The sequence below is a fragment of the Dermacentor silvarum genome, chromosome 9 (genome assembly GCF_013339745.2).
Source record: "Dermacentor silvarum isolate Dsil-2018 chromosome 9, BIME_Dsil_1.4, whole genome shotgun sequence".
Lineage (NCBI taxonomy): Eukaryota > Metazoa > Arthropoda > Arachnida > Ixodida > Ixodidae > Dermacentor > Dermacentor silvarum.
The window spans coordinates 129381146-129453234 of record NC_051162.1 but is presented as its reverse complement, the minus strand read 5'-3'; the positions used below and the strand labels follow the sequence as shown (position 1 = coordinate 129453234).

The following is a 72089-nucleotide window of genomic DNA, read 5'->3' as shown; positions in this document are numbered from 1 at the left end:
CTGGCACTTCAATGGGAATGGAGAGCTTTAGATAAGCAGAGACAACCAACATGCATTCCGATGGCGTAAGTCAAGGCACATCGGCCCCAGTAAAGCATATGTGAACAGAATATGGGCGCTTTCGTTCGCAGGCTGCTTTAGCTTCTAATCTAAAGCTTTCTACCTTTAACGAGCGCACCCTTCATCTCTCATGGCCTTCAAGATGGAGCGGTGATGTAGCCGCGCGCGCCGCGCCACACTCGGGGGGAGGGCTATGCTTCCCCTGTATATACCTACCACCATAACTTGTTCCCCTCTCCTTCTCCCTTTTCTCTCGCACCATACCGTAGTTATGGTTGCACCAGCCATTCCCTCGCGCTCTCTTGCCTTTACCTTCCTGCATTCGGCCGCCCCCTGCTTATAACGGTCCTTCTTACTACCACTGCCTCCTCCTTTGCGAATGCTCAGTCTGCTGTGCTTCTTTGCTGCAACTTTTAAATGGTCTGGAAAATTTTAGTTGTCGCCGCAATGTCACTACGCTTCTCTCTCATACAAATCACTTTGTTTTCTTTATCCCCACTAACGGATTGATGTGCAAAAAAAAAAAAACACTCCCCAATTATTTTTACAGAGGTAGTTCTGTATACAGATGAATATCCAAGGCTTATGGACTCAGTCGCAACGCCTATCGAGGTAACAATACTTAATAAAGCGCTGGCCGCCACCAATAGAACTGCTCGCCCCATGATGTCAAGATGGAAAACAGAAGCGCGAAAAAAATAATGACAACACGAGTACACAGGACTGACGTTTACTTCGATCCACTGAGGTTTATTGAAGAAACGTGATATTTACAAGTACAGCACAAGACCAGCATGGGTTATCACATTCATGATGTAGCAACCAAATATCAAACGGACCACGACCCCCCCTCCCCCCTCCCCCAAAAAAAAAAAACATGTCATGGTGCATATGGCTAGCACGGTTCTGCTGGTGCATGCTATGCCATGCACCATGACAGAACCGTGCGGCCCAGTATACCACAGGTGAATAGAGACAATCAAGATTGTCGTACAGCACAACGCTTGCCTCTAAAAATATGCGAAGCTAGGTTAAAGCACATGCACGGACCCACCATCTAATATACATGTAGAAAAAGAAGACTTAAATAAGCTGATACTACACCGGTAACCATGACCCGGAAGGAGTAAATAACCGAACAAGAAACAAGAACACAAAATCAACCAACGAAACTTGACTAAAAAGTATATGAAACGTGCACGAGGGATGAACAAAACACAATGGAATTGCTTAAACAGCGAGTTGTGTCAATAAATTGGGACACTACACACATGCTTCCAGGAAGGAAGCATGTGTGTTTCATTGTCGTTGTCTGCTAAAGCAGGTGTGGTAATGCACTTGTTGCCTGACTTCAGAATATGACATGCTTCAACAATTTCCCGTTCTGTTCTGTCTCGTGACTGCTTTAGAAATGTGGTGCGCGCAAATTCCGGAAGGCACCCGCACCTTTTGCAATGTTCGGCTAGGTGCCTTCCCGAGTTGTTCTTAATGGATAGCGTGTGCTGTCTCGTCCTATTGAAGCATCTTCGAGTCTGTCTTACGTAAACTTCTTCACAACTTAGGAGCACCCTGTATACGACATTCAAAGCGCATTCGGTGAAACGAGTGTTATGGCTCTTATCCCACTGCGTGTGGTTCCTTTTCGAGGTGAAAGAGCATATTTTTGAGAGCTTACACGGGCCGAGAGCACGACATTGACGTTATACTTAGGAACCACTTTCTTCAAATTGTGCGATATACGGTGAACATGCGGAATGGCTAGTGTTGGCTGTCGTTCACGTGTCCTAGCGCTATTATTTTTTCCTGAACGCTTCAACTTATGCATAAGGGCCTCGCAGACAATGTAAACAAGGGAAACCGGGTACTCGGGCAATTTTAGGCGCTCAAACTGGGTGTGTTTGTTTTGTGCTTCTGTTCTCGATCTTAGTACTCACCCAAGCAAATTTTTACTAACACGTCAAGATACTGAGTGCGTTGCTGTAGGTCAGCATGGAAGCCTAGGTCCTAACCGCGCACCTTGACGCAGGGGTACGCGCCCTACATTTCAAAGGCCGACTTCGACACGAGAGAAGCGGGCGAAGAGCGTTGTGCTGCAATCCTGGAAGACAGAGTTTCAATCACACCTTCCGTCTCGCATTTATTTACGCAATATAGGCGGACCTCACCCACGTTCGAGGGGTCTTAAAGAAAACTCGAGGTGTGTTGAGCGAGCGCGTCACAGTGTGCACGAAATCACAATTTCGTTAGAGATACGATATATATAAACGTCACTTCAATAAGTAGAGTGTCCAAGGTCACCCTTGATGCACGCGCGTGCAGCTATCGAGACGCCACCGTCATCAAAATCTAAGTATATGCCGTCGCGTAGTTAGCGAGTTCGCGGTAGTAAATACCGGGATTTCTTTTTTGCTGTTTTTCTTAGCTATGATTTCAGGATACCCTGCCCTTTCAGTAGTCAGCCTTGTCATTTTTCACGGATAATAAGAAGCAGCCGGCGCAGGAACTTCAGTGTGGTATCGCGAACTGTATTCAATTTTAGCGCTGTTTCTGGACTGCTAATCCTCCACTAAGAACAGCCGTTTTGATATTGCGTAAGCATAATTTACTTACAGCTGAACTTGTTAGCAGCCCGAGAGACGAATGCGGGAGGTCTCCCTTACTGGTGTAAGTCACGTGGTCTGGTAACACGCAAGAACATTGACGCGTAAACACAAGACGTAAATAGATCTTGCGCACATAACTGTTTATTCATTCACTCAACTCTTGTAATGCATACATACATTAGAGAGATAGTGGAAAGAAGCTCGTATACAATGATGCAGCTAAAAAGTACTTGATGACACAGTAATAAGCAGGAAACAACACATGAAATTATGTGTGGCTCATGAGACCCATGTCATAAAGACATATGGCCTGTAATTTAGGACTATAATAACAGTGTGTTGATGTAAAAACCAGATTGGTGTCGATTTGATGCCAGGGAATGAGCAATGGATGGGTCGTCACGTCGTCGTGTTTCCTAAGCAGGCACTCGCGTGCGAAGAGAAGCCGTGATTGGTCTGCACTAGGATCACAGTGAACGTAATCACTGATCCAGCCATCTGCGGGGGAAAAAAACGAATAACGCTCCTACGCATATACTTCAAGTTTTCTCGTAATAAGCATGTAAAATAGACAGAGCAAAGGATTATAGAACGATAGCAAGCTCAGCAAGTTGGCAGGGATTCACGATATGAAAAGGCAGGCGTGGAATAAGTTATGTCTGAGACATGGCAGCCATGACATGTTTCCGGCTTTGCAATTGTTTCCGTTTCATGAAGTTAGAAAAAGCGACGCCTTCGAGATAAGCTACGCTTACTTAAACGGATCCGTCGCTGGGGCGTGGATCTGGGCACCACCTATACACGGACACAACAAAACGTGTTGTCCTGCTCCTTATTCCCGCGCCCGCGTGTTGCACGCCTGCCTTTCCGTACCATTAACCATGGCCTCCGAAGCAGTACTGGCACACCTTTGCTAGGGTGCACCGATGCAGTCTCGAAGGCCACACTTGAGCGCAGGAGTGACGTTACTTCGTATACTGTCTTATAGGTTTGTTGCGTAGCACAGTAGTGTGTGCACCGACCACTAAGGCATACGCCTTCATGACGTCATAACGGTTTCTAAACAGTCAATCAGCGCATCTCCTGGCAAAGTTCACTTCAAAGAAAAGAACAGCACTGAAATCAAATGTGTTTTAGCAGTAAAATTTCGTAAAGCTTTCACAATAAATGCCGACTAATCTAAATCAAGTGGAAGTGAATAGCCGATAACTCTTTTCTGCAAACTGACTCATACCGAAACAAGAAGTGTCCTGTCGATGTAGAAGAACTGTCCCCCGGTCAGACGCATGCCTTCAGGGTCAGGCGCTGTCATGCAGGAAATGGATCTGCGAGTGCATAGTTACAGCTGTTAAGTAATTAGACGTAACCAAACTTTATTATAATTCAGGTAAATGCCGTTGGGCACGCGTACTCTTGCTTACTACCTGTCTTACAGAAACGAGTGTTTATTCTTGGTACCATGAGTATGAACACCACCTCAGCACTAGCATCCTTGTTTTAGAAGGGAAAAAAAAGATTTTCCAGAAGCTGATATTCTACTCTAGCGTTTTTAATAAGTACGTCAGGCTAAAATTTCATTTTTTATCACAGTATGTTGTTTGCGCTAGGGTTTACCAGGTTTCACACCTGAGGAGAAGCCCAATTCGTGGGAACACGAAGGTGACAGAGCAACTGAGCGCATTTCGCCTGCTAGCTGTTGTCGAAGTTTTAAAATAAATGTCACCTTCAACATTACGCAAAAAATACCACAACACAAACCTTTCCAAGCGAACTTGTACGTTCAACCATATGAGAAAACCAATCTACCTCTTCTGATATACAAACACGCCGCCTAGTTTCGCAACGTCAGAAAGCAATAACACCCAAGAATTAGGATTCATATTCGTTTGGGTTAATTTATAACTACCGACAATACTTAAACCCAAATCTACTTTAGTGATACATGTTTGGCCTTATATATTTGGCTACAAAAACATTAGCATTTTGCGGAAACAATTTTATTACAAGTGTACAATAATTAGGGCTTTCGACATGGCATGATGCTGACTTCAATTGAGTGAAAGCAAGGAAGGCGCAGTAAGTCGCAAGTATACCTCTGAAAGCGGGAAATTCCGGGTTAAATTATGCTGATTACATAAAATGCACATAGATGTTTCAGGGTCTTCCAGCTTGTGTACTACAATATTGCAAAATTGTAGAGCATTCGTTGCAATTATTGATTACCATGGTAATTAAGTGACTGTTTAGCACGGTATACTAAGCAGTGATGATGACAAGTTTCGAGAGAGAGAGAGGAACAAGATTTATTCTTCATGAGGTAGGGCGACTTGCTCGTAGGGCGGAGTCCTTAGTTCAGGGCCCCATTGGCTCGCGCCAAACCACGTGCCCACTGGATCAGCCGTCGCTGCTCTTGCAGGTCTAAGCTGGTCAGCGCAGTCTCCCAGGAGGAAGGTGAACGTGAGGGGGAGTAGCCCGGAGGGTGTGGGTATACCCAGGTGCAGTGGTATACTGTGGTTTTGCTCCACAGTAGGGTGAGTATGAGGGACATTGTGTGGGGTGGAAGAGGTGAAGGTAAAGAGACAGGGGAATGAATTGGTTTGTAGCTGTCGCCATGCGACGGCATCTTCTCGATTAAGAGACTGGTGTGGTGCGGGGAGTGTCTCCTGCTATCTTTATAATGTTGTAGAGTTACAGTGTAGTTCAGTGGTTCTGTTGGTGCGTCGTCTGGGTTGGACAGCTCTTCCAATGGCGCCAGGTTAGCGAGCTCTCGGCTACCGCATTAACGCGTTCATTACCACGGAGAGAGGCATGTCCAGGTGCTCAGACGATACGCACCCTGTGTAAAGTTGTGGGGTGTAATGACGTAAGGATGCGGTGTGTGTAGCATGTCACCATTCCTTGTGCCGAAAACCTGCGGGCGGTTTGTGAATCAGTGACCGCTGTGATTGTTCCATCCTGTTAGCATATCGCTAGCGCCCTCGGGAAGCGCTCTTTACGTAGTGCGTTAGGTACGACTAGACACAGGGCACGTCTCTGTGAGTACCGGGCCAAGTCGATCTACAGCACATATTCATTCAATTGAGCTTGTCATTCCCAGCTAAAAACAGGGTTGGAGAGAGAAAAGGCCTACAAAACTTGAATATACTGTAATGAGGAGAAATACGTAAATTTACCATTTTTACCAGTAAAACAGTGTCAATGATACCAAGCCCTAGAAGCTAAACCAGAAATTAACTTTCTGCAGCAAAAAAAAAAAAAAAAGTGGGAAGCTGGGCGAGGTAGTGCAGATTCATACTGAATACAAGCGCAGTAAAGAGACTCTTTGCGCTGTAATCAAAATGCGTTGTTTTTGTATGCGTGTGTGTGTGTGTGTGTGTGTGTGTGTGTGTGTGTGTGTGTGTGTGTGTGTGTGTGTGTGTGTGTGTGTGGTGTGTGTGTGTGTGTGTGTGTGTGTGTGTGTGTGTGCGTGCGTGCGTGCGTGTGCGTGTGCGTGTGTGTGTGTGCGTGTGTGTGTGTGTGTGTGTGTGTGTGTGTGCGTGCGTGTGTGTGTTTGCGTGTGTGCGTGTGCGTGTGTGTGCGTGTGTGTGTTTGCGTGTGTGCGTGCGCGTGTGTGTGTTTTCTGCATGCGACTGACAGAAACTGGGCAGCATATATAGTGCGAGTCAAGACGTCTTGCTGCTCACATCCACATTGCGTGTATAGATCTTACCTGTCGCATGTACGTGTCGGACACGTGCACCAGGTTTGCATCTTTAGACACTTGTTGAATGCTTCGAGCCTGCAACATTCATAGCATTAACAACCAAATAAGGAAATCGAAAAGAAGCATCATCATGTGGAGGTAAGAGGGGGTGCCGCCTTCCAGGAAGTAATTCACCCATAATGTATCATAGCATTCGCCAAGCGATCAAGGCAGCATGCTCGCCTGGTTGGTGTGAATGGGCGGTCGGCGGCACGCATTGAAATGTACACGGCGGCGTACCGTTGCGAACAATTTGACCCGATCTTGTGGAAATGGAGAACGCTAACTGCAGTGAACTGATCTTGCATTGCCTTCCAATGGCACATTTTTTCACTAAGAGCGCATGAACGTTACGATTTACTTGCAAGAAGCGCCAACTGTAATTCGACGGGGGGCTGGAAATCAGCCACACAGTCTGTGTTTCGGCATTTTCTTGAGGTTTTTGTGCATGTTTCAGTTGAGTTCCGCGCACTCTGTTAATATTGTTGTGCAAGTTAATTATGAGCGCAATCTCTGCGAATATTGCGCTGGTTTTAAAGCCCGTATTCTTATACAGTGAAGGTAAAGTAGCAAGTTGACGGGCGCTCTACATCAACAATTGTACGCATAGATCTCCGTTTCGTTTCTGCTTTATTTTTTCGTTAACATTTAAATGGAAACAGTTAATGAGTTCAATTCAGAGGAAGCTTTAGCTCCGGCCCAACTGTAAAACACTAAAACATGTAAAACGCTAAAACGCTTTTCTTAGATAACCACTGGGCCGATTCTAATGAAATTACTTGCATTTGAAAGAGAACGTTAAATTTTAGTGACTGTTTTAAGCGAAACTTAGATATAAAGCCTGCAATTTTTCAAAGAAATTTTAAAAATGTGATAAATTTGAAAATATGAGAATCATAAAGTTTACAAATCCGTGGCTCTGCACCAACAACAGATATCGCAGTTCTGTAAGATGCATCTGTTAGCGAATCTGCTCTAAAGCTACCAACCGCCCCCACATTTTACGTTTTTCATTTAAATGCAAGAGAACCTCATCAAATTTGGTGCAGTAGTTGCCGAGAACAAATATTTCTCCTTTCCCACGCATTTAGATAGAAGCCCCCCAGCTTAAGCTTTCTGTTAAGCAAGTTACGTCACTGTGTGTGACATTGCGTCAGTAGGATCATCCGGTGGCTTCAGATGAGATTATTTTTTTCGCCCTTTCTCGGTTACGCGCACGACAGCGATGGGACAAAGTTGTAATTATCGGATGAGCTGACATCATTACGTTGTTGCGTCAAGCTAACAACGCCCCAATAATTGGCGCATCAAGCTAACTACTACACAATGAACAGCCAGAGGATTGGCGCATCAAGCTAACTACTCCACAATGAACAGCCAGAGGAAATTATATTAGCCGCCTTTCAACTCACTCTTACGACGTCTTGCGTCTAGAGACAGCCGTTTCACACATGATCCTCATTCAATACCCTATTTTAGCTTTAATTTTGTAGCAGCGCACCAAATTAAAAAAGCCCAGTATTGAATTGCGAGGCTAAACGAATTCACCGTAGTGCCATAAGAACCAAATAATAAAAGAACACCCCAAGTCACGTAATCACCAAGCTTGAACCATGTAATTATCATAATTATTATAATAGTGCTATCGTAATATAAAGTGTATGATGCGATATGATGTGAGCGCAATCTTACGATTCTTTTTTTTTTTGTAATGCTGAGTGATGTTCATGCCATCCTGTTTATGTTTTGTGGTATCACAGAGATTGCGGAGTGATGAACATATCGTGACAAGTCGCTAGAGCGTAGCATTCAGATCTCGCTGCTACCACTTCATTTGTTTAAAGCAAAGTAAAATGTATTTTTGTCGTGCACTCGAAACACGAAGCGATGAGAAATTTGTTGCGAGCGGAGGGTGTTACTATCAGACACCGCGCGCTCGACACGGGCAGTCACTGGCCTTACTACAGCACAAGGACGGCATCACAAGACTAAATGTTTATGTACACCGTCAAAACATGCAGACCAGCTCTTAAGACGGTGCTATAACAAAGGAAGAAACGGTCTTTAAAGATATTCTTGCTCTACACGCACATACTAACACGTAGTGCCTTGCAGACGACGCGCGGCGCAATCGACACTATCCGTGGTTCATCCAGTGACCGCCAGGCGGCAACTTAGCTCGATCTCGTGGGCGCAAAGTCTATCAAAGCTAACACGTGTATTCACATCGGTAGCAGCACAATTGTCGAGGGCAAGCCCAGACAAATGTTAATGGGAAGAGTGTGTGCATTTAATCTCGAAACACCGCTGCACAAACGTCACAGACACGGTGTCATTACGGAAAGGAGAAAAAATTCCACATTAGAATATTCGTAGCTACCACCACAGCCACTATACAAAAGAAAAAGACCGCCCTTTATTGAAATACAGATAATTCTACCAGCGTATATGTAGGCGACTACATGCTACTCTGCATAGGGTATGGAATCAGGTATAGAATGGCCCTAGGAAGAGGAGGGCGGGAAAGGATAATGAAACAATAAAAAAAATCACCACCCAAGCACTCTGTACAGATGGTTAACCAGCGAAGCTGAAACGTGCGGCCCCAGTGTTTATCACAGGGTTAATCCCCACGGTACATTAAAGTCTTTCTCTATTAGAGGCGGTAGTCTTTCTTGGGCTACCTAAACTCAAAAAACTTTGGCTGTCTGTATGTCACTCGATTCAACCGCCCGGCCAAAACCAACCAAGCTACTAGCATTGGTGGCACGGGGATATACACGTCAACATTATACAGCGCAAAGGAAACCTCAGGCCTACTTAAGGCAAACTATATATACATAACCGTGATCCGCAGCGTTCATTTAATTAAGAATACACATTGGACTGGTTTTTACGTTAGTAAATGAAACATCAACGCGTTAGAAATGGTGTCGAAGAGACTGAAGCCGCGGTTCTGTAGCCGGCTTTAAGCCAACAGAAATAAAAGGTGCCAACACATGGCGCGAGAGCCAGGGCGAACGCAGGAAATTTGAATTGAATTCAGCAAAACCTCCATTGCATCCGTCATGGGAGGAGTGAGAGGGGAGGGGAAGAGCGTGAGGGGTGGGAGGGGGGAGAAGAGAGGGTGTTACGTATCAGGGATGGCAGAAGACTATCGTCTTTCGACGTCATTTGCAGCGAAACAAGCAGATATGCTGCCATCTTTTTTCCTTCAGGGTAAGACCGAACAATAACGGGCTGAGCACAGCGCCCAGTGGCACACCCTTCTTAATAGTGTAATATGCAGTCTGGCTGTCTGGAGTGCTCATGAACAGGATTCACTTGTAGCTCGAAGCACATTATTAAATACCTGTATATTCGATCCTTAACAACATACTTTGCTCACAAATCGTTGCAACCTACCAGTCTTATACATAGATCAAGTCAAATGTGCATCAACTAGCTCAACATGAGATTCTTATACTCCGTTTTATACATCAGGTAAAACGCTGTGTAGGCTAGATATACTTTTTGCAGTGGCTACGTACGTTCGCACTATAGAAATGGTTCGGTGTTTTCTGACCGATTTTTGTGAAAATGTTCTTTATATAAGATCAGTTCTGAATGAAAAGAAGAATCTACCCTTACAAACAAACAAACCATGTACTCATACGACTGCTAAGACGTTGTTTTAGATCAATTTGCTTTTGGTTGTTTTTTTTTTATTTGCAGCCCGTGGCGGCAGTTCCACGTTCCGCGACGGGCTAGGCGTAGCGCCGCTGGCGCGCAGCGAAGCATAGATGGAACGCGCGGAGTGATAAATTTTGGTTACCGTACTTCTTGCGTAGCTTCCGCATCGTTGCACCTGATGTATGAAAGGAAGTACAGAACTATAGTGCGCGTCGTTCACGGAGCCTAATTCTTGCCCGCACCACCGATCGGTGAATTTTCGGGTTCAATCTCAACGCAGCAAAAGACAGCGATTACCAATTCACTTACCTCGTTGCACAAGTCGTGACTGACGACAGCCAGGTCCAGAAACCTGAGAGAGCTGTAGCAGCTGTACGCCAATCCGAGCCATATTCTCAAGTGGTACGCCTCTTCCGTGAACAGACAGTACCACGCGATGCAATGAACCCATAGGAAACACAGTGAGGATGCCAGGATGGCTGGCTCCCAAATAACGTTAATACATGTTTTCATCTTTCTTATCGCGGACATGTTTTTACGTATGGCCTCAACTGCTAAAGCAGCGGTCAGATCGTCCGACCGCTGCTCCTGAACGGAGCGCTGACATTCACGAAGAGAGTATTTCTGAGACCTCAAATAGGAAACCAAAACTTCGGAGACGCTGCTCACAACGATGTACATGGTACACTCCCAAAAAGCGAACCCGACCTGTGATAGCAGACGAACAAGCAGAACAGGGAGACCATAGCTCCAAGCCGTTTCCTTGTCGTTCAAGTGGTTTTCTATGATTATGGCAACGCAACAGCTCAATGTCGCCGTGGCTGACGCCGCGACACCCACCCTTCGGAATGCTCGAAAACACCTACCTCTGTCCGCCCGTTGCCGAACTAGACGAGCAATACCGCTCGACGACTCGAACGACGCTGCTTCGCGGAACAAATCTAACAGCTTCCTTGAACCAAGCGCCATGCACGAGATGTTAATGATGCTCGTGAGGAAAGAACTTATGTGTACGGTCGTAGCGAGAATGTCAGTAAAAAAAATGCCAACGTCTGCGTGAGTTATCTTACTATAAACGACGGAAGCCTCAACGCTTAAAAGAAGCGCGAGCCAGGCTACAGCGTAGAGCGTGTAAAAGCTCCGCCATGTTGCTCTCGGCTTTGTCCAATGACGTGTCACCAAGATTGCGTATAAAAAAGCAGCCGAACAAGGTGCCGACTTTGGCGCATGGTGAAAACTGCTGAACCATGAAGCAACCCGTCGCTGGCGTTGACCGCGTCCCCAGGACTCTTGGGTGCACCATCGTAGAAACCAACCTTTGACCTGATAGAACCTGAAATAAAGTGAGCACATACTACTTCCCCCTGCAAGGCTTCTTTGGTCATTATAGCAGAAAGCATTAGAAGGTCTGAATTTATGCTTTCTCGACTTTGAATCACCAATTCGCCAAATAGCGTCGTGCGAACAAAAAGCTGCTCCTGGCGATGACGTCACCGCGCTTACTCGCCGCGGTGGACTCAGTTAGCTAAGGCGTTGCGCTACTGAGCACGAGGTCGCCGGATCGAATGCTGGCCGCGGCGGCTGCATTTCGATGGAGGCGAAATGCAAAAACGCCCGTGTGCTTGCGTTGTAGCGCACGTTAAAGAACCCCAGGTGGTCAAAATTAATCCGGAGCCCTCCACTACGGTGTGCCTCATAATCAGAACTCGTTTTGGAACGTAAAACCCCAGAAGAAGTAGAAGACGTCACCAGTGCGTTGCCTTGCAACGCCTCGCACAGCTGGTGCGAGGGCGTTGCTAGGTGACGCACGTGACGTCATCGCTTGGCGAGGTTACCACCCTCTCGCAGATTACCCTCGCCACAGCGCGAGGCGCAGCCGACGTATCCGACGTTCGTCGGTGTGACCCGGCTCCAGCCGGCGTCGAGATGCGACTATGCGGCACTTCGCGCCGGCCTCTTCACCCAGAATGGACCGCATCCGCGTCTCCTAGAGCAAGATGGGCTGGTGGATAGCCGTGATTACGCAAGGCGCGAAAACCGACCCCTCTATCTTGATGCCGGCTGCAGCCGGGGCACGCCGAACGAACGCCGAATACGTCGGCCACGCCTCGCGCCGGACTATACAGTGCTGCTCTTTCCCTGGCGTGGCGTCCCCGTGCCGAGCGCGCAGTGGCCTTTAGAATGCGCACCCAGTTAAGCTGAGTTTGGCTAAGAACCCGCAAAGCCAAACCAAGTCAAGCAAATGAAAGCAAAGTTAAAGCTTGAAAGAAATTGAAAGCAAATGAAAGAAACGGGAAGGGCCACCAGCTTCACTGTTTGCCCATTTTTTTTTTTTTTTTGAAGAGCGGCGCATACGGAATGGCCAAAGTTGCCATCAAATGTGTTGATTGAAGAGAGGCACATAGCCAGTGGCCCAAGTTGGCGTCAACGGAGTTCATTGAAATATGACAAATAACCATTGGAACAAACCCATTGACTATTATGGCATCGATAAAGTTCATTAAAGAGCGACACATATCCGCAGTGCCACATAATCAGTGACCAAGCTCATCCAACGGTTCGTTTCGAAAACGGTTCACTAAGCACAGCAGCTCGATTCTCTGCCCATTGGGTCATAGACTACCCAGTGACCCAATCTGGCTGGAAAACGTTTGGATCCGGACATTTCCCCCGTATTTTAGGACATAAAGGTAAACCAGCGCGAAACACCTTCTATGATGTAACCGCTGTTTCAAATATATTCCCTTCTGGAATTCTTAACTTGATTCAATCATGATGATGATGATATCTTGACCTCCCCTTCGAAACGGGAAGGCATCGGCTGACGTCGTTCTTGTGTAGAATACTACAGCAGTCATCCACATAACGTAAGAATACTTTGGGCGCAGGTGTCAAGTACTTTTTGGAGTTGGCAGACGTTACCAATATCAAAGCAACCATAGCCGTCCTCAGATTTTGCAGGTGTGTTGTGTAAAGTTGGGGTCTCGATTGTTAAGCAGATTGTTAAGCATCGCTCGCTAATCATCATTGTCCCACCTGGGCGCGCATGGCAGCAAAAGAAGAAGATCGGGGCAGCCACATGACATCGATCGAGGTGTTTTACAATGTTTGTGGTATTAATAATAATAATAATAATAATAATAATAATAATAATAATAATAATAATAATAATAATAATAATAATAATAATAATAATATTAACCTCTATCCTGCTATCCCTTTCCCAATAGGACAGTGAACCATACACTAGACATCATTATGATCTCTTTCTGTTTTCTTTTCGCTTGCTGCAAGGTGATGTGTTTTCACGAGTGACACTTGCACGAGTGACAAAGTGGCCCCTGCTAACTTCAATGAGCATGTCGAAACAAACTATGCGCATAGTTTATTGAAATAAAGGAATTAATTTGAACTCAGGTAGTTTTATTGAGAAACTCGTCCGCTGGGACGACGGATACAAAATAACAAGAACACACACGCAAGCGATCTTTGCAACGTCTCTAATAATATGACCAATGTAGTTCAACTCGTTATCCTGAAGTGACAGGAATTCTTGGCATACACACATAGAACGGCATACTTCGTGATATAAAATGCCTCCGAGATTTATCGCGTGGTCTGGTTAACGTGCCGAAAGAAAAATAACTGTACTTTCCGGGCACTTCGTGCGTCGGCGTCCCAGTTTTCCGATAATGAAGTACCCAATAGCCCAAGTATCCATCCCATTGCTCAGGTAGCTTAATTCATAACGCACGCCTTGCAACTTACGTTTGGCTGGGGCCATGTTTCGCATCCCCATCAGTGCCGCATTGAGCCTTTTTCACACTGACGGCTCTTCCCTCTGTCCAAGGCTCCGCATTTCCATTCCAGCAGGTCAGGACGCAATATGCCTTTTTCTTTATTCGAATCGATTTCGCCCTAGCGACCAAGTTGCTAGGAATCACGTCGGAAGCAGCGCGCTCCTCGCCCAATAAATGCAGCAACATGCCAGAGACCCTGATGCGCGAGAACACGCAACAGTAAATAGACTTGCATACGAAGGGGGCATTTATGTTTTACCTGTATGCAAATGTGGCTGCTTGCCTGCCAGGCGAGCAGCCATTACTGGAGATTGAGCTAATTTCCCCTCAAATGAACACACACGATCACGAAAACAAATTAAAAAAATTAATATCTCAGTACTTTTCCTTGAGAGTTCTTAAGAAAATTAAAGGAAGGCCGTCGTTAATGTTTCATTTCGCGCGCAGGGAGCAGAAACCTTCTTTTATTTTTATTTTATTTACAAATACTGCTGTCTCTATTTCGAGACATAGCAGGAGTGGGTACAAGATTTTAGTACAAACAAACGAACAAACACTAAGATTATACAAACAAACTAACAGGCGATAAGGTTAGGTAATTGCTCAATGAACTCTGCAAAAGGCAATGCGCGTAGTGAACCATCCAAGTTGTTCCATATTTCAATTGTGTGCGGAAAAAAAGAAAATTTAAAACAGTCAATATGTGTCCTGAAAGGAACAATGTTTAGTGCATGGCTATGACGGGTTGCGCGTACGCTAGGAGATTTAAAAGAGAAGGGAGCCTGAATACCGGATGACGTGTGAATAATCTTGTGAAGCAAGATGATTCTTTCACGTGTGCGCCTATGTTTCAAAGTCTGCAATGATAAGATGCGAGCATGTGATGAAGGTGAAAAGTCTCGATCATAACGACCACAGATGAATCTGATTGCCTTTTTCTGAACTGATTCCAAAAGGTCAATGTCACAAGCACAGTGAGGGGACCAAACAGTTGACGCGTGTCACAGTGAGGGGACCAAACAGTGACAGCTGACTTGTGTGTCAAAAAAAAAAAAAGCGTACGGCCACTTTGTATAGGTCGATAGACGTATATTCAATATCAGAAGTCTGTTTCCTATATAATATTCGTTATCTACCTGAGCCCTTTGTTTATCTTCAATGTTTCAGCGCGAAAATGAAGTTTCAGACACTGGTTAAGTAGAATAAAGGAACAGTTGGGATGTTTCAGAGGCCACACGTTTATTTTTTTTTTATTTCACACAATATAATAGGAGATGTTTACACGTTTAGGTGGCACCAGCATCTCCTCGTCGCTTGGGAAAGAAAAGTATTCTCACAAAATTGGCACCAAAAAGTGGTACCAAATATGGCCACAGATGTATCACAAAGTCAGTCAGCATTAACACAAAGTTCTGTACATAAATCCAGCGACCCACAGTAGATGAACATGTATACAGTTGCTTAAGCAAACAAAAGTTGTCCGAGAACATCTAAAAGGCTTCACAATTTAACGGACGAGCGCGTAGACCATAAGTCAATCCGTACTGCCTAAACATTTGTCAAGTTAACAAGCATAGATTTACATCACGCATGGACCTTTCAGAGGACACTAGAATTTAGTAGAGACGTAAGATACCGGCGCTTTCTGTGAAAACATTTAACGCGAAATGCGCTTTTCTCTGAAGGCTCGCTGTCCGCCATGCGCCAAGTATTCCTTTTTTTATAGAGAATTGTCGTCGGTCTAATAGCGTTAAACTTACCCTCAATGTTCGCCTTGCAGTTTCGTGCCCTGAACACTCGAGAAGGAGGTAGTGTACATTTTCGTCTGGGTGGCCACACGAGCACTGCGGACTAGGGGCACGTTTAATTCGGCGCAAACAATTGCCGCGTCTGTGCTGTACCAAGTAGCAGCTGGTGCAGTAATATCTCAAATTTTCTTCTATCTCTCAGGTCTGGCGAACTTAGTTTTATACCTGAGTCTATAACGAATCACTCGCCACTCTTAGACTGTGGGCCAAACCAGGTATTTATGCTGAGACTACTGGATATCTGTCTCAGGAGCAAACGTGAAACTACGCGAAAGAAGATGATTTAAAGTTGGTTCGTTATTGTACACCCGATTCGCAGATACATCCGCTACAGCGTTTCCAGGAATACTGCAGTGGTTCGTTATCCACTGAAACGCTATAAGGTGATTACTCGCACTTGCTTTTGTGTTCTCTTTCAGCGTTTTGTTCCGCATATATGCATTCCATTAATGTTTTAATGCTTTTAAGTGCGACAAGGAGGAAGGCCAGCACTAAGGCCCAGTAAAGAAGAGTGCTTGCCCCGCTAAGGCCCGCTGATGATCCGCCGAGTCCGAGTGAAGCCAATCACTCCAGGAAGGAGGGTGAGGGTAAGGGAAATAAGGGGAGGCAATGGCAGTGTCACATGAGTTCAGGATGCGTTCTGTATCTGCCCTTATCTCCGGACAGTTGGGGCAGTGGGCTGCGTAACACCATCCGAAGTTGTAGAGCATTAGTGGGGGTGAGGAGAGTGTTAGTCTAAACTTTGCGTAGGACATGTGCTTGTTCCGTGTTGATTGAAGGGTGAAAAGCAGGATTACCGTTCTGTCGAGCAGTGACACTGTTACAAGCTCAATGCTTCTCATTTTCTGGAAGCTTGCAAATTTTTAAGTGCGACGCAGTTTAGGGGCACGGGCTGTCGGCGTCCAATGTGATGTCGTGTCGTCTTGGTCACGCGCAAGAACAAGATCTGCCGTAAACTCGCGTCTCGCTCACTTGTTATATGCCAAAATTGGCATGGAAGGGTACGAACGTATGACTAACATGACTGATAGGTAATTATATCAATAACATCACTTGCTCGTCAGTGACGTCACGATTAACGATAATAAAAGCACGTGCGGCGCATACCCGCATTTCATATGCGGGTATGCGCCAGGGATATGCAGGAATTAGCAGAAACTCGTGAAAATTGCTTCCGAAACGCCAGTATGCTACCAGCGAAGCGCAAGAGAGTCGTTCACTACCCCACAAGCACTCGATTCCTCCTCACTTGTGCACGAATAGCACAAGAATAACATAAGGAAAACACCGGCGCATCACTGATTCGCCCTTCTCCAGGTTTCACGTTAGTGGAGCTGCATTTGTGATGGATTTAAACTACACAAGCGCAGAATCTGAGCAGGATTGGAGCTACATTAAGCGCAGGATTTGAGCAGGGTTTCAACTACACAAGCGCAAGATTTTCTCTTGCCCAAACAAGAACCATGAGCATGAGTTTCAGAGAGCTCGCTATGCTATAGTAGGTATAATAATTCATCGAATCTTTACTGGTGCTCATCAGGAAGCTATAGGGCTTACAAGTGCGCAATTATTTCCAGACATTTCACACTTGATCACTCATGACGCGCCTGCATTCTACACGTAGGGTCCCAAAATGGCACGAAGGGACTCGGGCAACGAGACAGAGGGATATCCAACCACTTCGACCACGGCGGAGCATGTCCGTTCCCGTATGGGAAGCCCAAGCGCGGTGAATTGAGGTAAGCGTAGGAGCCCTAACCAAGTATGAGGGCACCGCGGGCTCGAGTGGCCAGGGCAGTCTCTGTCGGCACCAGTAGCGGGGTCATGCCCAAACACCCTCTACAAAACAAACGCACATATTACGAAAAGGGAATCGAGCACGACTGCAAAATTAGACCTCAATACCTTCACTAGCTGTAACATAATTTAGGCATAAATGAAAGAAGGGGAACTGAGGGGCTCGATTTTGTTAATCATAACCACATAACGCCAAGAGACAATTAAGCCAAGGAAAGCATCGGGGAAATTAGTGTCGTTGAAATTGGAATATAGAAAATAATGAAGAAAAGGGAAATGAAAGTGGACGAAAAGATAACTTGTCGCCGGCGGGAGCCGAGCCCGCAACCTCCGCATTACGCGTGCGTTGCACTACCAATTGTGCTACGGCGACGGCCATCAATTCGTCCACTTACTTGGGTATTTATGTTTACTAGATCTAGCCCTATAGGTCTGTTAGTGGCGCTGGCTAACACACCACTTAGGGCTAGATCTAGTAAACATAAATACCCAAGCAAGCATTACATGATTGCTGCAATGCGAATGAGGTATGACGAATTCTGAAACAGGGGAATCATTATGGCATGATGCGTCTGTCTACAAGTGGGTATATTGAGGCTATAAGTTGTAAAGCTGGCAATGTGCCAATTGTTGCGCGGATGTCATGGCCATGTCTCTCTTAGCTGTTATTCCCTCAGCCGATGGTTCAATTTTGGGCGTTTTCCGCATCCAAGGAGGATAAATAATATCCGCTTAGCATAATTCTAGTCTAGGTACTAATACGTTATGTTCCTAAACAACCTTGTGAATTCCTTCTTTGTCCCTGTCCCCAAGGGCCTGGTTTAGTGGATGCTTCTCATGCTGCATTAGAGTGTGATAAGCGTATCGACAATTTTCAACCATTCGTATAACTGGAAAAGGCGGGTGATGAGCTTCAGCGATAACTAGAGGACTCGAGGATGCTTGAGGGACGCCGAGGCACAACCTAAGTACTCTTGCCAGTAAATGCTGAAGCCTCTTTACCGAAGTTTACAACAACCCATGAATAGGTGATGAATATGCAACTTTGATGACCAGGTCTTCTTAGACGACTTCAGAAAGATTTGGCGAATCTGGGATTTGGGTATCTTGTAACCACTTCTAGAAAGCAACGGTTGGTTAGGTGACTTGTAGATGTCATATGAACATGGCAATGGTACTAAATTATACCTCGTCATGTCGAGCATTCGTAGCAATAGTCGGCAACTAAGGATATAATGAAAAACGGTGTAGGTAGCCGTAAATGGATGCGAAAGTGGTTAAAGCAAGTGGATAAGTCAACTGGTTAGAACACAGAAAATTTCGTTTGGATGGCGTGAAAGCAAGATGACCCTCATCGACAAAGGCAAAGGATATAGGGATAAGACGAGCTCGTACAGGCCAGTTACAGTAATGTCGGTTATATATAGAATGGCAATGCAAGCCATAAAATTACTAGTGTCGAATTTATTGGGGTAAATACAGAATGGGTTAAGACCAGGCAGACGCTTAGAGGGTAATATCTTTGTACTAGCTCAGTGCGTAGAGATTTCAATAACCCATAATAGACCTTTATGGATAGCATTTCCAGATATCAAGGGAGCCTACGATAATGTAGACAGCAATTATTATGGGATATTTTCAAGCACAAAGCCAAAAAGAATATTCTCAAGCACCAAGCCATAGATCATGGTATTGTGTAGCTCCGGAGGGAGACATGGGGACAACCGAATTCAAATTCTATGGGAAGGCCATAAATGCAATGAAGTGGTCTAAATTCAGCGAGGAATAAAGCAAGGATGTCCTCTGTCTCCATTGTTGTCGCACTTTATGCTAAGGGAATAGAAAGACTACTGGAAAACAGTGAATCAGTGTTGATTTATCATACATGCGTAATGGGCAAAGGCTGCAATAGAAGGTCCTTGGGCTGATGTATGTGGACAACATAGGCTTGGCGGTCCCTACCTGGGACTAGCCGGGTTACACGGGGTCTCTCCTGCGTCTTCTCTGGACCTAAATAAAGTTATTTCACTCACTGACTTGCGAATATGTGTGGCAATGCAGCCACAAATGTAGGCCTTATGTTCAGCACAAATAAATCGAGAATTATGATCGGTAATTACGAAACGAATAATTACGGGTGTCAATTCAAGAGCAAGGCATACTAATGGTCAACCAACATAATTACCTCGGCACATACATAAACGAGGGAAATACTTACTCAAGCACCAATCAAGATAATCTGAAAATAAAGAGGAAACGGAATGCAGCAGTAATGAAACAGAGCAATTTGGGGCTAGAATAAATGTGAGATAGTGCGTGGAATCTCGAAAGAGAGTAATGGTGCCAGGACTAACGTTCGCAAATGCCATTCTGTGCTTGAAATCGGGTATCTTGTGAGGGTCGGAAGTTAACCAAAAATCTTTAGGCCGGTTTGCTTTGGAAGCCCACGGTAAAACCACAAATGAGGCAGCGCAGGCTGAAACAGGTTGGGCCTCTCTTGAAATCAGAGAAGTGCAGAGCAAAATTAATTTTGAAGAAAAACTCAGGAACACGGATGAAAATAAATGAGCGGTAATAGTGCACAAGTATCTGTACCTTAAAAGCCTGGACACAAATGGAGGAAAATGTCAAAATAGTTGGCGACCAAGTGAAAGGTAATTGAAAGTGTAAATAGACAACCAGGAGTCATCAAAAAGAAAGCGGGAGAAACAGAGACAGTATATTGGATGCAAATAATGGAAACAAAAAAGGACCAGGGAGATTCACAAGAATGGCGAGACAGAAATGATAAGCGATAATCTGTACGATAGCACAAGTGCCTTGCTATTTGAGGCTTGAGCTGGTTGGCTCGGGAGAAAAATTCAGTGCCCTTCCCCTGTCGAGTAAATGGGGGTAAGTGAAGCTAGTGGCCAGACGACGCTGTCGCAGGCGTCCCGCTTTGTTTGCCCTAAACTCGGGGTCCACGGCTCTCGCTGACGTTTCGTCTGGGCTTCGGAAGCCCTCACGCTAGAATCGGACGACCGAGCTTCGTTTACCCCCATTTTGTCGACAGGAGAAGGGCTGGTGATGTTGTCTCTTTGGGTCCCACGCGTGACAAAGGTAGTTCAAGGGCTTGTTACAGGCCCCCGAGCCCACAGGGGTATGTGCCATTGAGCTTGGACCCTTTCTGCATAATCACCACGATCGGCCCACTTTTCAGCGTGACACTACCACCGCCGACACTTGTGAGCCTATAAAGCTTCGCTTAATAAATGTTCATCAAACTTAACGCTTACGTTACGGCTGCATCGGCCCGAGCATACGAAAATTACGTAGAGCCATGACACTAACAAGACAGGTTGTCGAAAAACTGTCACCACTTAAGAATGTACGTAGGCGTTTTTTTTTTTTTTTAATTGGTCTCAAAAGAACACACTTTTTTCAATCTGTGCGGTTTATTTTTTACTTACAGCAGTTCAAGATAGTCTAGCGATACGACATTTCGAGTATAACAATGGTGCTGTCTTCCCGTAAACTGATGAGTTGCGGGCGGCTACTCACGTCCCTTTGTTCATCATGTGAGTGCTAGCCCGAGGAGAGAGGCCTTGGTTGGTCTGCACTAGGATTACTGTGTATGTAATGACTGAGCCGGCTATCTGCAGACAAGAGGAAACGCAGGTAAGCTTTACTCTTGTTGGTCCAGCACGAATGGTCATGGTACATTTGCAAAAGCATGAAACACGCAATTATTCATGGTTAGGCCTATACGTTGTTTCATATCCTGTTCCCCCGTAGGTTCCCGCCAAATGGCCATGAACCACACGTCTTCCATTTTGTGCTCTAATAAGATTATACCACTTCATGAAAGCCTCAAGTAACCACCTCAGAAAAAGTCTTTGCGGTAGCCGCAGGTGCCAAGCGCAGGCAGACGACATATTGGCCTAACCCACATGCTTTTGTCTGTAATATTACACAAGCAGTCGAAAAACATCCTGCATACCTCATTAGGAGATTAGTCCACCAAAAATATTGCACAAGTTTGATAAACGTATACACTACAAACCACGTGACCACAAAGGCTGCAAAAGCAGCCCGTGCCAGCAAAGTGCTGGCCCGTCCTGGCAAGAACCGACAGCCGTTAGTGGCCAATGAAACTAATTATTCTCACGCTGGTCCTTCAGAACAGGTGGCGTACTCTGACTGGTGGTGTAAAATAGAGACGAAGGCGTGCTACTCGCAATGCCGAGTCGCTTTAGTGCTTTGGCGTAACGACTGAGGTATTGGCTTTTGTACGTACCTAACCCTTGTGGCATGTCATTTATGAGATGTTCCTCTCGTTTGGCGAAAAAGAAAGCATCCTTTTTGGAATCGTTTAAACAACAGTGCAATCAATCATCACTTTATTTTTTATTGGTGAGGAGACTCGGATTCGGACAAGCAAAGAGGCTGTTTCTTGAAGTGGTTTATCATTGGCTTACGTAATGTACGCACTGCATTAGAAATCCTAGCTTTTTGATCTCGTCAGGGTATATAGTGACGTCCTGCTGAATTTTCAAGTAAGCAGCGACGTACCGAAACCAGAAGCCTCCGGTCGAGGTAGAAGAACTCTGCCCCACTTAGACGCATACGTTCGGGGTCGATGCTGTCGTGCAAGAATTGTACCTGCATATGGTAAATCATTCGTAAATCACGTTTAATAGACGTGCGGGAGACATACACACACAAGGCACCTTCAAAGTTGTCTAAATAAGACCGGACTACTACATTTCTTAAATATTTTTTTAAGCAGAAGTGTAACTTTTTATCCAAATACACACACATACCCGATCATTGCGTCATAGTTTTCGCTCAGAACACACGCGAATGATGATGGATCGTAGCACAAATTTTTATGCCCATGCTGCCATACGGCTATGCAGTGTGTCCATCTACCTTTAAAAATGTTATACGCTTAGCTTTCAGGTCAATGACCAACCCTTCTCTCTCCCATATAAAATGTTTCAAGGCATTATCTTGAGCTCCCAACGCGTTGTCACGATGGTCGTTAAGCTGTCTACACAGAGTCCGAAGCAGAGAACACTTGGATCAAAAAGACATTACCGGAATGGCTCTGTCCATTGAACACACGTAATTGTAATAATCAATGTGTTGATAATACTGTCACGTAGTAGTCACGGCGACGAACACCATAACAATAACTGTGTATCACAAAGCCATCTCTTTATTGGGCTAATTTGTGCAAACAGAAGTAAGTGACCTTCAAAGCACAACGACGGGCGGCGAGCACAGTCGGCGACCTTCTAAAATCTGATCAGCGGGTCCAGCGCGTCGGCTTTTATACACGACTCCTCGAAGGTTCCAGCGTAATCACTGGTGCCTGCGTGCCTTCTAGAAAGTACTACACAATTCGCGTCGCGCATACGATCAGCTTACACAAGGTTCGGTGACAGCCGACAACGGACAGAACCATCGATAACGTTAGATAAACTTCCGGCACACGCAGGTGCGTCCTGAGCCGAGCGAAAACGTTTAACATTTCTTAGCAGGTGAAAAGTGATCACGGGAGAAAGATAAACAAGTACACGTGTCAATATTTGCTGGCAATAGCTAATGCAATATAGCATTGCGTCTTCATGATAGGAGGCACGGCCACGACCTTTCCACACTTAAGAAGAAGGAAATGGCATGGAATTAGGAAAATTATGATAGTGACTCGCAAAGCACACGCGATAAAATTTTATCGAGCTGAGCAAGCGCTGCTGAATCCACAAAACCACTTCTGAACGTTACTAGTCTAACACGACCCGATTTTCTGATTAACCGAATCTATTTCGCAGGGCGCTATTATACAAATCGCCGTGCAAATCACCAACCTGCTGGACGTAGCTGTCTCCCACTTGAGTAAATGTTGCATCTTTAGCCGCGTCTTGGATGCTTCGGGCCTGAAACAGTAAATGTATGAACTAGCCTACTGTGGTATCGAAGATAGTTCTGTGTTCCTTAGGACTTGTGCAGGCTATTTCTGACAACATCCTTCCAAGTTTCTCAAGAATTTCAGAAAAGACGACACAATTACATCGCGAAGAAATGGCACGCGATCTCTTCATAACGGCATAAGGGGATCATACTTCTGCGTTCGCGCATTTTTGTTGCCTCATGCAAAATGTTTGCGGGCTTTAACGGTGTTGCCGCCGTCAGCGCTGAGAAGACTATGTCGAAAACACGTTAATGCGTAGTTCGTTGAGAGGCTGACAGTCTGTGTGCCGCTAGCTACGTTAACAAACCCCCAGCTGCGCTGTATTCCTGCACTTTAGGATTTCCTTAGAGGATGACCCTCGGCCTAATTACCTCTATGTACGCAGGAACTATGAATGTGTAAAACAGTTAACGTTCGGCAATATCTCTAGCAGGCTTTGAAATATCAGCATTGCTTATCGCTGACTATGAAAGTAGTGCATGCGCCAGATATGCCTTCAAGACCATTGCAGGGCCAGGATGGTCAAATTACGTACTTGAATTAAATGGGTTGAATAATAGTTAGAAACAGATATATTTACTTACGCAAAGCCAACGATTGAAAAAATGTAAACATCGGGGTTGATAAGTTCAACAATGCCTCACAGTGAAAGAATAGCCGTATTTGAACAGATGTCTCCTGCATATGTTCAACTTCAGCAACTAAGCAGCTTCGAAAACGGTAAGATGTAGCCATCTCTCATCTGCTAGTTACAACGTAACAAAACGACCTTGGACTGAGCGAAACACGCCCCCTGCATTAAAACTGAACTATTACTACTGTTTCCAAAAATATGACTGACCGACACTTCTTCGTCGTATTTCATACACCGGAGATGCACCTGGCTAACCGGCACTTCTTCTTCCTTACAGTGTGATATTTGTGTGGGTGTGTGTGTGCATGCATGCGTGCGTGCATGAGTGTGTCTGTGTAGGCGTTAGAAATTCCGCCATAAAGACATTTCTCCGCACGGCAAGTTTGCGGGTATTGTTTGAATTCATGGTCTTACTTCGTTGCTCAACTCGTGACTGATGACAGCCAGGTCAAGAAATCTGAGAGTGTTGTAGCCGCTGTACGCCAATCCAAGCCAAAGAAACGTGCGGTAGGCATCGTTGGTGAAGAGGCAGTACCAAGTGATGCAGTGCACCCAGATGAAGCATATCGAACACACAACGATGGCTGGTGCCCATATAGCGTTGAAGCAGGTTTTAAGCATTCTTATTGTACACATGTTCTTGCGTATAGCTTCAACAATTAGGCCCGCTGACAATTCATCTAAATGATCCTTCCGGACAAGCCGCTGGCCATCACGAAATGCCGATTCCTGAGCCCTTATGTAGAAAACCATAACCTCGCAAACGTTGCTCACGGTGACGTACATGATGCCCTCGTAGAAACAAAACGCTACTTGACATACCAAACGAAGTAGCACTTTAGGAAGGACGCAGCTCCATGGCTTTTCCCTGCCCTTCAAGCTATCCTCGATGGTTAGGAATACACAGAAGCCTAAAGTTATTGTGGCTGATGCAGCGACGCCCACCTTTCGTAATGTGCGAAACCGTATCCCTTTTGCTGCATTTTTGTGAACCAGACAAATACCGCTGGACGCCTCAAACAATGCAGCATTCCGGAACAGGTCTAAAAGCTTGCTCGATCCAAGCAGAATGCACGACCAGTTTACGAAGCTCGTAATAATCCAGCACACTTGCACTGTAGCCAGAAGAAAGCCTGTAAACATCTTCTCTGCATCCTGGGGAACCGTTTTTTCAGCTTGTACCCAAACATACACGGCTACCTGCAGTACAACCCAGGAAGAAGAGTATAGTGTGTACAGGCTTCGCCATGTTACTCTCGCTTTGTTCAAGTTTTCGAAGTTCAGAATGAAAAAACAACCGAACAAACTAAGGGCCTTCGCGTATGGCGAAAAGCTCTGAACCATAAAGCTGCTCCATGTAACGTTTTCTGAACTGTCAAGCCTTCTGGTTGCTTCGGGGCAGACATTTCTCTCTGGCATAACCTTTCGTGAGCCTGAAATAGAAGTTAAAAATTGCGGTTATTCATTAACTCATCTTTGAATACGCACAGCAGTAGAGACGGTTGCTTTTCAATATTATGATATTTACAGTTAAGGCGTAAAAAGCGTAGTGGCCAATAAAGCACTGCTCTTATGATGCAAATTATGGCACGCTATCAAACTGCAAATTCGTATAGCAAAGGTTGCAGGGCTCGTAAATTACTACTAACAACTTGGCGACTAGAAATTCTCTAACCAAACAACTCAAATCATTTTCATTTTTGGTAATGGTTACGTCATTTAACTCATTATGTGATTACACTCGATGGGGACACAACTAAGACACACAAGCACTATATTAAAGGGCAAAGTAGTCGGTTGACTGTGAGAGCCACACTGATAAATGCATAACCAAATATGTTTATCACTGCAAGTAGGCCAACGTGCAAACCTCTTTGGGAAATGTTGAGAAAGGCAAAAATCCATCAACACTGCGAGCCTTTGAATTGCATCAATCGGCAAGAAATAAGCAAAGTGGCCGATACACTCTTCTGCTCCTACGAATTTATCACTTGCCCTTTATCAAACGATTAAAAAAAAAGAGGCAGGAATGTCTGGGCTACGGGGCAATTTCTATTTTTTAAATAATAAAGTTGGTGGATGCTTTCAGGCAGGCCAATTGTGATTGTGCTACGCAAAATTGCACGCTTTTGCTCATTTTGCTCAGCCAAACACGTAATGTACTTAAACCGTTCCTAGTGTGAGCAAGTGCTCAGTACGCAACCTGGACTTCAAAGTATGGTCTGGCTTACCAGTGACACAATTTTAGGTAAACGTTTCTTTTTTTGTTTACTGATCCTCGTAAGTTACCCTCAGATGCTTGCGTAATTACGATTCTCATAGGCGGCACAAAAATTAATGACACTTTAGTAACAACGTACCTTCTAATAAGCGTTGTGCGGAGACCGCACGTGGTGCTCCCTTCACCATGATCAACCTTGTCACGTGTATTCGGTGTGGCCATCGAAACATATTCTCGCCTTGGCCCTTTGCAAGCACCCTAATGAATATGGCTGGTAATGTTTCGCCGTTTCTACATTGCGTGTCCACTTTCTCGTTGGTACGTGGCAAGACAGGTCACTTTTAAGTATTATTTCCGAGAAGGTTCAGATGCCGATTTGCTTGAGTGACATGACTCCATCCAAGAGGAGTTCGTGGCAAGCCACACATACCTCGGCAGAGTGTGCATTGTGTGTGTTATAAAAATGTACGCTATTGCAACAGTATAAGTACACTGCACAATCGATCGCAAGGAGGGGACAACGAACCAACAGGCACATCAAACGCACAAGAGTAATGTACATACACATCTGACAAACGTCATCTAAATGCATTGAATCGCGCAGTCGACCAAAAAAATAGACAGCGGCAGTGGCATGCTCGAAAACAGGATACTAAGATTGCTTTACATGGAGCCAGGTTCACGTTGAAAAGAAATAGAAAAGGGGTGCTCGGTGAAGGTTCAGTGTCATTGCCTCGTGAAGCTTTCCGAGAGGAAATTGGATAATGTTTTCGAAAACTTTCTTTTAATTATAGAAGGGAAGTGTGAAACAAAAAACCTGGCACGTGCCGTCGTTACGGCGCGCCCTACAATTCGATTTGCCGTGCGTTCACTTTTAAAAATAAAAGAAGAAAGCAGCGGCGTTCTGTCGGAACAATTGTTTATCGAACGTTTAACTACGGCAATGTCGGTGTCGCACGCAACACCATGGAAACTATCTATTTATATATTGTAGTCTAGCGGCAGGGGAATAAAAATATTTTTTTATTTTTATTCCCACTGCCCACCGAGAGGATTTTTGCCCACCGAGAGGATAGACAGTCGCCTCGCCCACCTGCTCGAGGCCAAACAATCCCTATTGGCCCGCTCTAAGGGCCAGCGCTTCAATCGGAGGTTACGCAAACGCATATCCGACCTGAACGGCATAGCGGATCACTGCAGCACCCTTTCCAAACAGCAGTGGGACGGGCAGGTCCGCAATGGCAAAACATGGAACCTCCTTAAACACCTGCTCGACGACACCAACACCCACACCAATCAGCGTCATTCTCTCGCGAAGATACTCCATCAGGCCAAAGGGCGACGGTACCACCGGAAGACGTCGCCAGGACCCCCGTGCAGAATAATCTTCCGCTTCCCATGGGCCCGTCCATTCCTCACCCCAAATACACCGGTACCGACAACAACCACTTAGACGCCGACTTTTTCGTCGAAGAGGTGTGCCGAGCTCTCCACGAACTTAATGGCCACTCCGCCCCTGGCCCCGGTGGCATCCCCAACAAGCTCCTACGCAACTTGATTGACCCCTCCGTCACTTACCTCACCGATACTATCAACGAAATATGGTAGAAGGGCGAGCTACCCAACGCCTGGAAATTCGCCCACACGATCCTTATTCCCAAACCGGGAAAAGCGCCTAGCTTAAATCACCTCCGGCCCATCTCGCTCACGTCATGCGTGGGCAAGGTGGCGGAGCACGTCGTCCTCAACAGAGTCGGTCGCTATCTCGAGGACCACGACTGCTTCCCGCACCACATGATCGGCTTCCGGACCCGGGCTATCTACTCAAGATGCCATGTTGCTCTTGAAACATCAGATTCCCAACGGAGGAAACACTCAGGATATCCGTGCCATACTCGGCCTCGATTTAGAAAAGGCATTCGATACGATCGCCCACTCGTCCATCCTGAACGCGATCGCAGACCTCGGGCTCAGGCGTCGGTTCTACGACTTTGTCCACTCCTTCCTCACCCGGCGCAGGGCCGTCCTCCGCGCAGGAGACCTAGTGTCGGAAGAATTCGAGCTCGGACAGCGGGGAACCCCTCAGGGGTCCGTCCTCTCGCCGACGCTCTTCAACCTAGTGATGATCGGGCTCTCAGAACAGCTCTCGAATATCGACGGGCTAAACCACACCATCTATGCGGACGACATAACCATCTGGTGCTCCGCGGGGTCGGATGGCTTCATCGAATCCGGCCTGCAGGAGGCCATCGAAACTACCGAGTCCTACCTCGAACACACCGGTCTCAAGTGCTCTCCCACCAAGTCGGAGCTGTTGCTATACTTGCCCAAACGCCGTGGCGCCAAGCCCAAAGGGTGGAAACCTCCGGCCGAACGCAACATCACACTCCACATAAGAGACGGTCGTACAGTTCCCAGGGTGGACCCCATCAGGGTCCTGGGTGTGATCATCGAGTCCCGTGGAACCAACACTCTAACGGTGCAGAAACTCATGACTAAGACTGACAATGCCATACGACTCGTACGTAGAGTGGCTAACCGCACCACGGCCTGAAAGAAGACAACCTATACTGCGTCTTGTACACGCATTTGTTCTCTGCCACTTTACCTATGTCGCCGCCATACACAACTGGCTACGCGCGGAGCGTGACAATCTCAACGCACTTATTCGAAAGGTTGTGAAACGAACCCTCGGCCTCCCTATCACCACTGCCACGTATAAACTCCTCGAGCTGGGCGTGCATAACCCGCTAGATGAGATCGCCGAGGCTCAGGAGCGAACGCAGGATGATCCGACTCACGACCACCAAGGCGGGCTGCCACATTCTGCGCTAGCTCCGCTTGTTCTCCTCGATGACCAGGGATCCCCCAGATTTGACGCCGGTCCCCCACGAGATCCGAGACCTCATCACGATCGCTCCCATTCCGCGAAATATGCATCCCGACCTGAACAGAGGCAGGCGCCTTGCGCGAGCGACCGCCCTTCTCAGGCACATAGACATGAAAACGGACGATGTCTCGTTCGTGGACGCCGCTGCCTATCGCAAGAACCGAGCCTTCGCCGCGGTCGCGGTCTCATCCTTGCAGCGGATCCTCAACTCCGCCACGATCCTCACTCACGAGCCCGAAGTAACGGAGCAAGTAGCCATAGCCCTAGCTATGCTCGACAGCAAACGGGCAGTCATCTACAGCGACTCTAGAAAAGCCATCAAAGCCTTCGAACGCGGCGTTGTCTCGGACCAGGCGTTACGCATCCTCCGCAGCGCGGATCAGAGTACCCTCAAACATCACACCGTCATCTGGTTCCCCGCCCATCTCGGCCGTGTGCCGGGTGCCCCGCCAAACCTCAACAAGATCGCCCACGACGCAGCGCGTGCGCTTACTGACCGCGCCGTCCCAGGGCAACCCCACCTCGCTGAGATAGAGACCAACCGGGATGCACCCATTACGTACAACGAAATTGCAAAACACTTCTACCTTGGACGCCGCATCTTTCCGCCCCCGGCCACACCCCAAACTTAAAAGGCCGCAGGCGCTAACCCTACGCTTATTACAAACAGGCACGTACCCAAACACCGCCAAACTCCACGTTCTCTATCCTGACGCGTACCCCAGCGACATGTGCCCCTCGTGCGGATACACGGCGACACTCGCACACGTGCTCTGGGAGTGTAGAAGCGCTCATCCCGACTCTACCTCGGACAAGTGGGAGAAGTCCCTCAGAAGCTCGCTTCTCGCCGACCAGCAATGGGCTCTCCAGCAGGCCCACGAAGCGGCTGCCAGGTATTCCCTGTCGGTTCCTACGTGGGAGACGCCTGCTACGCGCTAAGCGCGTCCTGCAGGACCTCAATAAAGTTTTTCCAGCCCAGTCCAGTTCAGGGAGCACGGTGCAGAACGCGCGTTTGCTCTCCGCCGTGCGTTCGCTCCCCGTGAAAGCGCGCGTCCCTCGCGCGCTTTCACTCGCACATACAGCATACAGCGCGCGGGGACGATTTCATCGCCGTTGACGTCATACGGAACCTCACGGCGATGGCGACGGCAACGGCGACTGCGACACCGACGGCAGAAATCCGCTTTGGAGTGTCCATATAATGGCTATCGCAATAAAAGTGCAGCGGGACTACTTGCGCTGCACTTATACGTGTGCGCACCGCGACTAGTCGCATGGCCTAAAGGGGCGGCACGCGTGACCTCAGAGCAAGTACTCGCGTCTGTCGTCTGCTACAGTTCGGGCGGCGTATAGACTCTTTTCACGGTGATCCCGTGGGCGCTGCCATGTTTGATTACATGTGCTGACGCAGTCCATTGCTTGCCTCGACTGCCTCGACTGCCTCCGTTGCCTCCGTGTTTACAATGGATGTGTATGACGCCGGTGCCGCTTAGCAAACCTGTGTTTCGGGACATATCGTAGACGGTGACTGGGATGGACGACACGGAGCTTTGGTCACAGCTTCAGAGAAAATGAAGAAACGCTTTCGGAGCTGATTAAGCTACGTCCAAACGGCGCGATCAGCGTATATGGTGCTAGCTCTAAAAGCGGGGCTAAATATGTATTTCAAGCTATCCAAACTTTCTGCTAATGAAATGAATCAGGATAAGCATGTTTTTCTCTTCGTTGTTTATTTGGAAAATATTTTCAAGCAGCGACTTCTCACGTTTCTGGCTCACTAAAGTTCCTCGGTGCGGTCACTATCTGATTATTTTATGCCTAATCGCTCACGGGTGTGCTCAGTTCCGTTAGATTTGTTCTTGCTGCGCACAAGACTTCAAACGTAGCTTATTTGTACATTGTAATACCTTGTAGCAAAGATCGCTAGTAACTCGCTTACTCTTGTGAACCGTCACGAAACATTCAGCTTCTACCATTCGTGGGCTATTGGTGTAGTAACGTCATTTATTTTGTGTATCTAGTGCGCATATATTCAAGTGTGCGCCCATTCACTTATCGACACGTTGGCGAAAGAGTGGGCGTAAGTTTCCGTGCCAGTTGGGATAGATGTGTGCAGATACTGTGCGCGAAACAACTATGACAGGAAACGGCGATACTCCCTTTAGCATTGTTTCACGAGCGGTACTCACCCTTGCCTACGTACCGGGGCTGTAAGCCCTTTCTTTGAAGGTTAGTGATACAGCGCTGGCGGATGAACAAATTTTAGTGTCCTCGAGGAAAGCCGTACATCTCGAAGTGCCGGAAACACGTACGGACAGCAGCGGTCCGCGAACTTGGCCACACAAATTCGTTACATTCCTTCCCATATGCCAGTCATTATTCACACGACTTCAATCCACATGATTCAATCCAGCATGATTGGAGCACAGTGCGTTAGCGAAAACTAAGTTGCATTTCCGGCAGCTGATCGCATAGAAGCAAGGTAAAAGCAGTAATGGTTTCGTATTCGTGCGTGGTCGCTGAAGCGACGTACGGCGCGCCGCCGAAAGCGCCATCTAGTTTTAACACGAAGGTGTTTTTATCCCGGGTTTCACGACTGATTTACGGCAACGGATGTAACGGATGTGATAGTCGCCATGTAGGAGCGGGGGAGAAGCGAAGCACTGCATTGCGACGCTAACGAGTGCCGACAGGGAGCGCTTCGGTAGTAACAGCACAGCGGAGGGTCCAACGCGGTGTAGCCATAGAATAAATAACCAAGTATAGCATCGAGAATAGTTTCATACAATAATTATACAATGAATAATCATACAATTAAAAACATTATTAATATTTTCCGACGTCAGGATTCGAACACAGGAACTCTGGAAGAGAAGCCCGATGTTGAAACCATCACTCCATGGACGAACGCCTCGACACGCGACATAAAATGCCCTTATGAATTTATCACGGGCAAGCCAGTGCATTGAGCCGCTTGGCGCATTTCGATTTGGCCACCTCGCCAAGCTGAACCGTTGTAATTAGTGGCGATTGTACGTGTTCGCAGCGTGTTCTGCACTTCAAAAAGTATACATTGCTCGGAAATTTACGGCAATGAAGGCATATGAAGCGCAATAAACAAAATTACAAGAACGTCTAAATCCACAATCACGAAGATCAGACAAATCCGCGTACTTCTGTGTCCTCGTGTGGGCAGTTAGCGTCGGTTTAGCCTGTGGCGCCTCGTCGCCTACGGATTGCGGCTTCAACACAAATAAAAGTTAAAATGTATCACGCGCTATTTAAATCACACATAAACTGCTGCAGTTTGGTTTGGCTTACTACGACTACGAGTAACATAAATAGAATACTAGCTGCTTTTACAGAAGAAAGCTGTCCGTCGCATTGCCAACATTGGTTATTTATCTCCGACCTCCACATACTTTCGCACTCACAGAATAATTAAAATCCAAGATTTGTATGAGTTTCGCATCCTGCGTTCATTTTACATTTGCTTTTCTGCGTTGAAACACTTCGTTGAGATTACTGCATTTCTGCAGCGTGTAAGAATCATGATATCAATGCTCGAAACGTGGGAGATTGGCTTATAGTCAGTTTTCGTACCGATTATAAACACCAGTCTTTGAAACATAGCCTTCCATCTATTCTAAATAAACATAATGACTTAGACAAACCCACAGTAAATATATTACGCGAAATATTTCTGAATTACTCATTTATTTATTCATTCAATCATCTATCAAAACACGGTCTTCGTTTGTAATGGACTGTGCTTGACAAAACAGGTTACTCTGGCTCCTGAAGCCTTATGTATTATTGTTTCATTCTTGTCACTTGCTATCGATATATAACTGATGTTATTTTATCCTGTTGCGGTTTGTTCTTGTATTAGTGGTGTTATCATTTCTTTCTGTTAGTAAAATTAGAGTGTTGTATACGTATTACTGCAGAATTGTGCTTTGTTAGTTTCTTGAATTAATATTTATTTTGCATTGTAACACAAATGCATTGTTTTCTTTTTTTCGGTTCTACAAATAAGAGTACAGGTTCTCAATGTATAGTAATTTCTACTATCTGCGTAAATAACTTGTTTATTTTCATGTGTGATACTTTTAAACATCTGTTATCTGTCTGCCTGTCACTTGTTGCCATGTATGTATGGTCTCCTGGGCCTCGTCAAGCTATATTCTTGCAGCTTTTAGCCCAGGAGTCCAACCAGAATATTTTCTGGTAAAATAAAGAGAATTGAATTGAATCGAACGTGCATCAGCAGTGCATCGCCTACTGCTTCGCTTGCGATGGCACCACCTAAGACAACTGCTGCGCTAAAAGGCGCAGTAAGGCAACGAGGTCGCCGGGCGAATCTCGCTTTGCTCCGGCGAGAGACACGCCAGCGTGTAGCAGAATGCCTTCGCGCGTTCGCGGCGCACGTTGCGAACTATGCCACTGGCATTCCTGCAGCTGTGCGCGTCGCAGCTCGACTGGCTGCCGTAGCCAGTACGGAGCCGGACCAGAACGCTCGCACCTTCGCCGAAGCCACTCGCCAATAGGACGCCGCGCGCCAAGCAAACCTGCAACACGGTCGCTGGCCCGCAAATTGTGCGCCTCTCGCTTCAGCGGGCCGTGAGTTCATGAAGCATACATGCAACAGCTTCTGTGAAGACACGTTTCACTATCGTGTTCTACCGATTCCTATGAAAGAGGGACCAACCATAACTTTCTTTAGATGCGAAGCACCTTATTCTCGGGGCTATGTCACTCCTTCCCTCCCTACCTCCGCCGTGCGGCGTCCACTTCCGGTTCCACTTCCGGTTGCACTTCTACTTTCGGTTTCGCTTACGGCTTCCGGAGAACGCTTCCAGCGTTTTGCCCGAATGATCCCCAGGTGCTTCGCCCACTCATCATCATTGACTTCGTCCTCTCATTCTCCTCCCGCAACACCGCGATGAGTGCCACGGGACAGCGCCAGCGTCAACGCCAGTGTCAGCGCCGCGGAGAAAAGGGCTCGAGCCGCTGCCACGAAACGGCAGTGGCGACAGGCCGATCTGAAAACTAATGGGAACTTGAGTCGGACCCCATGGCTGCTTCGCATACTACTCAGGGTTCCCCTACGGGAAGATGATGTAATTTTTTTCTAGAACAAAGTGCTCCGCGAAAAGGGTCAATACGTATACGCTTGCGTGCCGCAGTGCTTTCGTTTTTTCGCTCTAGTTTTGTATGCTAGTACGTTTCTGATGGTGCTTTCGAAAAAGAAAGTTTCCGTTGTTTTCGTGTGTATAAAATATTTATAAAAAACGGCTCAACAATCAATTTCGTAAAGGCAGCGTTTATAGTGCCGGCCGACAGAGCTCGGTCCAGAAATTTGCGAACATTTATTGCGCGGTTTTTAGGCACTGGTGTGGTAGTTCAGGGAGATAACCAAAGCATATGCGTGAAAAAATGGGATCGAATATCTGACTAAGAGACCAGAAGACTATTGCTGCGTTGCAACAAGCATGTTACAAAGGCTTGCTACATATACCACTTCTATAACATATAAATTTATTTTAAGCCGTTATAGCTTGCTCCATCCCAACGAGTAGTGCAAGGTAAAACACCCACTTTTCGCACTTGTCGAATGAAACGTGCAGCAACAGCACGAGGACTGAACTAACACTGAAATGTAGATTCTCCTGTCGTCATTTACTCTGTGAATTACTGAACAAAAGCAAGTTGTCTGACGCCAGTTATAAAAGGCAGTAACTAAAGCGAGCCAGCTGAGACTGTAAGTTGTCAGTATACTCGAAGAAAATGGCTAGGATTTACTTCCTTTTTAATGCTACACGTTCAACTCATGTCAGTGATTTAGAGGTACATGTTGGTTCAGAAACAGTTGTGACAGTTTCATTTTGCAAATCTGACACAGCTGCGCGGCCAAACTTTTCATATGCGTCTGAAACCATTCAGTTGAAGCCAACAATATTTTAAAGCCTCTATAATTGTACGGAACACAATTAAATTCACGGAGGTTTTCAAAGTCAAGCACAGGCATAGTATTGTGTTGTTTTCTTTATATACTTCGCGGACTGATGAAGTGAACAGATTAATTTGTACTTAAAAAAGATAATTCAGAACATTGCGCTGCACATCGTACTTTAGCTCTCCCCCTTAAGGCAGCACAAGCTCGGCTCTACTGCCTAAAGTATAACATAGGCACTCCAACAAGAGCTATAAAGGACTGTTTGGTGGTTTCAATTCGAATTTGTATGAACGGATGGGTTTCGTGAGCAGAAGGTACCTCGCTATAACGACGACCGCTAACTGCGGTTTTAAAGAGGTGTGCCGTAACGTCAAATGAAAGTTGCTGGAGTATACGAATCATCCCATCGCCTATTAATGTCTTAGCTCTCGGTCTTGAAAGGAATTAGCTTTAGCACGTGAGCTCCTATGTAAAGTATATGGGAACGAATTAAACGTATTTTTCGCCAACCAATAATTAACCTTCAATGAGGGTCGTTGCATTTAAAAGAAAACGTTGAAATCTAGTAATTGCACCAAGTGAAATTTCAATTGATGCCTGCAAATTTTCTGAGAAAAATACTATAAGATTGTAAAATTTTGAGAAACTCAAGGACGAAGATTACAACTATGTACCTCAGCCATAAGAAAACGATATCACTATTCTCGAAACTGCACCTAATAATACATCTAAAGTGTACGAAGGTGTTGTATTATACATCGTTCTGATATATAGAGCTAACTTGTGAGTAGCACTCTTGCAAGACCCTCGTAAACACTGGAATAATTCAACCAAAGCTGCAAACTCATAACCATTTTTTTTTTGCTTGAGATACTGATACAATTTGCAGAACCACTTGGTGCAAAGTTATAGATTTGTAAACATAATGCTTCTATTTTTTCTAACTTAATAATTTTCGGCAATTTTTGTAAAACATTTGAAGTCTTAAAATAAAATCTGCTTCCTAGAGTTGCTGAAGTTTAACTTTCCCTCTCAAATGCGACACATTTCTAATAACTGCCGCGGTTTTCTCATGATAGTATTTCTGCGTTTTACATATGCATTTTAATAGGGTAATGCCGGACTTCTACCCGAGCTAAAGCTTCATCTTAATCACAAAATGTCTCTTCGGGGTTATTTCTGTCGATGTACATGTGAATTATATACTTTTTAACACACCCAGTCGTACTAGGAGCCCCCCACAATACTTGTTCTGAACGGCTGTTCTGGAAAACGGAGACAGTTGTAACAGTTAACTCGTAAAAAACGTTTAGCGCCTAACTCATCATTTTACGCATCATTATAGTGTCTAAATGTGATTAGAATAATTCGAAAGACCAACAGAAGCTCGATGGATGGTTTGCAGGCAGCACCTTAAATGCGCATTTACGATGTTCACATCAAATGGCAAGGTTGTTCTGCATAAAATGCAGTACGTGTTTGGTGTAACTAAGCCAATGAAGGAAATGGTCACGATTTTAGCAAAATATCGTACATTTTTTTACAGGCCCAAATTTCGGGCGTCCTTTATCAGCAAAATTTATCGACATGCGCAGCACACCTAAGCATTTCAAGAGCAGTACAGACCCCTTTGACTCTACCTAGCTTTCAACATCTATGCCTCAAACCGCACTTCAAGCTCAACAGCAGGAAGCAACCTAAACATCCTTCAATCCTTCAGGAAGCACAGCTCACACGTGCTTAGTTCCTAGCACTCACGAAGCGAGCGAGCGAGCGCACGTGGCAACCGTGTGAACCACAACGAGTGGCGTTCTGACAGTGCCCTCACTCGCGAGAGTGTGGCAATTCAATTTTTCGCCCCTAATGCTGAAACAATATTTGTCTTATCAGATTCTGCGTGCGAAGCGAATAGTGGCGTACAATGTAGAACTTGCGCGAGCGCCAGCGATTAGGCCCAAATGTTCGTTGATTTATATAAGTATAAATAGCCGAGCCGTCTGACCTGTCGATCAGGTATCGACTGATCAAGCTCGCCGCTTTCTTGTGCTCTGAGTGTTGGCTGTTTTTCTGGTCCGAAGTTCGCCCAATAAAATGTTACCTTTTAGAGCGCAGCTCTTAGGAACCCGTTCCTGCGGTGAGCGTCGGCGTCCCTCGTAGCCGAGCGAACAAGCACAGCGAAGGATGAACGACGGTGATAGCGAAGAGAGCGCGAGGCGGAAAGCGGAGGAGGAGGGTATGGCGGAAGGGTGGGAAGAAAACCGTAGTGCCGCGCAAGAAGGGCTTTGCGGCGACGATGGCTACGAGATGGCGCCAGATTAGCGCGCGTCGTCGGTTCACCGATGACGCCACCGATACCATACATGGAAACAAAGCGCCGCATGAGCGCAGGTCTGTCTGCGGCGGCTGCTGTGAATCGCGCCCGCGCGTCACCCACGCGCTGGCTCTCGCGATCTCCCGATTAAGGAGGCAGTCGCTCCGCACTTCGCTTCGTTTGCAACGTGCCGCACGAGACAGGTTGTCCGCGCAGGCCAATATATCGCGAAATGAAAACACGTATAGAGCTGCACTGAAACTTCGCATTAGGGAGTATCGTAATCGTCGGTGAATTTTAAAGACACGCCCTTTGGCAGTGACTCATTCTTGAGCGTCACGACAACGTGACAACGTGTATTTCAAAGAGAGGTTACCGCCTTCAGTGACGCCGGCTACTTCGTTGCAGGACTAACAAAAAACTACCGAGCACGAAAAGAATTGCAAAACACTTATAACAGTCCAACAGCAGAAACGTTCACGAAGTCGCGCACACCATAGAGTTGCATACAACAATCACTAGAGGAAACTGTGGCGCTGGTGTCTACGCGAACTTCCAGCAGGGCAGTTCAGCCGGCATGGGAATGATGGGTAGTACATGGACTTTGCCTAAACTTCGTTCTACTGGATTTCAAAGGCTTCGCGACTTTGCAAAGCAATCATATTTAAGAAAGCACTCCGTTATAAATAATTATAGTAACATTATTACAATTGTCGGACGGCAGGATTCGAACGCAGGACCTCTAGCACAGAAGCCCGATATTGAAACAATTACGCCATGGTCGCAATGGACAAGTTGAACCACTGTAATTAGCAGCGATTATGTGTGCTTTCAGAATCTTATTACCTTAATTCTGCATTAAAAAAAACAATGTTTAAATTGTGTTGAAATTTAGGCCAATTTAGGCCCAGATAAAGTCTAATAAACGAAGCCACAAGAACATCCGAATCCGCAAGCACGAAGATCAGACAAGTACATATATACTACCCATCATGTGATGGCGACTGAATGATCGCAGCGCCAGTGCTCCCTAGCTCAAGTAATTGTAGGAAACCCTATGCCACACACGAGCAAACGAAATGAAGTCAACTGGTGTTGCAATGCGGGCTTATTGATATGGCAATCTCGGAATACTATTGTAGCGCATATGTATATGACGAGGACGCAAGAAGGCACTGTGTCTGTGTCTTTTATGTGCCTTCTTGCGTCCTCGTCCGTATACGCTACCCCAGTATTGCAAGAGTAAACGAAGGTACATAATAAAGTAAGAGGACACGGCTCTGTAAATAAGTGAAACAAATGATTCCAAGAACACGCACATAAGTTAACAGAGTAGTATACGAAACGGCTGACGTATCTGTACGCATAGCCGCGTAACAGATCATATAATGGTCAATGACCTGCCCCTCGAGGTGAAAACCAACTCCAATAGCAACTTGTCTTCACGAAAAAGCGATATGACTCCAACGGCGACAGGTGTCAATGGCCTATAAGTGCTGCACATGTGACAGGGGGGGGGGGGGGAGGGGGGGGGAGTTTGGACAATTCACTGACAGACATCTTCACGGCGGTGTCAAAACTAAACTTCAGCTTCAAGTGACAAACAACATCTGCCCGACATCGTCCCGGAAAAGTATCCGCAAGAAATTGTTGTGCAGCGGGGCTGGGCTCCTTGACGTCAGTCTTCACTCTTTCGCGCCCGTTGACGTAAATGAAATAAGCAGGGGACGAAAGGCGGGACCTTTCTCTCTAGAAGTGTTCAGTTCAGTTGGGTTCGGTTCGTTTGGAACATTGGGGAGAAACTGGGGTTAAATTGTGGGGTTTTACGTTCCGATACTCCACAGTGGATTATGAGGGACGCCGTAGTGAAGTATTCCTGATTATGCGTGGTCCCCTGAGGTTCTTTAATGTGCAGCTAATGCACGGCGCAAGAGGGTTTTTGCATTTCACCCTCATCGGAATGCGGCCAGCCGCCGCGGCTCGAAATCTAACACGCATCCTCGTGCTCAGCCACGAAAAGTCATAGCTACTAAACCAGCACGACCGGCACCAACCAGTGTTCAACAATGCTGAAACCTAAGCGCTCGGTAGCCTGAGACACCAATGTGTGAGGCCGGAAGATTCACTGAAACTGTACTCGCGCGTATAGTCGTGTAAGATGAACCATGTGCTTTGGGGACTTATCGATGTGAAAGCAACAAATGGCCCGTTGAGTGAGAAAGCCGGCGGCGTCTGTAGCAACGAAACGGCACCTAAATTTTCATTGGCTGCGACGCCACGTCACGAGCCGCGCCTCGACGGAGCAGAGCGGGCGAAAGGGAACCACCTGCTGCCGTTATTATGCGCCAGGTGTTGCGTGAGGGGAAAGGGAATCGCCGCGACGGAATGTCACCTTCACACTCGCTCTCGGAAGCTGGCGCGCGGTCCGTATCCCTCAATCCCACTGGGCTTAGCTGCTGCGTGCGCCTGCCGGCCTTGGTAGCCGTTGCTGCTTCCTCGGTCTCTCGTTGCGCAGTACAATAGGCGGCATGTGGCGTTGGCACCGCAGGCTGCTACTGCTTGCTGGCTCGGGTAGCACGTGTCGCTATGGTACATTTGTCGCAACGCAAAACTCATTGTACTGCTAAGCGGCGTTCAGTTGGACATTAGTGCTCTCAAATTCACAACTCATGCTTAGGTGTCACAAAGTGCTTAGCTGTGGTCGGATGTTTCTTTCTCAAATATTGTTATTATGCACGACACGCTCAATATGACGTACAGGACTTTTCTAGTAAATAAACTACACCCAGACGAGCTGCTAACATAAACAGCATCGTTTAAGGTTTGCGGAGGTGCACGCGCATACTGAGACAGTAGAAACCGCCACGCCATTGAAAGGGCACGTAGGTGTAGTTTCGGAATCACAAAGGCGACCGCAGGAAGGACTGCATTCCCTGAGCCATCCCTAACCTTCTTAGTGGTCACGTGGCACGACCAAGAAATACGGACCTTGGCGATGCTACAAAAGCATGGAACGACGATATTGCAGTCCGGCACTTGACACCAAAGTCGAATATGAGGAGTATGGTTTTGTCAGGAGCCGCTTGCGTCGGGCTTAATAGACTTTTACACAGTATAAATTAGAGTAGGCGTCAAACAGGTGAAGCTAAACGCATTATATCCCTTGCTTCTATAGTGGACTGCAGAGTGGGCACGACAGGCCATGTTGGCTACGGTAAAGCAACCGGCCACGGAAACCGTGAATAAAGCATTTGATAATTAAGAACTACCGCATTTTTTATCTTCTCATACGCTGAAGCTAAAACACGACCGAAAACTTTTTTTTTATTTTTTAGTGCAGACTTCGATCGTTAAAGCATACTGCATAGCAAAGTTTAAGCTCGCAAGGGCTTAATCTAGATACATTTTGCGGGTTTTCTTGAGAACCATAAAGAAAGGAACAAAGGTTCTTCGAACACATTGCTAAAAAATTATGCATTAACTTACGAAAATGTCAGTATGTCATGCCAATTTATGTCGCTTTATAAGAAGCAAACAGCGGCGAAAACATTTTAAAAACCTGACGTTTCGGCGTCCACACGGGAGACGTTATCTGTACAAATAATAAAAATGCTAATCAGTTTCGCTTCTCCGTCCTCTACAAGAGAGTCATAGTGAAGGCCATAGAAGGTCGTCAACATGTGCATCACAGAGGTGCGTATCAAAAGCGGCTTCCTCTCACCTTCACAATCTTCAGTGAGAAGAAAAAAAAACTGAGAGTTCCATATGCAGCAGAATGCCACTCACTTTTCACTTGCCACCTCCTATAAGTGTGGTACGTATAAGAAGGAGCAGACTACGCTTCGCTGTCAATCCCTCGGTATGACGCGCCTCATCATACTCGCTGCCTTCGTCATTTCAACCAAAGGTAGGAATCCTTGATCAAGTCACATGTCCATTTGAGATTGAAGATGATGATTTATTGGCATCCCCTTTCAAACGGCGCGGTGACCAATAGTCACCTAGCCTGCTTGAGTTACTCAGGTATGGTATACATGCTTTTCATTCTAGCATTTTTGTATACGTCTCTTTATTCTTTTTCTCTTCCTCAAAACTTATCTACCTTGTACCGCTTCCTATGCCTGTAACGGATCCGGTCGTATCATTATCTTCCCTGCTTTTTTTCCGACAATGCTCTCAACGTCTTTCGCTTATCTCGACTGCTGACCGGATGATGCTTCCGTCCACTTTACATCCAAGAGCTTCTGGAAGGTGTCCGTTACCTGCGGGTCTCACTGGGTGAATCCCTTCGCATCCCATTAGGATGTGCTGAGTGGTCTCCGGATTTTTCGCCTCGTCGAGTTGCGAATATTTGCTCTGGTAAGTTTTTGTCCTTAGGCAACCAGCTCGAGCCTGAAATAGTAAGGAACTTCCCTTCGCGTCGTCACACAGATTTTCTCTTCTAATTTCTTTCTCAGTCTTGTAAATCTCCCTGGTCTCTTTCTTTCCATTCTTTGCATCCAATTCACTGTCCATGTTTCTTTCTCTTTCTGATGGCTCTTGTTTGTCTGTTTAGACTTTCAATTACCGTGTACTTGGTTGCCAACTTTCTTGACGTCTTCGTCCATTCTGTGTCCACGCTTTTCAGGTACAGATGCTTGTACACTTTAAACGCCCATTTATTTTGGTCCATGTTCCTTAGTCTTTCTTCAAAACAAACTTTTTTTCTGAGCTTCCTTGACTTCAAACGAGGCCCAACCCACGTCACCCTGCACCGCTTCAATTGTGGTTTTGCCATGGGCTCCCAAAGCCAACAGGCCTACGATTTTTGGTCCATTTCCAGCCCCGATTTTAAGTGCAGAATAGCATTTGCGAGCGTTAGCGCTGGCACCATTACCCCTTTCCAGGTTGCACGCGCCACCTCATATTTCTTGTGTGCCCAAAGTTCCCTATGTTTCATTATTGCTGCATTGCGCTTCCACAAGCGACTGCTTACCCAGCGCCCCCTACTTGCAACACTGCTGTGCCCCGTGTGGTTCTTCTTTCTTTTTTTTTGCCTTTTCTTCTCTTCTCTTTTTTCACGCACAACTGTTCCATTTGCGGTTTCACCAAACCCACTGATCCACCAGGTATATAACACTAAAATGGCTTTCCAATGTTTTTCAAAGTTCCAATATGTAGACAAAATTCTACTCCTTTTTATCACTCACCGCTCAATATTGACCCTTTTCGCGGCGATGCCGTGGGCGCTGCCATGTTTGATCACGTGGTGACGCCTCCATTGCTTGCCTCAACTGCCTCCGTTACCTCCTTGTTTACAATGGAAGTGTATGACGCCGGCGCGGCTAAGAAAACCTCTGTTTTCGGAGATATCGTAGACGGTGACTAGGTGGACGACACGAAGCTTTGATCACAGCTTCAAAGAACATGCAAAAGCGCTTTCGGAGCTGATTAAGCTATGTCCAAACGGCGCAAGCAGTGTATATGGTGCTTGTTCTAAAAGCGGGGCTAAATGTGTATACCAAGCTTTCCGATTATGAATTCAGTCAGGATTAGTGTGTTTTGCTCTTTGTTCTTTATTCGGCAAATATTTTGAAGCAGTGGCTTGTCAGTTTCTGACTCAGCGAAGTTCCTCGGTGCGGCCATTATCTGATTATTTTCTGCCTAATCGCTCGCGAGTGTGCTCAGTTCCGATAGACTTGTTCTTGCTACGCACAAGGCTTGAAACGTAGCTGTTTTGTACATTGTAATACCTTGTAGCAAATATATATTACCGCTAGTAACTCGCTTACTCTTGTGAACCGTCACGAAACATTCAGCTTCGACCATTCGTGCGCCTTCGGTGTAGTCCGTCATTTATTGTGCATATACAGTGCGCATATATTCAAGTGTGCGCCTCATTGACTTATTCTTGATACGTCGGTGATAGAGTGGGCGTAAGTTTTCCTGCCATTTGGACAGATGTGTAGAGGTAACGTGCGCGAAACTTACTATGACAGGAAGCGGCGCTGCTCCTTTGTCATTGTTTAACGAGTGGTACTCACTCTTGACGACGTTCTGGGGATGAAGCCTTTTCTTTGAAGGTTAGCGATACAAAGCTGGCGGATGAGCAAATTTCTGTATCCTCGAGGAAAGCCGTACATCACGAAGTGCCGGTAACACGTTCGGACAGTTGCAGCAGCGATCCACGAACTTGGCCACACAGATTTACTCTATTCCTTAACATGCCAGTCACTATGTTTGCAGCCAACTACTGCACACGTCTTCAATCCACATGATTCAATCTAGCATGATTGGAGCACAGTGTGTAAGCAAAAACTCAGTTGCATTGCCGACAGCTGATCGCACAGAAGCAAGATAGAAGCGGAAGTGGTTTCGTATTCGTGCGCGGTCGCTGAGGAGAGGTAATGGCGCGCCGCCATGAGCGCCATCTCATTTCTCTAAAGCAAAATGCTCCGCGAAAAGGGTCAATATCGGCCGATACCAGTGATAAATTAGCTGGAACGCCGCTCGGAGCTCTGACGAAAAGCGAAAGGGAAAATTACAATAGGATCTAGAGTATAGAATTCCCCTGTCCCCGATATCCCTAACATAGTTATGCCTACGGGGCCACATCGGCTATCATTTCCTGACAGTCGAGCATTTCTGCCGGCCGTGCTATTAATGCAATCGACAGTCGCTAGATGTGAAAATAACGCCGACACGACAAGTCTGCCTCCCATACTCTATCCCCATGCACGTTTCTACCGTCCCCTTCCGCTTCCTCTGCTCTGAAATTGCACCTACAAACCGATCGGTTCAGACCACGCGGTAATATAACAGGAGTGCCGACTCGGTTTATAAGGCCATCCAGCTATGTACTGCCGAGCCAAATGATCCATTTGATGCGAAAGCAAATGGCTCATTGAGTGAAAAAAATCCGGCGTCTGTAGCAGGGAAACGGCACCTAAATTTCCATTGTCTGCGACTCCACGTCACAAGCGCGCCTCGACGGAGAAGAGCGGGCGTATCGGAACACAGCGATAGCGCGCCAGGTGTTGCGTAAGTGAGGGTAGAGGGCATCGTCACGACGCCACGTCACCAGTGCATCTCGAGGAGGCAGATACGGCGGCGCGACGCCATGGGCTGAGGCGGGTTGTCGTCGGCGAGGAATTCGCGTGGAGCGCGCGTGCGGGTGCCGCCGTCTCGTTCTCGGAAGCCGGCGCGCGGTCCGTATCCATCACCCCCACTGGGCTTAGTTGCTGCGAGCGCCTGCCGGCCTTGGTGGTCGCGGCTGCTTCCTCGGTCTCTCGTCGTGTACTTCGGTGGCATGCGTCGGTGGCATGCTGCGTCCTTGATTCCTCATCAATATTGTCCAAAGGATTCCGGTCTACAGCCAACATGCTAACGCAGAAACAGTACAAAAAAAAACATGCCCGCACAAATTTAATCGCAAAACACGATAAGACACCCCGCAGCAAAACTCTAAACCATTACTCGCTGCGTAAAACACCAAGGAGTGCTTAGCAGCGTTCACTTCGACTTTCGCATTCACAGCTCATAAGTGCTTAGGTGTAATATATGCGAGTAGAGCGGCCGTGTAGATGTATCATTCCGCGCGTTTCGTAATGCAGTTGCTTAACAAAGATCTACAACGCTATCTATGAAAAACGGCTCCATGTATTACAACTTTTGGATCTGATGTTACGTCAAGTCACCTTATTTGTGCTTCCAGTACACAACGTACGATGGTAGAATGTTTTACTTGCGAGCGTAAGCAGTGTACTGTGACCGCTGGTCGCAGAAACGTGTCACTCCATTTGTTCGGTTGGTAAAAGGTTAATAATAATAATAATAATAATAATAATAATAATAATAATAATAATAATAATAATAATAATAATAATAATAATAATAATAAATTTGGGGATTTTACATCCCATAACCTCCATCTGATTGTGAGACAGGCCATAGTGTGGGACTCCGGATTATTCTGACCACCTGCTATGTTTTAAATCTGCGCCCAATTTCCGACACACGGGCATTTTTGCATTTCACCCTATCGCAAGTCGGCCGCCGTGGCCGGGATCCGATCCCGCGACCTCAGGCTTAGCCGCGCAACGCCGAAGCCACTATGCCATCACAGCGGTAAATAGGTTCGTATCTGCGACGCCTTCGATGTAATAATTATACAATGCCTTGCGACATAAAAGTGTGGGACTTAAAGTTACATCATATTACATGACGTGTACCTATATCCTTCATATGTGACGCACTGTGTGTTTTTTCTTCTTTTTTTTTTCGGGAATGCGAGCAGTGAGAGAAGAGTTTCTGGCCTTTCTAGCGTCACCTGATGAGCTATGGAGCGTGCCCTTGACAAACGAAAACAATAGGCCATTGCATCATTTAAAACTTAATTACCATAGTAATTACGTATTAGTAGTTCATTTGCTGAACTAGCCACAGCTGAAACTTTACTCCAGCATATCAACAACGATATAGGCTATGCGTTAACGGTTTCCCTTGCTTAGTTAGAATGTTGAGGCGAACTCAGCGTAGCATATACTAGGGTGTCACCAGCTAACGTCAGCCAAGCTGTTATAAGAAAAGAAGGAAGAAATAAACACGCTGGAAGATAGTGTTTAAGGGTTAAGGTATTTGGGTCTCAGACCTGTGACGAACACCGTAGGTTTTATAACTGCATCGTGCGCCATGTTTGCCTTTTTCTCTCTCTTTTTTTTTTTTCTTCTTTTAAGAGCTTGGCTAACATTAGCTAGGACACACGGTATGATACGATGGATATTTCTGTGTTAAATGAGGTTGATTGCAAGGCTGGAAAAAAAGTATACTTCGGAGCAGAAGGCACCGACGTCACTTGTATAACATCAAAATGAGGTCGTAATAACTGGCTTAGCAAAATGTTTCAGGAGCTCCTGGCGTATGTAACATACGTAAAGTGCGAATATCAGAAAAATGCCGGTGACCAAGCCCTATACCCAACCATCAAAGCACGAACATATGAAAGTCGTTCGTGGCTAACAGGAAAAGGTCTCACGCAAAATACCTCATTTGAATGTGTAAGCTAGCACATTGACACTCATTGCGAATGACCTGAGCTGGGGGAAATCGCACACTCCCTAAAGTACAAACGTTCAAAATGCCTCTTACAGGAATACAGCAACCTCGGTTGGTCTATCCGCGTCTCTTGGAAGAGCGTTCAGCTGATGGACGACTGGTGCTGCACCTGCACGATAAGCTGACGCTGAACCTCAGGAAGGCGTCGGTGGCTGCGCGTCACTTCCGTGTCCTGGAACACGAGAATGGACGCGAAGTGACGCATTTGGTAAGTGGCCTCAAGCGAAACGCACCCACTGCCCACAACAGCGTCAGCGGCAATGTCATCGCAGCCTTTTCGACAGCGCACTGAATGACATAATTGACCACATATTGACTCTACGTAGATAATTACCCTGATATTATTGACTATTACAGAATCGTTGTACATACTTATACATCTTGCCAGTTTTCTTTATTTTTTTCTGTCTTCTTTGAGCGTAGCTTTCTAAATCCGTGATTTATGCTCTTACACACACACACACACACACACACACACACACACACACATATATATATATATATATATATATATATATATATATATATATATATATTAGACGTAGATATATATTAGGTGCGTGCCAGATGGAGACTTAAACCACTACTGAAACGACACAGCGTACCACGACAACTGCGTAGAATGACAACCGCTCGAGACAAGTTGGTATCAAATGAAAGCTATCGATTTAACTTCTCACCCCTTATCAAACAACCGAGAAATGCAAAACGCGTTGCTTGCGATAAGTGTTTTCTTGTCGCCTGCTATGCAGCACCCTTCGGCCGTGGAGGAGCCGCTTCTCAAGCTGGCTTTAACGTTCGATTTCTTGGGCACGCGGAGCGCTGTAATTGCGCTAGCAGCCTGTAAAAGAGGAGCAGGAGAGAAGGCCTAGTGAAGGTCTGTTGTGGAATATATAGGAGGCTATGGTTGTGGAGAGGGTGAGCAGCGAAGGCAGAGAGAACGGCGGCGTGCTGCAGGTCTGCCGCGTCGCTAAGCCGAACAGAGCAAACGCATTGGCGAGTGCCAGGGTCGGCTCTCCTGTATATCTTACTTCATGGTTCACTGGCGCGTTTTGTTTTACCGGTTAATGAGCCGTATGCGTGACGCCCCCATTTTTCTTTGTTTCTTGTTTTTTCTCCTTACTCTTCAAATTGTTAAATTATGGGGTTTTACGTGCCAAAAACAGTTCTGATTATGAGGCACGCCGTAGTAAGGGACTCCGGAAATTTGGACCACCTGGGGTTCTTTAACGTGCACCTAAATCTAAGTACACGGGTGTTTTCGCATTTCGCCCCCATCGAAATGCGGCCGCCGTGGCCGGGATTCGATCCCGCGACCTCGTGCTCAGCAGCCCAACACCATAGCCACTGAGCAACCACGGCGGGTACTCTTCAAATTGTTGTTCGAGAGCTTAATGTATAAGATATTTTACGATAGCGGTGATACATTTTCAGCGTTACTTGCCTTTCTTGTTATTTCTGTTTTACTTTTTGTATACATCAAATTATTGCTGTACCGGTGTTTTTAACTTTTTGTATAGTATTTCCATGACATTTGCTGTACACCTCCCCCCCCCCCCCCCCCCCCTACACTATGCCTCTAGGGATGTGTAAAGTGTCCTATATAAATAAATAAATGAATAAATAAATAAATAAATAAATAAATAATCAATAAATAAATAATTCAATAAATAAATAAATAAATAAGATCTGGAAGGACATTACGTGCGAAATTAATTTTTTACGGTGACATAATGGCACATTGCTAAATACGTTTCTGAATTAAATGAGCCAAGTAACGAACCTAAACGCAATACGACGCTCGTCTTCACTCATTTAGTTTCATTAATCCAGTGTAACAGGCCGATATTCGTCCGTAACATCAATTACGGCAGCGCTTCTGTTAGACGTAAATTTTATTTCCGTTTTCATCACATGAATTTCATTAATTACAATCTCAAAGTAGTGTAGGACCCTGTAGCTATCATTCATCGCAGGCGCCCGGTCTGTGTTACACAGAAGCAGGTCTCCTACACAGCATACAAATACTGTGCAATTGAACATTCGAAGTAACCATTAACAAAAATATAAAGAACTTAAACGCCGAAATGCATTTTAGGTACGTGCGCGCGTGCGTGCGTGCGTGCGTGCGTGCGTGCGTGCGTGCGTGCGTGCGTGCGTGCGTGCGTGCGTGCGTGCGTGCGTGCGTGCGTGCGTGCGTGCGTGGTAAGAACATTCGGGGAGCTGCACGACTAAACTAACAATTCTTTGATCTTGAAGGAAAATTCGTGGGCTGAAGGCACCGGAACTTATAAGCTACAGGTGCTACACAATAAGCTCAATTCTCAATTTGTCAACGTGATGCTAGAGCAACACTCAATAACGTAAAACCTCTGCAGACTGATCAATCACGACGTCGACAGCGCGATTATATATAACATGAAAAGAGACACCAGAAAGAACAGTTCTTTGAGGCACTGGCTGAGCTCCCTGCAGCCCAGTCAGACGTACTGTCTCCAACCACAAATTAGTGATACGGGCTGGATAGGAAATCTGCCGTCGCTATGACGATAAAGTGGTTAATTTCCGTAGGCTGCCACAATTAATGATCACGCGGTGATGAGGCACCCCAGCAAAATCGTTGACGAAAGTGCCCAGTATAGCGTATAAAGAGACAGTGTCGTTTAAACAAGACTGTAGACACGTCAAAAAATAAGTCTCAATATAAACACCCTGTAATCTCAGCTTCACAATTTCCCCCTTCTCATCGGCTATGAATACGCCGAAATATCGGAGAAAAGACGCTATACAGACTCGTCGAGAGAGAAATTGTTATCTTCTTATCCAGTCCTTGTAAAATTAAGACAAGGCATAAGTCAAGGACAACTGCTATTAAAGCGAAAAAAAAAAACATTTGTAGTTGCTCATAACATAAAATCTGTACTTGACGGGTGGCCTTGTTTATCTTTTTTTTTCTGCATTAAGTGGCCAAGTCTTAGATGGATTATAGCAGCACGTTTCTGAAAAGGCAAACATTTTTTAGTACTCACTCTGCTTCAATTTAACAGTTCAGCGGAGAAGACATCGAACGAAATCTCCATGAAGATGAAAGGCAATTCGCGACTGTGCACGTTAGAAGAAAAGAAACCGGCGTCGAAGTGGTGAGTGTTGAAGCTTTCTTTTTAGCATAAGTTGATCTATATGTATTATTTGCTTGCAGGTCATCACTTGTTCGATAGCAAACGATGGTTTTTCATAACGCTATATATGCAGTTACACGAAAGAAATATTTCAATGATGCTGAGCACTCCTGCTTTCATCTAAACTCATGAAGCAGCCTTGAAAAACCGCACATATACGCACGAACTACCCTTACTAAAATATAATTCCGTAACAACTTAGTACGCAGCTACTTCTGTTTTGAGGGTCATAAAGAAGGTAGTTAGCTGAGGTGGTTGCGTATCATTGTCATTTTATAGATTTCAATGGAGTGTTATTAAAATAATTTCATACGTGGTCTTTCAATGCGCTAAATTATTTCGAAATATAAAGGAACCCTGAAAACGATTTTGGTGATCTTGTACAACGTACTCACTCGTTAGGGTAGATCCTTCTGATCACTAAGTGACGCATTTAAGCGCTCCGCGTAAAGCATGTAATTCATTATAAGATTTTAAAAATGTGAATCGCTACCGTATCACTACTGAGTGGTCTGCGCCGTGCAGGCCGCTCAGGCCTCTCACGTTTACGCTAAAGCCCCCATCATCTAGGCGGTAGTAATATGGAGAGGCTTCAGTTTACACCTCCGCCCATCCGGCAAAACGCCCAGCTCGTCTGCGGTTACCGGAAATGCCGGACACGCTCGGCTCTGCGACAGAACGTTCGCAACGCACGCTGCTTGGATAGCTCTCGCGGGGGATCGACGGCCAGCAGGCTAGCGGAGAGGTTGGAGATGCTTCACGCGCTAGCTCCAAGACAACTGGAAGTAGACTACACGACGTCCCATCACGACGCAGAGCCAGTGAATGGCGGATCTTAGCCCCGATCGCTCGGTGAACGAGTTGAGGAGAAAGAGCGTGGCTAGGAAGGAAGGTAACTTGTAATCGTCTGTAGACGATTCACTTAAATTTCGGCACTAATGTTTTACTGTAGCTGTACCCTACGCGTCTACAAAATGTGTCCAAACCGTTCGAGAGACCCTCTAACAAAAGAAACTGGCAACAAATCTATTGTCAGAAGAAACAGTACGACGCCGTGCTATTTGGTGTAAAGTAATATTTAAAAAACAGACATGTGTGCGGTCACTGCTCTTTGTGATTTAACGATGCTTCAAATGTCAATAAGAGCGACTTGCACTAGCAAAGTTCTTAGAAAAAAAGTTCATCCTTCTAAACCGGCGTGCTGACACTGAAATGTCATGCAATGCATAATTATTCTCGGCTGTAATTGTCAGAACCACAGAAGCGTTATCCGGTACCATTGATGCATGACTGCCGCCATATTGCTTATTGAAGGTTGTTAAAAAATCTAGCGACAGTGCGAAGGTTATAGCAGCGACGCAAGGACATCGTGTTAACTACGGCAGTGCCTTTCAAAAGCCACACGTTTTCTTGCCATGCACTTCGTGATTGGTGGAAGTTTCAGTCAAAACTGAGAGGGGTTTCTTGAAACTGCGCAGCTGCCAGTGACAAAGTTGGGTGTTTTTACTAAATTGGTGCAATCATATAATGACGGTACGTAAAGCAATGACATCGAATGTGTCACCTCTTATAGGAAGGCGTTGTGGGACCGTACCAAAGGATCCAACCAGTGCCTGAAAGGGAGAGATCGGATGAAGGCCCGATTCCGCACATGATTTACGAAATTGAGAAAAAGGAGATGCTTGACATTGAGATGGCCGTCAGCGCAAATGGTGAATATAAACAATGTAATAGTCTTCGAATCGTTTTTTTTTTTTCTTTTGCGAATATGAGGTGAGAACGTGCGTCAGCATGGTATGGCGCACCTGATTTCTTGAAATTTGTATTTATTGAGCTCTTTTGTACATTGAAGTGTACTTATTTACAATTTTTTTGCAGATGCGAGGACTCCTGAAGAAAGGAGCAGTGGCGCCCAACGCGTTCCCGCAGAAGTTGTCATAGAACTCTTCATAGTCTCTGACAAGCCGCATCATAAACACTTCAAAACTACGCTCGCATTAATAGAATACCTATGCGTACATACGAACTCAGTAAGTATCGGTATAAGTGCCATTTATTATCGGTCTTCGAAATCGTTCTCTGATCGCGTTGGACAAGCTGGTGAAAACAATGCTATAGGCTGTATGTACTGAATCTTTGCCGCGACGTGGCGCTGCAGTGCCTAGGCGCCGGTCGCCATATTTGTGGTTACTCCGCAGCAGACGACAACGTGTTTTGCGCGGTTTTGCTGTGCAAAGGTATCTTGTTTTATCCCTTGTGGCACCGCTTCTGAAAGAAAACTGGTATTGAATGCCTCTCTGAATATGCTGTGTGAACATGCAATATAGTGAGCTTGGTGTGGTGTAGGTGCGAGCTTTACCTAAATAATAATGTTAATCGATCTCCGAGTATGCGCTTGCGTTAAGCATTAGCAGTGCATAGCGTGGTTCGCGCGTTTGTTCTGACATGTAAAGAAACAAGCACACCGATGTCACCATTCGAGGGCGGGTTGCTAAGACTTGCCTACGTAGCCGAGTGTGTGACCAAGCATCTGCGATTACGGGCTGTACAGGTACTTTGTATTAAACTCCGTTGGACTTGGCAACAGGCCCTATACCTGCAGGGACTTCTTCCCAAATGCACGAAGGTAACCTTTACAGTGGAAGATGAACAGCTAGCTTATCTCCACGGTATTCCACAGGCTATCGGAAAAGCATAATCGCAAGGTAAATATTTTGCCCTCGATCGTGGCGATGCGCCGGCCTGAAGCTGCGACGATCAAGCTGGGCATCGCACTTATTGCTGTTCGTTGCCCCGTCGATCGCTCGATTCTAGACGACTTGAAAAAGTCGCCGGTAAAATGGTGTGCTAGCTAATATGACTAAATGTTTCGCATTTTCAAACCACGATGACGTTGCCAGTCAGGAAGAAGTTTCACTTTCTGCGATTAGGGGTGTAGTCAAACTCGCAAGGTTACGCGTTTGGATGGTTGTGCTTGCGATGTTTTACATAAACTGCAGCTCAGCCTCGCGCTCCGTAGACGTTTCACGGCCAGCGAACTACGTTGATTTCGCATTCTTAAAAGGAAATGTCCCGGACGCATCCTGCGAGCGTCAACTTGATTACAAAATGACCACAACAACAACCGAACGCACCGTCCGTTTCTTCGGCTGGGCAGCGAAGCGATCGAGGTCCAGTTCCCGATGATGGCATAAGCGTTGCGTACTCGTGGTTGCGTACTTGGTATTGTGCATGGGTTTGAGTTGGGCTAACAAAAGAGGTACCTAAAGCTTTTCGTTCTTTCGTCCACTCTAACGGCTACCCTCATGCATTTAGGAAGAAGATGATGCAGGCGTGCATACGGGCTGCTTCTGAAGCAAGACGGAGTTCAATGTAAGCGCACAGTACCTACACAGCCGGAATCGCAGATGCTGGTTCGCACATTCGGCTACGTATAAGCACGTCATAGAAACGCGGCCTCGAATCCTGACATCGTTGCGTTTCTTTCTTGACCCGTTAAAACAAGCACGTTGAGCCACACCTTGCACTGTTAATGCGTCCTGACACGCAAGCGCATACTCAGGTGGTCGATTGACATATTTTGGTGAAGCTCAGATATACGCGTACACCACTAAGCTCACCATATTGCACGTTCGCACAGCACAATCAGATAAGCGTTTAACACAGTTTTCTTGCAGAAAGGGAACCACACACGATAAAGCCAGAGACAAGTGCAAAGTAACACCGGGCAGAACGTGTTGTTGGCTGCTACGGAGCAACCACAAATATGACGACCATTGATGATGGTTGAGAGTGTAATCTCCTCTGAAACGGGGTGGTGGCTTGTGCCACCACACTCTACTGTATGGCGCAAGTGTTGATGTTATTATTGCGAAAGCATTATATGCCCCATCACGCGAAAATCCGGTGGCCTAGTCGACGGTGTGACCGAGCGATGGTTCCAAAAATGGCCGACGGCGCAAAGAGTAAAAACACGTCAATAAATGCTCAGATTGACGTCAGATTACTCAGAGAGGATCCTGTGAACAAAGTAAATTCATGGCTTTGAAAGGGAAATTTGGCACATTTTGGTCTGGGTGGGATTCCTACCCGGCGCCACCGAGAGATCCCAGGTTCGGCTGGTGCTCGCGCTCGGCACGCGCTCGTGCCACTGCTCCCGTGTTCGTCGCCGTTGTCTTCCACAGCTGGCTGCGTTGAAGCAAGCAGTTCGTGCTGGCACTGGGTATAGAATAAATGGTCACGGCCTATGATGAAACACAACTGTATTTACATTATGTACAGTAATTGAATCGATTGCTGTCCATGGCGGACGCTGTCTCTTTCTTCCACTTTGTCGTCTTCTCCGTGCGTCCGTGCTCCCGCGTGCCTTGCAGTTGGCTTCTTCTTTTTCTCTAGCTCTTCGAAGAAGGGGAAATATTCAATACTGGGCATGCGCTCGTCCCACTATCACCACCATGATTACCAGCATGCCCACAATGATGGGCATAGCTCCCCACCATATTCACCATTAATGTCCACTATGAGCAAAATGTAGTTCACTATAAATTTGGACCACCTGGGGTTCTTTAACGTGCGCTTAAATCTAAGTACACGGGTGTTTTCGCATTTCGCCCCCATCGAAATGCAGCCGCCGTGGCCGGGGTTCGATCCCGCGACCTCGTGCTCAGCAGCCCAACACTATGCCTTTCACTATAACCACTATGATTTTCAGCATTCACCATGATGGCTTTTGTGATTCAATAATGTTATGTTATTAAAAAAAGCTGAAGATTAACAAGTCGCCCTGAAGGATTTTTGACCGTCATTCTGCAGGTTAACATGAGGTATATGGACACCAGCAATCCGAGGGTTCAGTTCTTGCTCGTCGGAGTTGAACGAGATTCGGTAACTCTTCATTCATTTTATTTTTTAGATGAAGTATGACGTGCTCTATTCACTTACACCGCTCTCCATTTTCTGTTTTTCAGTTGAGCACCTACAGGAAGGGTGACGGCATCTACATGGAAAGCTCCTCTACTCTTGCGGCATTCCAGGCTTACGCTTATGGCAAAAAACATGAGTACGGCAATCCAGATATGACGTATCTAATGACAGGGTATGTTAGCCGTTATGCTTCTTGTAGTTTTGGCCATGGAATATGTAGCAATGCTAAGTAACTGTGTGTATTATGTGAAACGCCTCTTCTCGCAGTTTTGAAGTATACTCCCCAGGAGCGGGCAACACGAAGAGTACGAGTGTTTTGGGTGAGTTTCTTCGGTTTTCGCGCAATATTTTTCTTAGCGCAGCGGTGGAGTTTCTGTTGTGCTTTGTTTTTCTGAAAGTTCTTCTCGCATATAAAGAAGAATAAAAAGGGGGAAAAGCGCAGCGATGGTGAAATCGGTAGAGCGTCAGCCTCGTATGCCGGAGGTACTCGGTTCGAATCCCGGTGCCGCCGGAAACCCACCGGACTTTTTCTAGCAGGCGAAGATGGACCACGACCTGGCGCTCGGTTGTTTACGTGGGTTCTAATCTCGAAAGGGGGTCCTATACAGAATTGCGAAGGTCTCTGGGCGCCCCTTGTGAGACCAGTGATACCGCTTGGTAAGTATACCGGTAAAATAGGTACAAGCGCGCTCAACGCCCAGCGCTCAGCAACTACAGTAGTTGCAGTCACTTAGAAGGACACCCACTTCATAAAAGATTGACGACGTGGGACTGCCAGACTTTCCTTTTTAAGCGGCGAACTTCTTTAAGTGGCAGATATTGAAAACACCACCATAATGTGTGCTGGTTAGAAAACGGTTAAATACAAACATGCATATAAACATAGCCAGTTAGCCATCGGAAAGTTCGTGGAGTACCCTAAGAATGCTAACACATTAAAAATGGTCAAGAGTTATCATGGACCAAGCCGCATAGGGGCACCTGAACCGTCTTGTGGCTGCTGTAGAGGGTGTATCGGCCACTTGGGTGCAGGAATGACGCAACCAAATACACAAGTTACATTTATTCATGCATTCCAAAGCTTACATATGCCGAAATTATGATACAGCTAGTGGAGGTCTTGCGGTCTAATTATGCAGTCGTGTTCGCCCTCTTTTCGTAGTGGGCGCGTTTGTTTTGTAGAGGGTGTTAGAGCATGAGCCCGCTACTCGTGGTGATCGACAGAGACTGCGCTGCGCTCGCTGAGGGGCGTTTCCTCTGTTAAGGTAACGAGGGCACGCATCAAGAGCTTGATTCCCCTTTGCATCCCAAAGGGTAAAATTAAATTATGGGGTTTTACGTGCCAAAACCAGTTCTGATTATGAGGCACGCCGTAGTGGGGGACTCCGGAAATTTGGACCACCTGGGGTTCTTTAACGTGCACCTAAATCTAAGCACACGGGTGTTTTCGCATTTCGCCCCCATCGAAATGCGGCCGCCGTGGCCTGGATTCGATCTCGCGACCTCGTGCTCAGCAGCCCAACACCATAGCCACTGAGCAACCACGGCGGGTATCCCAAAGGGTGCAGAAGAACACCGGCTAACGACGAGGTGAGCAAGCCGATGTTCTCCTTAGCATTTGATAAATTCGGCTTTGGCTTTGGCGAAGGCTGGGCATTCGCATAAAAAAAAATCACAAGGCCTCTTATGTTATCCGTAAGAGGACTTGAAGGCGAAAGCCCAAGTGCCGATGCATTAAAGAGGTACACATGACGTACACATTCCCCTTAATTCGCTTAGTCTACTTCGCTTAGACATCCCTCTTAATTCGGTGAGTCATCCTCTTAATTCGCTTTGTCATCAATCTTAATTCTATTGCCTTTAACTCGCGTGGGTCATCCCCTTAATTCGCTTAATCATCCACTTCGCTTTATCAATCATCTTAACTCGCTTAGTCGTTTACTTAATTCGCTTTATCATCCATCTTTATCATCTATCTTGCTTGCTGATGAGACTAAGCCATTGGTGATGATAGTTTTTGTACCTTTCGTGTCGTCAACGTGTTTTCGCTGAAGAGACTTTGACGGTCGACTGAACGATCAGACTTAATAAATGCTCCACCGTTTCTACACCGCCACGAGCAACACAGTCAGACGGCGCAGCTCTTCGGAGGCAGTGATTGTGTTCGGCCGTCCACCCGGAACTGGTTCGGAGATCCAGGAGAAAAGCTCGGATTGACAAACGCACTGCTAAGCTACGCCTCTCTGAACGCCGCGAGATAGACTAAATTTAGAACCGCTTGCCTCACGCTTGTTGCGACAACGGCCCCATCTATGCACGGGACACATGCATGATGACGAATAGCTAATTTCCTCTACACAACGTTACTAAAGTAAGGCGCGTGGGTAGCACGATTGCAAAGATACAATCGACCAGAGTATAGCACGTTTTCGTTACACGCGGTTTTAGCAAGCGACCCCCTCCAACCGATATGAAAGACTGGCCGAAAATTCTTGCCGGACGGTGAGAGAATCGCGCTGTTGTGCCCCGCGTCAGTCGTTCAATTCCTCCCTCGGTCTCCAGAGTTTTATAAAACGAGGCGTGACCGGAACCTACTTAGCGCAATTTACCTGGGAAGCGCTAAAGAATGCTTCACATTGAAAACGCATGCGCAGTTCATTGTGTTGTAGTTTATTGAATAAATAAGGCATCGCGCTACAGTCGAGTTGGGATAGCAGACAGGGGAAAAGTAGCCCATTCCGACTACTTTTTTCACGCAGGCATCGGCTACGTGGGTGCCCTGTGCACGCGACAGTTCGTTGCCCTCGGTGAGGACACCGCAGGTCTCTACGATGGAATGCACACGCTGACACACGAGGCGGCCCACGTGTAAGAGACAGCAGCGTGCACTAATGTTTCTTTTTTTTTTTCTCACAAGAGCGGGAACTCTGGCTAGCCAAGGTTATTCAGGTTGCAGGACCCTAGCCCACCTTGTGCAAATGCTGGAGATATCTTTATGGAGTTTCTAGTAACATTCCTAATGAAATGCCGAAATTGCAATAACGCCTCAGTAAAGTGGGCGAGCGCCACTAAGGCAGCAGTTGCAAAAGCCTCATTTCTAAGCTTCCAGCGTTCTTCATTTCGCTAAACTTATGCAGATTTCAGCGTTGCCTGCAAAAACTCTACATATAGCATCAGCTAATAAGTGCATTTGGAGGTCCTTGCGAGAATTCAGGCGACCACTCTTAGCTCACGCTGTTCTTTATGCATTCGTATTACAACTGCGTACACCAGTTTTACAGCCAAGTTGAAATGGCTACTATAGATGCGTCGGAGAATGTCCGCTGTAAACGTCCACTGCAAACGATTACGAATGCTTATCACAAGAACTACTAAAGCTTGCGCAATGAAATTTACGTAGGACATTATGCGCGCCGATTCCGACATGAGACCACAGTGGTAAACGTTTGTATGATTATACACGCTGTGAGAAATTACAAACGTTCTGGTAATTACCCCTCAACAGTGAATCCAGAAGCAGAATCTTGCACATCGAGATGAAACTTGGTATGAGTATAGAATTTTAAGAAAAACATAGTGGAGAACATTGAGAGTTTATTTATTTATTTATTTATTATTTATTTATTTATTTATTTATTTATTTATTTATTTATTTATTTATTTATTTATTTATTTATCACAGTAGCCACAGCGCTTGTGTAGCATTACAGAGGGAAGGAGGGGGTTTAATCACCAATGCAGGAGAAACAACACTATACGCCGGACAAACAATGCTATCGACGGCAACCAGTAAATCATAAACGCAATAGTATTTAACACGTTGGTCATTGTAATTAGTAGCAAGAATGGCAGAAGGAATAAAAAAATATTCATACAAAAAGCAAATACACAGCTGTAGCACCAAAAGCGTTACAAACACAAAAATCGTGAAAAGTTTCAAAGATAAAAAATCACTTTATTTGAAACAATATCAAGAATTTCTCGTGGCAAGTGATTCAAATCACGGACCATTCGAACAAGGTAAACATCCGAGAAATACACGTTTTTATATCTGAACTCGATGACCTTGCGTTTGTGATGCATTAAGGGCACTGTTGCAAATTATAAAATTTGGACTAATAAATATTGCCCTGAAAAACACATCTGTTATTCAGTTTGTTTGTTTTTGCCAACTCTTTTTTTTTCTTCGTTGGTTATTTCCATCATGAAGTCTAACAAATTTTTCACCGACTTCCTCCAGGCTGGGCGCGGCTCACGATCAGAGCCAGCCAATGGCGTGGATTCCAAACGACCCGGGATCATTAAGTTGTCTCTGGAGTGAAGGTTACATCATGAGCTACGTCGACGGTGGGACGAAGCACCACCGTTTCTCCCCATGCAGCCTGAGGCAAATTCGAAATGTCGTAACGTGAGACCCACAGACTGATCCTTTTTCTATTCCTTTATAAGCGCCACCTACAACACTTGATGTTGCAACGAAACTATCTAGGGCCCGTTTCTTGTTAGTCCCGTTCATTCGACTCCCTAAGACTACATAATGCTGGTTAGAAAATTGATTGTTTACGTAGTAAAGGTTCTGGAACTCTGGCTTCAGGCACCACCATGCACAAAGCTACAAAAGTGCTCCCACGGCGAATTTTTTTTTTAAACCTGGACTGGGGGCCACCTTTAAGTGAGCATGAATACATGTGTGCTTTTACGCGCTTTCACCAGCTCAGGGCCTCTCCTCTCATGAGCGCATCGAATCCGTGACCTCGTGCTAAACTGACCGAAGAACACCATATATCCACTAGCCGGACGTGTCTGGCTGTGGCCACGCTGCTTTCGTATAGATTATAAGCCACGTGAACAAATTGTAGAGGTACCTCGCACTATTGGTAATGGCCGCTTTGTAAACACATTACAGAATGCGAGGATGGTTGTGCTGGAAAGTAAGCAACACTGGGCACACGAAACAGGGCAAGTATCCCGGCATGGAAGTGGCTCCAAACGAGTTCTGCAAAAGCGTCTTCCCGACCAAAACAAATGTAACCGCTGACATGGTGAGTCGACCGTTACGATGTATCACTTAATTTTACAGCGAAGCTTCTAGAACCTCGCTATAATCATCATTACGTCGTCCGCAGCTTCGCCGAGCTGGGGGCGAGAGAGCGGAGAGAGAGTGCGAGCAGAGCATAAAAATAGCATCGTGCAACATATCGGATGCGAGGTGGAGAGGAGGAGTGAGACAGGTGATAGTGGGACGCGTAGGGCTGCTGCCGACGCCGACCGCGTTTCCCCGCGTTCGCGCCGACGGCGCCCGATGTTCGTGACTGCAGCCGGTGCCTCTGGCGGCGGCTCCGCAGGTTTCGACCAGAGAAATGGACACTCGTCGCTTCCGACATACTGAAGCGAGTGCTAGGGAAGCTGAAACCAAGCGTCGCAGAAGATCCCGAGTTTAGATTGAGGGAAGCCGAGAGTTCGCGTAGCTGAAGAAATGAAGATCCGGAGGCTCGTGAACGTGGCCGGTTGAATTCATCGCTATACTACGCAGGACATCGCGAAGAACTCCTGAGCGACAGGAAACAGAGGAGACTGGAAGATCCTGGGTTGCGGGTGCTCAGGAACTTTTGCAACATGCAACGACGTGGTTTGCCACTACTTTACTAGGCTTTTCCCAGCTCCACTGGTCTCTGGTGTTTGCGATAGCAGAGCCACGCAAAATTTTTATTTCCTTGAATTTACACGCACATGCAGAGGCGTGCGCAAAGAGGGTGATTTTTTTTTATCCGCTGTCCCTTGAACTGTTCGAACGGCGGCGAAAGACTTGTCCCAATAGAGTCTGGCCTCCTGTACATCTATATCAGTCGACTCCCGCTAGTTCGACCTCAGTTAATTATTTCACCTTTCGCTTAATTTGAATGCCCTGGGAAGTCCCGGCTAAAACGCATACACTGCCATCGAAGACAAGATCGTTTAGTTCGAAACTGAAAAGCTTGTCCGTTCGGTTGATTAGACCCCCGCCGACGCCATGCGGCGCCCCGTTAAGCGCACATGCAGCGGGGACTGAAAATTTGAAAGCATAAGAAATTCAGCAGACGGTGCTGCTGCTTTATTTTTGTTTTCTTGTGGCCGACGCTCCTTCCGCCCGTGAAGCCATCCGTACCCGCTTGTTTCATGTATGACTCCAAGGAAGCGGTGCTTTGTTTCGTGAGCAATTACTTGTCGACTTATGCATATAACGTATGGACTCAATGATTTGCGTGTAAATGCGACTGATCGGAACTTTTCTGAGGATAGTTCTAGGCCTTTCATACGCAGGTAAGCCGACGTTTGTGTGACCGCCTTCTTCAGTCTCACTCGTATCTGCAGACGAGTCACGCCGGATGCCCAGATAAAGATATCATCTGCATAGATGGATATCTGGACCGTTCTTGGCAATGATCCAACAAGGCCTTGCAGTGCTACGGTGGAAAGCGTGAGGCTTAACACTTCGCCTTATGGCACAGCTTTGCTGGTGACATGGTGGGATGTCATTCCATCCTCTGTAAGTACGAAGAAGGATCTATCCACCAAATAGCTGTGAATCCAGCGTAGTGCACGGCCACCAATGTCCGCATCGGTCAAAGTATCGAGGATTGCTTGGTGCGCCACATTATCATATGCGCCTTTTACATCAAGAAACATCGCCACCGTTAATCGGTAATATTTTGGTGTTGAATAGGTGTTACCAAATCAAGCACGTTATCGACTGATTACCGACCGCGCCGGAAGCCCGCCATTGCACTCGGATATACCTCGTTATGTTCTAAGTACCATTCAAGGCGCGTCAACACCATCCTTTCCATTACTTTCGAAATGGAAGTGACAAGAGCGATGGCACGGTACGATGCCAAGTCTAATAGATATTTAGAGCTCTTCAGTAAATGTTCTAGGCGGCTGACCTTACACTCACAAGGAATCAATCCTTCGCACCAGGATTCGTTGTATCTCTCCAAGAGTACACTGCGGGCTTTCTGGCCAAGGTTTCCAAGGGCCTTGTGTGTGACTCCGTCGGGCCCAGGCGATGATGACTTCTTACAAGTCGCCAGCGCAGCTTCTAGCTCCTCCATAGAGAACATGATATCCATGCGAGAGTCCTGGGATGCCGCAACATCACGTGCTAATGATACAGGTCGTGATGGCAAGCCAGCGATTCTTGCGCAGAAGTCCTCAGCAACGTCGATCTCACGTCGTTGATGCAAGGCAAGAGGCTTGAAAGGGTGGCGCTGTTGCGGAGACAATTATAGGCCATGCAGAGTTCTCCATATGTGGGAAAGAGGCTTACGAGGATCCAAGGACTCACAAAAAGATTTCCACTTCTGAGGTTGTAGCGTATCGATGCGGTGGTGGATTTTCTTTTGGATCCGCCTCGCCTCCCCAGATTGTCAACACATTCGGTGCGCCTGTATCTTCTTTCGGCCCGTCGGTGAAGCGCTCGCAGCTTTTCCAATTCACCTTCATATTCAGTATACCTTGGAGAAGGCCTAAAAGTGAACATAGCCTAGAGCACTGCACGGGCCGATTTTTTCAGCCCGGGCCCGGCCCGGGCATGTTTTTACGTTGGGCGGCCCGCCCGAGCCCGATCAAAACTTTTATGGCGAGACCCGGGCCCGGCCCAGGCCCGGAAATAATCTACGTTACCCGCCCGGCCCGGCCCGCCACCCCTTTACCTTAGGCCCGAGCCCGGCCCAAGCCCCACTCGAAACCGGCCCGAACCCTGCCCGAGACCGAAAAATAATGTTTTTCAGAGTTGAGACGCCCGAGAATAACTCGCTGCACCTCACATGCACACCACCAGAAAGCCCGAGCCCGGCCCGGGCCCGCGTCAAAAAACCAGAGCCCAGCCCGGGCCCGGGTCAAAAAGCACACGCCGTGCCCGAGCCCAGCCCGAGCCCGTGAAAAAACTGTTCTACCCGGCCTGGCCCGGCCCGGGCTTTCGGGTAAGCCCGAGCCCGTGCAGTGCTCTAACATAGCCTCTTGCAGTGCGTTTCTAGTTTGATTCTCGAGAAATGATGGGTGGCCTTCTTGACATTCGTCTTCCATAAGCCATCTAAAGTTCGTCCAGTCTGTTCTACGGAGGGCAGTAGATAGAGACTTGGCCACTCCCTTGATCTTCAATTAGGCAGGAACGTGATCACTTCCATGGGTTTTTATGTTTGCAAACCACTTTATACTGCTTCGAAGACACCGAGAGACGAAAGTCAAGTCCAGACAGCTGCTGTAGGTCAGTCCCCGTAAATATGTCGGGCTGCCGTCATTGAGACAAGAAAGCTTGTAATCGTAGTAGTAGTCGTCGTAGTCGTCGTATTAGTAGTATTAGTAGTATTAGTAGTCGTCGTCGTCGTAGTCGTCGTATTAGTAGTAGTCGTCGTCGTCGTCGTCGTAGTCGTCGTCGTCGTATTAGTAGTATTAGTATTAGTAGTATTAGTATTAGTAGTCGTCGTCGTCGTCGTCCGCAGACCTCCCGCAGACGCTGGCAGGTCTGGATGGTACTGGACCGAATCCACTTCCATTGCAAAAAAAGGGAGCGGCGTCTCTCAGAAAAATCGGTGAAAATGCATAATATTCCAGAGCGACTAAAGCAGTGATGTGTAGAAGAACCACTTCGTCGTCTTGCGCAAGCTGGGGAGTGTTTTGCAATGAGGAAGAGACGATACATCACTTTCTTCTATCTTGTCGCCGCTTTACTGCGGCAAGAAAACGATTGTTGGAAATTCCTTATCAAAGGCTTGGCCTGGACTTAACAGAACCTAATATTCTTTCGATCGGGGCGTCCACTTTGGGATTCAGCCACAGGGATGCTTGCTTCGCTGTCCAAACGTTTCTTACAGAATCCAAACGATTCTATCTTTTTTGTACTTTTAAATTAATTATTACTCATTCGATATGAATTTCCTGATTTACCTTAACATATAATTCTACGCTGTTCAATATTAATTCCATAGATATTCGGAAATTTATCCTCCATATTAATTTGGAATAATCCACCCATTTCTCGGTCAATTCCCCACCGTGGGTAGAAGCCACATGCGTGATAGGCTACAACAACAACAAGTGCGAAGCAGTGATGCGCCGGTGTTTCACTTATGTTATTCTGCTATTCTTGCACAAGTGAGGAGAAATCGAGCGCTTGTGGGGTGGTGGCACCCTGTCTTGCGCTGCGCTGGTACCAGACTGGCGTTTCGGAAGCGATTTTCACGAGTTTCTGCTAATTCCCGCATATCCCTTGCTCATACCCGCATATCCAATGCGGATATACGCCACACGTGATTTTATTATCGTTAATCGTGACGTAACTGACGAGCATGTGATGTTATTGATGACATGACCTATCAGTCATATTAGTCACTCATTCGTACCCTTCCATGCCAATTTTGGTACATACCAAGTGAACGAGACGCGAGTTTTCGGCAGATCTTGTTTTTGTGCGTGACCACGACGACATGAAATCACATTGGATGCCGACAGCTAGGGCCCTTAAGTGCTTCGCACTTAAAAATTTGCAAGCTTCCAGAAAACGAGAAGCATTAAGCTTGCAACAGTGTAACTGCTCAACAGAATGGTAATCCTTTTGTAAAGGTATGCTCACATGTACTATAGAAAATATCACAGTTTTGGCAGTGCGATTTTTGCAAAGCTCACAAAACCAGCTAAGTATTTTACATGAATCACAAGTTGCTAGTACAAATTAGTTTTTCGCATTCGTCTGATTTAAAGCTCCATCGTTGGCTGTGAAGAGAATTGCGACAACTATTCTCGTTGTGCACTTACTAAGTTGTAAACATTATGGTTCATTGTCCTTTCTTTAAATTATCTTCCCTAATCTTTTTTTTTCTAATTGGAAAGCATAAACAACGATGCGCTACGAGCATTTATTTGAACAAGATCTTGTTTCCTTGACATGCAACACATTTATTTTACGTCCGATCAGTAGTGTGCGTAGAAGCGCATTTTTGCGTTGTCCATATATCTCCAATTCACACGTTAAGTTTCCTGCTTGTGCCACGCTGCTTCTAACATTTCAACGACTTAGCCGCGCGAAATAGAAGGGGACGCACTATCGCCCAGCTCGCCCAGTTCGAAGCACAGATGACTGTGCTGTGAACTGTGCACGTTCGCGTTGCACAGAAACAGTGTGCTGAGCAGCCCTCATCATCGTGTTCACCACACCACCAACCTCCTTCCTGTTCACATCCTATCTCTGTTATTCCCTCAAGCCCCCTCCCCTGCGTGGGGTAGCAGGCTAGAGGCACTTCACTCAGACCGACCTCTCCACCTTTCTGCCGTTAAAAGTTATCTCTCTCCCAGTGGTAGAAATGCTTTGTAAAATACCAGAAATATATATCAGCTTACATTCCATGTAATCAGCGACAAGTGCACACATTATAAAGAATACAAAAAAGTGTTAAAGTGTGGTTGCTACCGGAAGGGAAATGACGAATACGTTTAGTGTAAGTGCAACTAGATGGTGATGCGGAATATGTGTCGTTAGAAAAATGTTCTATATAAAGATCTCATTTCATCATAATCACTCTGTTGTGAAGTTAGGTTGCTTTGATTCTCTGATTGTTGGTAGGGAGGTGGGCACCGACAGGCACTTTGCCTTCTGCCTTCCTCCTGAAGTGTACATGCATTCTTACACATTGAATAAGCTTTATTTCACAAATATATATGTTTTCTTTTCTTTCGTCGTCGGCTTAGGGTTCTCCGCGTATGCGAGAATGCATGGTGAAATGCCAATATCCAGAAATCCGCCAGATATGCCAATACGGCCGGTGCTTCAGGTACTCCACGATGTACAGCTCTTTCGTACATGCACTGGACTACATGACCTGTGGAGGAAACCAGGTAAGAGGAAAATTGGGAAAGGGAAATGGGGGAGCTGTGGCTGACTAAATGTGAACAGCGATCACGATTCTGTAAACTGCTTAACCCTCCGGCGACCCCTGCAATTTTTCCCCATTATGTCAGAAAAATGGCTGTCTTAGATTTATCTGCACCTTTTGTCACACACGATGAAATGGAGTATCGATAATTCACGTAAAATCGGAGAAATATTTTATAGAGCAAGAAACATACACTCGAAACAGAAGCTGGAACGGGTCACCCAGATAGTGGTTTTTACATGCACGCATAGTGTTTATCTGACTTATGTTATTGTTCTCCGCATAACCAACATGCTGCAGACAAAGCCAACAAAAAGCTCACCTTTATGAAGCTAAGCTCCAGGAATGCCTCAATTAAAATTGTGCATCGCGAAAATCGGATCATTTCTGCACACTTTTATCGTTAAGCATCCGCAGCTGATGCTGAACGATGATGTTCGTGTAACTTGGCCACCTGCAGAATTGAGCAGCTTGACCTGTTTCTAATCGCGGTGACTACTCCAGTGGCACTTGTGTTTGTAAACTTTTTTTTTGGTGCGGCTTTCCTTAAAGTAAATTTTATACTGATGTAGTGTAAGAAAGCACAAGAAAACTTCCTTCTATTTCATTTAGCGTGCGAGATTCGCGGTCATAGACACAAAATTTGTTAGCGCTTCTAATCAATCACCATACCAATGCTACTGAACGCATATTTCTTTCCTTGGGCAATTAACGAGGGTTTTTTTTCTATAATAAGCACTATGATAAAGTTGAAGATATGAATGTGCCTTAAAGCACATTCATAGTCATAGTCCGCTACCAATTAAAGTGTATCTACAGCTACTCGCGCAGCTTTTGGAAGTATAGTGTCTATAGTGGGGGATAACTTTGTGTGACAATACTGGCAAATATAAGCTAAGGGAGTGGAGTACCTGCATTTGTATTACAAACCTAAGCAACTTTTTTTATTATTATTTCGGTACCCATCTGCAGAGAGCCACCATTGCCGCAAAGCGGCACTTTTAGCCAACCCGTTAGTAATAGCTTTGCTGTTTCGTATTGTAACAAAAAAAAAAAAAACAGACGACATGACGCTAAATTTTATGCAACACTATTTTAATGTTGCTTCTTTCGAGAAAAAATAAGGCAATTGCATATTTGAACATGCGTGCTTTTTGAGACGTGATACTTCTATGGCAACGAGCCGCATACTAGGTTAAGTGATATGACGCTGGAAATCAATATACAATCTTATTTTTGTAAAACATGGATAGGTTTTCTCACTCACACATGGCAGTCAAGGCTATATGGAAAGGAGCGAAAGCCATATGCGTTACCCTTTTATTACGAACGCCTGAGAACGAAGGCAACATTGCGGTTAGGAGAGAGTGTCAAGTGCTGCCATTTTGCACGAGACACTCGTTTTTGAGTGCGCAGACGCGTAAACTATAACATTTTTCTCGCAAACTGTCAAAAAAAGTATATATGTTATATAGTTATTACTTTACGAATGGCTTTCCGACATGTTTGATACGTGCCGTTCGGTTCAGTGGGTTTGCCTGCCTATCCAAAACAATCGTGTGTGTCTATAACCATCATCGCATCCACACCCCGTTCTGTGAACACACGCACAAACACACACACACATACTTAGAGAAGTGATGAAGTGGGCTAGTTGGTGGAGGTTCATTGCTTTTGAATAGTGTGTACGGTACATAGCAACAAGGATCAAACGTTTTTGCTGAACAATAAAGAACACTGATGAGGAAGAGGAACACAATTGCGCTTCTTCGTGTCCGTTTGTGTTCCTCTTCCTGGTAGGGGTTCTTTTCGTCTTCTTCTTTCTGGGGTTTTACGTGCCAAAACCAGTTCTGATTATGAGGCACGCCGTAGTGAAAGGCTCCAGATTAATTTTGACCCCCAGGGGTTATTTAACGTGCACTAGTCCCAGATAGCTTCTGCCGTACATAGAGCAAAAACATTAGAGACCCCACGCACGCCCACACACTCGCAAACGATTTTACTATTCTGTGTTTATGTTTTGTATTTTTGTTCTTTGATGTTTCTATATTTGGGTCAACGTTGTTGGTTACGTTCACTTTCCGTCATCACTCTTCCCGCACCTCCCGCTGTATGAAGCATTAATAAGTAAAACAAATCCGTGGCAGGGCGGTTTAAAATCGGATTCTTACTTCTCTTTTATCCGTTCAGGTTTGCGTCCGAGGAGTGTGCGGCCGCACTAAAGTTGACATACCGCGAAACACCCAAAGGCCAGTGAGAGCGCCCGAAACAACCAGGATCCAAACCCCAAGAATGACGACGACATATAAAGAAGACAGTGTCACTACGTGTCGTTGCGACTGCAGCCCTACGGCGTCTACCGCACGTACACCTTACGGACCGCGTCCAACAACACGATCTATACCTTGGTATAGACGGTTTCGCGGGAAGTAAATTAAAAAAACTGATGCCAGTAGTCAACCGTTTCCTGTCAACCAAATGGTGGCTGGTGTCGTTGCTGTTGTCCACATTGTTGTCATTGTTGCCGTGAAGACAGTCTTGAGACTGAATATGCATGGATGATTTCCCTTTTTCTTGTTTCTCTGGACAATTTTCCTACCACCGAAAATTGGTTAGCACTTGCACCTATGTGCAACATTTAACGCGCAAGATAAAGTCGTCTCGAGCAAACGAGCCCGCAGTCGAGCATTTTTTAACACACGCTCGGCCAAGATGATACAAGGGCAGTGCAGGTTTAGACGAAATGACGAAACTATGAGATTTTCAAGTGCGCTGGCTTCATTCAGGTCATAATTAATCGGAGATCTCTGAGTAAGTAATGTCTTCTGTAAGAGAATGCAGTGTTAAAAAGCGAAAACAGCGCGAAGCAACATGGCGCTGAAAAAAAATAATGAAAGAATACACGAGCTATTACTTAAAACTGAAGGTTTAATGAAAGCCCTCCGACCCCGGTAAACCGCGGCGCTTGCGCAAAGCCATCCAGAACCCCTCCCAGTGTTATCAAAAAATTGCGATAAAATACGACAGTTATTGATTAAAATTACTTTTCGAGCATACATGACATTTATCTTTCACAGAGAAGCTGTATATGGCTAGCCGATTCGTCCGTCCGTCACCTGAACGCAGAAACTATCATCATCAGCAATGGCTCGAGCGTCGTCGTCTTCTTCCACAGCTGGCTCGTTGGCGCCCATCATTTCAGCGTAGAATGTCTTCTGTCGTCGTAATGGGGAGGCCGCGTTTACGGGGTATAAGCCATTGCATAAGAGGGTATGAGCCATTGATTGTCTTACGTGACGGACAAATTTAATTTTGAAACAATTTATTTTGAAGAATCGCAAGCGGCAATGCGAGAACGGCGGACTGCGAGCATACCGTCAGTGAGGTCGTTTTCTCCGTCGCAGCCGAACGTGTGTGTGTAACCTCATTCAGAAACACAAATACGCAACCAAAATAGAGAAAGGCTTTAATGTACCGTCGGGATTAACCCAGTGATAAACACCGGGGCCGCACGTTTCAGCTTCGCTGGTTAACCATCTGTACGGAGTGCTTGGGCGGTGATTCTTTTTTTTTTTTGCGATAGCAATTATATTGACACTCTAAAGCGGATTTCTGCTGTCTTCGTCGCCGTCGCCGTGAGGTTCCATATGACGTCAACGACGATCGTCGCCGCGCGCTGGACGCTGTATGTGCCAGCGAAAGGGCGCGAGGGACGCGCGCTTTCACGGGGAGCGAACGCACGGCAAATAGCAAGCGCGCGTTCTGCGCCGTCGCGCGAAAGGTCGTGGGGGGACGGGAGGGAGGGGAGGCGACGTTTCGCTGTGACACCAAATGCGTATTTATATAAAAGGTTGTCGCAGTTTCACCTGAAAGGCGAAGCATCAATTGCGATAGCAAATTTGTAGAGAGCTATACGGAGTAATGATAGTAGCTTTATCAGGTGTATGACCTTGGACATGCAGCAGCACCGGCAACACGCAGAACTGTTGTCGACGCCGTCGGCGTTTTGCCCGCGTTCGTACAAAATGCGTACGGCGTTGGGGACTGTTGCCGGAGCCTCTGATATAAATAGGCACTTGATGCCGCAGCTAAACGTCGCCTCCCTTCCCTCCCCCTCCCCCCCTCCCCGCCATGGCCGTTCGCGCGTCGGAAGAAGGCGCGTTTGTTCTACATATATGGTGATTGTAAAGGAGGAAAGAGACGCCTACTTCTGCAGCCCTTAAGGGAGCACGGCGCAGAACGCGCGTTTTTTCTTCGCCGTGCGTTCACTCCCTGTGAAAGCGTGCGTCCCTCGCTCCCTTTCACTCGCACATACAGCGTTCGGAGCGCGCCGACGATTTCATCTCCACTGACGTCATACGGAACCTCACGGCAACGGCGACGGCGACGACGACGGCGACGCCGACGGCAGAAATCTGCTTTGGAGTGTCCATATAATTGCTATTGCAATAAAACGCTGCGAGGCGAGAAGGTGGTGAAGACTTCCGACGCTGTTCGACGAGTGTCCCGTCCTTATCTCGTCGAAAACCTCCGAGCCGCCCCCAGAGGCACCGGCTAGTCACCAACGCCGCGCGCGTTCGGTGGGAACGCAGGAAAACGCCGACGGCGTCGACAACAGTTCTGCGCGTTGCTGGTGCTGCTGCATGTGCAAGTTTATACAGCTGAGAAAACTACTATCCTTACTCCGTTAGCTCTCTACTAATTTGCTATCGCAACTGATGCTTCGCCTTTCGGGTGAAACTGCGATAAATTTTTAACAGCGAAGGTCTTTAAGCCAGCCATGAAACGTGCGCGTTTCACGAAAAGCCATCCCCGCCGTAGCCTTGGCAACCAGCGACGCCGCAGCTGCCTGCCACTGCGTTGCCTACAAACCACCTCGAGGAGCATCGCGCGCTATGCTCGGGAGAGAGAGATAGAGAAAATGAGAGCGAGAGAGTTATGCTCCGGAGAGAGAAAGATAATGACAGTGAGATAGAGTGCGCGCGGCGTGCTATGCTCGGGAGAGAGAACGAGAAAATGAGAGCGAGAAACCAATTGTAGCAGCACCAACGAGGCAACGCGCAAAGGTGCTGCCGATGCCAACCGCACTTCTCCGTTTCCCCGCATTAGCGCCGAACGCTCGCGGTGTCCACGATAGTCCAAGACTGCAGCAGGCGCCTCTGGCGGCGGCTCGGCCAAGCTCCCACCAGCTGCGCGCTACTGCGCATGCGCCATGACGTCATCCCGGCGTTTCGTCTGCTGCGCGCCGCCCGCACACTGTGCATAGCTTTCACCCTACTTCCCCTACGTGTGTTCGGACGGCAAGTGCTTCGCGAGGCGTTCCCCGATGCCACGGACCACGAGGAAATGATTATACACTTCGTATAACATCACTTGGCATTATGTCATATAACTTAACATCACTTCGTATAGCCATGACCAGCTAGGAACCGATCAGCTCGACTATGTCTTTAGCCTTGCGACACTATAGTACAAGCTACCCCGTTTTTTTTTTTTAACGTCATTTAAGCAATGACTGTTCTATTTTATTGCTGCGTGCCTTGATGGCGTTGGGAGAGTTCATGGCTGGCTTGGCACATGCTGCATGGCCCACCGGGGTTGGAGGGCTTTCATTCTAGCCGTGGAATTTGCAAGGCGGATGCACTAGGAACTAATTCTCACGATGGCACCGGTTTTAAGTTAAACGTTCAGTGTAAGTTATAGCTCTCGTGTTTCCTGTACCGTTCTTTCAGCCGCATATGTTTCGAGCCATGTTCAATTTTTAACGATGTACCAAGCGGCCTCGACGTCTACTCTTCTTGAATGCGATGATTTGCAGCGCACTTAAGCTGAATAATATGCTGATGGTGACAACAAATTTGTGGCCAATTAAATATGTTGTTTTCAGCAGTCCTTCCACTGCGCTATGTGACAGCTCATAGGGCTAATTTTGTCTGTTTCACGCAACACTACCTCTGAGGGGAGTGTCTTGATGGGAACATATATGAAGCCCCAGTGATGACTGGTTCGAAATCGGTAAAGCGAAGCCAAAGTACGCGAAGCCGAATATTATGTACAAAGCTCGAGTACGTAGTTTTCATTCGGTGCGTAGACAAAATCGCATAGCGGAACGCCCGCTCCTCCTCGCCAACTACCGACCCAACTCCCGAGATGCTCAGAGAGATCGGAGAACGCGTGCTTGGGTCGGATGACGCACGACAACACAAAAACAACTCAGCAAGGACAAATAGATGGCAAGGACTAGTGCAGGAAATGACAGTACACCGCGCTGTCTTGCTCTGCCTGTGACCCTGTCTTAATGTTCTTGTGTCGTATACGAAGGGTGACAACGTGTTCCCGTGCAAAGGTCACCGACCGACATCACATCGTCTCCCACACTTTGGCAAATCTTACAGGCATTGTTTATGCATACAGAACTTAGTATTAGCTCAGAGGAAATGCTAATAAATGTTTCGACCATCCGCATGCAAAAAAAAGCGTTGATAGGTATAAAACAAAGTGTATGAACATACCGAGAACACCGGTTACAACGAA

The 72089-nt window shown here is 46.4% G+C and overlaps 2 protein-coding genes and 1 long non-coding RNA gene across 3 annotated transcripts; 1 reads left to right on the top strand and 2 right to left on the bottom strand.

Annotated features, from left to right (window-relative positions):
• Positions 1-3007: 3007 nt before the first annotated feature.
• Positions 3008-11407, bottom strand: LOC125940250 (uncharacterized). Its single transcript, XM_049656139.1, has 4 exons — positions 10387-11407; positions 6373-6441; positions 3898-3988; positions 3008-3161 (listed from the first exon to the last, which is right to left on the bottom strand). The coding sequence occupies exons 1-3, from the start codon at positions 11044-11046 to the stop codon at positions 3962-3964; spliced, it is 756 nt and encodes a 251-aa protein (XP_049512096.1). The 5' UTR covers positions 11047-11407; the 3' UTR covers positions 3008-3161; positions 3898-3961.
• A 9520-nt stretch (positions 11408-20927) lies between these two features.
• Positions 20928-23461, bottom strand: LOC125940077 (uncharacterized). Its single transcript, XR_007463320.1, has 3 exons — positions 23335-23461; positions 22034-22123; positions 20928-21117 (listed from the first exon to the last, which is right to left on the bottom strand). It is a non-coding gene; the product is annotated as an uncharacterized LOC125940077 (long non-coding RNA).
• Positions 23462-41227: 17766 nt separating this feature from the next.
• On the top strand, positions 41228-68060 carry LOC119463896 (venom metalloproteinase antarease-like TtrivMP_A). Its single transcript, XM_037724717.2, has 13 exons — positions 41228-41360; positions 46582-46754; positions 49594-49686; positions 51299-51437; positions 51604-51755; positions 54538-54609; positions 54693-54820; positions 54916-54968; positions 57408-57516; positions 58889-59056; positions 59555-59690; positions 65371-65517; positions 67746-68060. The coding sequence occupies exons 1-13, from the start codon at positions 41315-41317 to the stop codon at positions 67986-67988; spliced, it is 1659 nt and encodes a 552-aa protein (XP_037580645.1). The 5' UTR covers positions 41228-41314; the 3' UTR covers positions 67989-68060.
• Positions 68061-72089: the final 4029 nt, after the last annotated feature.

Coding starts and splice junctions, on each gene's coding strand:
- LOC125940250 (XM_049656139.1), bottom strand. CDS start 11,046: ATGGCGCTTGGTTCAAGGAAGCTGTTAGATTTGTTCCGCGAAGCAGCG. Junction 6,442..10,386: donor GTCACGACTTGTGCAACGAG/GTAAGTGAATTG, acceptor TGAATGTTGCAG/GCTCGAAGCATTCAACAAGT. Junction 3,989..6,372: donor CCGACACGTACATGCGACAG/GTAAGATCTATA, acceptor ATGCACTCGCAG/ATCCATTTCCTGCATGACAG.
- LOC119463896 (XM_037724717.2), top strand. CDS start 41,315: ATGACGCGCCTCATCATACTCGCTGCCTTCGTCATTTCAACCAAAG. Junction 46,755..49,593: donor GACGCGAAGTGACGCATTTG/GTAAGTGGCCTC, acceptor TCAATTTAACAG/TTCAGCGGAGAAGACATCGA. Junction 51,438..51,603: donor GATGGCCGTCAGCGCAAATG/GTGAATATAAAC, acceptor ATTTTTTTGCAG/ATGCGAGGACTCCTGAAGAA.